This window comes from Pyrgilauda ruficollis, unplaced genomic scaffold, assembly GCF_017590135.1.
Source record: "Pyrgilauda ruficollis isolate IOZ18807 unplaced genomic scaffold, ASM1759013v1 scaffold33, whole genome shotgun sequence".
Lineage (NCBI taxonomy): Eukaryota > Metazoa > Chordata > Aves > Passeriformes > Passeridae > Pyrgilauda > Pyrgilauda ruficollis.
Genome location: NW_024524711.1, coordinates 913,802 through 985,890, shown reverse-complemented (window position 1 = coordinate 985,890; position 72,089 = coordinate 913,802).

The following is a 72,089-nucleotide window of genomic DNA, read 5'->3' as shown; positions in this document are numbered from 1 at the left end:
GCTCTCACACAACAGAGCACCACTACAAATAGTTGGTGTTATAATGGTATTCTGAATAATGAATGGCATAAAGGGTATCTTTTTTCACTTACTAAGCCTTTGGGCATAAAATTAAAGTCATAGGAGATTATATCTGATATAGCAAATTATATGTAAAAGTGAAGTTTTATGTAAAATTATGTAAAATATATGTAAAATAGATTAAAATCTTGTTCTGGCTGGGACACTTAGATATAATCTATAAAATGCGACAGCTCTGGTGAAGACAGACAAGAAATTTGTAAGAATTAACAAAGGACTTGATGGTTTCCTTTAAGAAGAAAGTATTTTATGTACTTAACACAGTCTCCTGGACATGCCTGTCTATTGCCTAATTACAGCAGTTCATGATCTAACAGTAAAGTAATACAAATAAAGAAGAGAAGATAATAGTAGACTTTCACCTGCTCTGCTCCATGCTTGGAGTCTCAGATCAGTAGGACCTGCAAGTAAACAAATAGAGAAAGAACACAAGCAATGTAGAAAAAGAGAGGAATAATTGAAATAGGCTCACAGTAATGGAAAGCAATCCCACCCCAAAAAAGAAAAAAACCACAGGAAAGAAGTGGGTGGGTGCAGACTTAAAGCCAAGTCAGAAAAACTGTAGATCTCAAAAGCAAGGAAAATCAGAAAAATGTAAAATAGAAAGTCTATACTCAGTGTAGCAAAGTGAGAGCAGATCACAACACACATAAAATTGTCTTCCATCTGACTCTTGATTCACAAATTCTGTAGCACAACTCTGACACTGGCCAGCACTGGAAACTTCACTGGAAACCACATTAGAAGGAGGAAAACCAGAAGAGAAAAGAGTTCTTACTTTCCTAGCTGTTAGCCTGGCCTGAAAATTCTGTATCCTGATAAGAGTAATTACTGGTTTTATATTTGTCCCCTTCATATACCATTACTGTCCTGGCAGGTATCCTGCATTCCACAGAATAATAACATACTGTTTGACAAAATTATCTTTCCTTAAGCTTTGATTTTTTGCGTGTTTGCTAGTATTATTTAACTTGAAGATCCACAACTAAAACTTTCTAATATTCCTATTTCAGAACACTTGCACTGCCTATTTTTCTCTCTGGAATTTTCTCTTTTTACTGGTGCATAGCCAGACTGAAATGTGTCTATCTTGACCACACAAATGTACCACCACCACAAGCATCCACAGCATGAAAAAGTATGCTTTCTGACTGTGCTCTAACAAGTGCATAACAATACATGTCTTCAAGAAAAATTGGTAAAACATATTAAAAAGGAAAATAAGATCAAACCCCTAACAAAATGAGATACTTAATTTTACCGTTTTCTGTGTAGTAAGATGGAAAAAAAATCTACCTGAGCAATGTTCATCATATTGTGACATCATATTTTTCCTCCCTGAGAAAATAATAAAATTTAACAGAGGTAAGAGCTGATTAATTAAAAATAATCCATTCAATTGATAAAACAAAAGTCTGGCTATGCTTGTCATTTTGCATCTGTGCACTCATAGACAGTATAACCTGTATATTATAGCTGCTTCAGTGTATTCCATCCTTTAATAAGCTCTGTAACAAGTCCTTCCAGTCTTTGGAGTGTGGTCCTTCTGCACAGGACTCTATTTCTCACCTGGCTGTCAAGTTTTGTGGGGACATTCCTGTGAAGGCATGAGGTGGTGGCAGACTGGACAATGTCTGAACCTGTTCAAGATGGTTACTTTAGTTTCATATTATTCTGAAAGCATAAACCAAACCAGTCAGTTTCTTCATAATTCCACTGAACATACATCTCCTTGCAAGCTGCTACAGCTGCCTTCAAAGCTCCCCTTGTTGCTGGCAGCGTAACTTCTTTGATACATCCAGAACGGCAGCATCTAATAAGATTTTCTCTAACCAAAGACATATTGAGTTGTTGAGAAGCAAAGAGCTCCTCAAATGCCCAGTGGGCATAATCCCACAGTGCTTTGAGACCCACCTGCATATCCAAGCCTGGTTGTGAATGGCCTGCCACCTACGTGGTCTTCAAGAGCACCAACCTGTGGACCACTGCTATGAAGAAAGTGGGCACTGTGACCAAGAACACCCGTCTGACTTGGCTTATCCAAGGAAAAGTGAATTTCAAGAGCTGTAGTAGGGTTTCCCATCAACTGGAAAAGTACACTACATCTATGTCCATAGCATAATGGCTAAACTGACCAGTGGAACTGAGTCCTTTCCCTCTAAGACCGGAACCTTGTCTCAAGGTTGCCTGAACTCAGGCTGGATTTAAGTTTGGCAGTTCTGATTTGGATGTGAATACAAGTGCACACTCACATGCAACAGAAATCAGCTTTTTGCAGCTACTGATGTGTACATTTCTTTGTGATTTAACATCTGATATGCAGCAGTTCTGGATGTGACTCCTGGCTAATGTAAAACAAGTTAATGAATTTTTAATTCATAATTCTGGTACCTACCTAGCAATGTTCACAGAAAAAGACGGAAACAAAACTCATAAAAATTTCTATTTTGTCATCTGTCTTTCTTGTTTATATCATTTTTCCTCAGACAGCAAAAAAACTCTTCCAACTGTTTGAAACATAGACATTTGTTTACCTCTATTTCACACAGCTTTAATCTCTTGCTTTTCTCACTCACATTATTCTCTGTCTCTCAATTCCTAGATTTCACCTTAATTTTAAACACCATGAAATGTTATTTGTTGGTGAACTGGTTCTCATTATTTTAATTACAAATAGGTGAGTTAATGGCTATTGGAGAAAAACACCTTAGGAGTAGGAAAGATGGTTAACACAGTCACACTGCTACCAGTCTAGCAAAAACTACTTTGTGCCATAAGAAAAGTTAAAGGAAAGCTTTTGAGAAGGCCAAGTTGAGAGGTCAATGTTTTCAGGGAAGAATCATCTTGGAGACAGACAGCAAAGTAAACCACTCTAGATTAACCAACCCTCTGTACTCTGCCTGTTGTCTTCAAGTCAATTTATCAGACTCATATAAGCTTCATCTGTTTTTTTTTTCCTTCAGGGAGAAGATCAAGTATAGTGATAATTAAATCCTCAACAAATCTTCAAATTGTCTTTGCTACAAATAAAATGGTGATTCTGTCCTTCATTCTTATTCAGCAGACCAACATGCTGGGCTCAAATCCACATCTCCCCAAAGCAATTTTTTTTTCATTTTATGTGATCACTCAAATTTCTTAACAAGATTTACATTTTTATGAGGAAACACAGTGATGTATTTAAATATGCTTTTGAGTAAAAATATCTAAATTTGGCTTTTCTCATAACACTCCAATTTTCATAGCTATTGCTTAGAAACTGAATTTCAGCTAAGAAACAAAGATGCATAAATTGCAAAATAAAAATATTTTTCAAAAAGCCCACTTTAGAGAAATATTATTTCAATTCACCAGCCACCTCTAACAGAAACTGGATTTCTATTTTCTTTAACTTTACTCCAGTTATTCCATAACATACATATCCCAGGTAAGTCTGCTATGCATCTTCATCTCTTTTTTTCGCCCTCTCTTCTCTGCCTATAATGTGACTTAAGCTGTCAAGATGTTAGAGCCACATACTTTATTAGCCTGTATTTCAAATAATACAGTTTTCTTTCTTTGTCCTCCCCCTTAGGCTCTATAAGACGAAAGCAGGAGTGAATATTACTTTATAGAAAGGAAATAATTTACATTTGAAGCCTGTAGTGGAAATGTTACAGTGGAAGCCTTGGACTGATTAGATTGTTTCAAAGCTTTTCTGTGACTTTGATTGATTGAATTTGCCCACGGCTACTCCTAGTGGTAATGATACTGTGATTATTTAAGCAGAAAGTAACTTAAGGATAGGCTGAGCATGTTAACTTTGAATTTCCTAGCTTTCAGCATTTTGCATTTTCCACAGTTTCTAGTCAAGAATAGTGCAGTTTGCATTGTGTGGTATTTACTGCAGCTGTCATTCGCTTACTTTTCTTGTTTGAATTTTGCAACACATATTTGGAAATGTGTAAGCTCTTTCCATGGGTAAGGCCCCAGACAACTCACTCAACAAGGCTTTTAAAAGGGCTTTTGGTTGTTCATATACTCTGAGTTAGACACATGAGAAATATCAACAAAATATTCTTAAGGGGTCAAAACAACCAAAAAGGCTTTACTGGCACTTTTAGTAAATTGGAGAACTTTGGAAAAACATTTAGAGCAGCATGCAATCAACATGAACCACTTCCACAAAACATTAACTTAACCCATTCAACTTAGCAAACTCTAAGCCCTTTTGATTTTAAGTTACTCAAAAATTCTAAGAGGAAAATAGAAGAAAGAAAAAGCAAGAAAGACAGAAAAGATATAGAAAATAACAGATACAGCTAAAAAACTCCCAGGATCCAGCAGTGTTCAGCTGATAGAAAGTCCAAAAGGAGGTAGAATTAAGACATAAAAAGCCTTGTATTTGGCTTTAAATACTTCTTGACCCTCCTGGCCTTTTCCCCCAGGTGGAACTTCTGGTCATTTGGCCAATTAGGAGCTGAGTTAGAGGCTCCAGGGGCAGGTGTGGACCTCTGATATATCCATGATTGGCAGCCACTTCCAGGCAGGAATACTGGCTCTAGGGAGGTGACATGAGTGGGGCAGTGCACTGCCTCACCAGGTCAGGGCCAGACCTGCCCCCTCACCCACATGCATGCACCCCAAAATGTGCCCAGAGATCAGTCCTTGCAGCCTCTCACACCCTGCTGGGGGTGTGATATGTATGGCCAGGCAGTTTTAATGGCACCGGCACTCTAGAGCAGACAGACCTCTGTGCCTCCCTTCCCCTGAAGAAATTGTCAGACAGCAGACAGCTATAGCTGCTTGTGAGGAAACAGGACAAGGAGAGGTCTTGCAGTCTCTGAACAAACAGTTGAACAATCTGTAGGACTTGTCACAGCTTTACAATCCTGCGTCTTGTCCTTTTATAGTGTCACACAAGTTACTCACAATAAGAGTACTTCCCCTCCTCAGACAGTACCTCTTGTACATCCATATGACAAGTCCTTTGCTTCTTCTGGGGGATCCAGCACATGGACAGATGGACAAGAACCAGTATACACCTTTCCTTTGGGCTAACTGCCTCACTGCCCAGGGCATTTGCTTTGCCCTTGTTCTTCATTCTCTCCTTCTGCCTATAAGCTTATTTTCTTAGTCAACCCAGTTCCTTCACACCGTTAAGAGACAGTAACCTTTTACTTCTGTGATACTACACTGGTTTTATTTCTATTTGTAGCACTCCTTTTATAACTATCTTCACTTGCATCCCACACACAGACATCTCTCTTGTATTCAGCATAGTGCAAATAATAATTCCTTGTCAAGTATTTTCTACTTGAATGCATTTTTTTCCAGTGTAAAAAATAAAAGGTATATAAATATCTTCAATTTTATTTAAAAAATCTAAAGGACAAAGTTATTTTTAATTGTGTCTGAAAAATACATTTTGTGTATTTGGTTGTGACTGAGGCCACTTGATGTGAATTTCTATATCGTTGAAGAAGACGATGAGGAATGTGATAAAATATTTTTCTGAAGCTGCAAGATTTTTAAAATGACTTGTACACTTGGTTTTTCTACCCCTTGCCTTTAAAACACTCACAACACATGGCCACATGGGTACACTGCCCACGTGGCCAAGAAGGCCAATGGCATCCTGGCCTGTATCAGGAATAGTGTGGCCAGCAGGAGCAGGGAGGTCATTCTTCCCCTGCAATTAATATTGGTGTGGCCATACCTTGAGTGCTGTGCCCAGTTCTGGGTGTCTCAGTTTAGGAAGGATGTTGAGATGATGGAGTGCGTCCGGAGATGGGAAACAAAGCTGGTGAAGGTTTGGAGCACAAGTCCTGTGAGGAGCAGCTGAGGGAGCTGGGGGTGTTTAGTCTGGAGAAGAGCAGGCTCAGGGGAGACCTTCTCACTCTCTATAACGCACCGAAAGGAGGCTGCAGCCAGGTGAGAGCAGGTCTCTTCTCCAAGGTGACTAGCAGTAGGACAAGAAGACACAGGCTTAAGTGTGCCAGGGGAAATTTAGGTTGGACATTTGGAAGAAGGTCTTCATAGAAATGGGCTGCCCAGGGAAGTGGTGGAATCACTGTCCCTGTTTAAGACTGGACGTGGCACCCAGTGCCAGGGTCCAGTAGACAAGGTGCTGTTCATACATAAGGTGCGATATTGGTGTGGCCACACCTTGAGTGCTGTGCCCAGTTCTGGGTGTCTCAGTTTAGGAAGGATGTTGAGATGATGGAGTGCGTCCGGAGATGGGAAACAAAGCTGGTGAAGGTTTGGAGCACAAGTCCTGTGAGGAGCAGCTGAGGGAGCTGGGGGTGTTTAGTCTGGAGAAGAGCAGGCTCAGGGGAGACCTTCTCACTCTCTATAACGCACCGAAAGGAGGCTGCAGCCAGGTGAGAGCAGGTCTCTTCTCCAAGGTGACTAGCAGTAGGACAAGAAGACACAGGCTTAAGTGTGCCAGGGGAAATTTAGGTTGGACATTTGGAAGAAGGTCTTCATAGAAATGGGCTGCCCAGGGAAGTGGTGGAATCACTGTCCCTGTTTAAGACTGGACGTGGCACCCAGTGCCAGGGTCCAGTAGACAAGGTGCTGTTCATACATAAGGTGCAGTTGATGGTCTCAGAGGTCTTTTCCAACCTAGTGGATTCCATGATTCTCTGATTATGTAACACACATTCTTCCTGAGGTGTCTTTTAGAGACTTCTGCTCCCTTTGGTTTCCGAAGGAAGCAGAAATATTTGCAGCCTCCCTACAAAGATGCTAGTTTTTATTTTAGTTTTCTGCTTTGTGTTTCATCAGGTATTGCAGGGGTTTTGGCAATTTAACTGGAGAGAAGACATGGTATTGCTCTATGAGGATATATGAGGTCCAAAGTCATTTAATATCAGAGGCTGCAGAGACAAGTTGTTACAAGGCCGTGGGTCATGGCATTGAAGGAAAAGTATATTTTAAGGAGAATTAGAGCTTGGTAAGGAATTTGACTTACATTCATCTTCCTAAAATTCAAATCTAAATTTATATTACTAGTTCAGAAATTCTCTGGCTACAATTTAAATGGACAAAACAAAGATTAAATTACTTGTGAAGCTATTTTGGGTTTTAGTTCACTGTTTGAAATAATAGAAAATATCAGAATGTAATAAACTATGTGAATACCCAGAATCTTAGGGGACTATTGAGAAAAAAGATGAAATACAAAGTCATAATTAGGACAAGAGAAGAACATGATCTTCTCATGGGAAAAATCCCCTTCCTGTCTTTTTACCAACCATATTAAAAAATTGCCATATCTTACCCAGGCTAACAGAAAAAAAAAACTTTTTTTGAAAGTAAATTTCTCGATGAAATCTAATTATTTCTTGATGCTGCTTTTAATGGCAGAACGTTCTTATGTTTTATCCTGAAGCTGGCTCTTCCAGAACAGGCACATAATATGTGATATTGCAAATAATGTAAAAAACATTCTATTGACTGTGATAGTCCACTCTTTTACTATCGTGTCTCAAAGTTACAGAAGAAGCAAGGGGAGCTCTCTTTCCTCTCCATATATATGTGTGGGAGATAGGCATCAAAGCCACATGAATGATATATGTAAACATATCTTAGATGTGTACAAAAATATACCTGGATTATTTTAAGATAAATAACTCACCAAACAACAAATTTAGAAGTCTGTATGTGTTAAAGAAACAGAAGACAGCATTTGATGTTTCAATGGTAAAAAATTTTCTGCAGAGGTTTCATGAGAAATCTTAGTAACTTAACTGCTTTGTAGAGTGTTTAGCAGACACAATTCCAGAATTATGATTCTTCATTTTACATTGACAACAGCTGATTACATATTATTAGCTTTAAATGCATATGTGAAGATTTTCTAGATTTCAGGTTTGGTACAAAATCATAATGCCTCTTAACCTCAAAGTGGAACTTCAAGTATAAATTATGAGAGTACTCAGCTCCTCCAGAGCCAATGTCTTTGCCATTTGAACATTATTTTGGCCATTCTTCGTAAATCAACATCATAAGGAGGGTTTTTTATGTCCCTATTTAAATTAAAGCCAAGGATACAGAGTGGGACAATTTTCATTGATTTCCATGAAAGAAGAACTAAGTATCATCTGAAAGCAGTTTTAGAGAGTGCGAAAAAGCAGAATTAGTAATAAAGGAAGATACAGAAGATATAACACCATGACTAACCTTCATCTTAATCATGGCCTATTATCTAAACATATAAACATTATCTAAACATATAATAAAAACTCATAAAACATATATTCTGTGCTGTATTCTGTGAAATAAGTGTTTCTTCTGTGTGTCTAATAAGATACTCAAACACCTCCAGTTTCATATGCATTCACAGCTCTGTGTGATGGACTGACGAAACAAGCATGTTACACTATGGATTTTAGCTCTGAAAGAGAAAGCCTGGTGTCTTAATATGAAATTGCTCCAAGACCACAGATTTTTACATCAGGTTTAAAATTACTGACTTAGAAGCCCTCCCAGAAAAATTAAAAAGTAAAAATAAAATTTAAAAAAAAATTGAAAGGAAAAGACAAATCTGCTACTGCTGCTGAGATAGGAATAATTACACTTTTACATTGGGTATGTGTATTTCTGCATATCAGGAGTACTTGAATTGGCATGTTTCAAATGTTCATTGCTATTATACCCAATGGGATGTTTTCAAAATGGCACATTCATCTACAACACTGACTCCTCTTTCTCCTTTAAATAATACTAAAAATTTTCTTATTTTACTCTTGTAGTGACTATTTACCAGAACTACTCAAAAGAATACTATACTTTTGAAGCTGTTTAAAACAGCATTTCACTGCTGATAATATCACAAAGATATTTCAAGCTAGGTCTGAAAGCCAGACCTCCTGCACAGCAGGAATTATGCTTGACTATGTAAAATTATTTTTCTTGCCAATAGGAACTACACAAAAGTTTCCAGAATGATTTTGCTATCAATTAGAAGTGATGAAACATCTGGTTTCTTGCACTAACTGGGTTTCTATTGCAGCAGAATTTTGATTTACTTTTGAGAACTAAAAGAGAAAATTTATAACCAAAGTTTCAAGTGTTTGAAAAAAAACATTATTCTGTACAAGAAAATGAGATACCTGACATGAAATTGTATATGGTTTAGGTGTTTGACACTTTTGATAAAAACTGGTGAAAAAAATTCCCCTGAAGATTTACTATATGTAGCCTGTGGGATGATTTTAAAACACAACAATTAAAATCTCACCACACAGAAACAACCTGGCACAACACTAACCAAAACCCACAAGCTCTGTTTGTGCTAAGATATATGCACGTGCTTTGTCAAGTAAAGCATGCAAAATCAGCCTTTATACATTTGGGGCAAAGAAAACTTAAACTGAACAGCACAGGCAGACTCACCTTCCTGAAATATGTGAAAAAGTAGAGACAAAAATACCGGTCACATCAATATTTCAAATATAGGTAGTCATTACACATTTTAAGAGACATTGGTGGCTATTTCAGAATACAACCAGAAAGAATTTAACTAAATTATTGCAAAAAATGTCTATTTGCATGTAGACTTCTTAAGCATTTTCTTATGGTAGAAATCTGAGCAAGTTGCAAATGATTTTGAAACATTATTTATTTATTTACGTGATAAAAGCAATAAACACACAAGTATCATTATCTTCTAGTAACAGTGAAAATAATGCAAGATAATCTAAGAAACTATTTTGGTTTTATTTTCACTCTAGAGATCCTTCTAATCTTTGACTGTTAGTTTTCTGCTCGGCACCTGGTGAAATTGATAAGAGGCACTGTTGAGCAGGCAGATAAATAAATGCTGTATGAAAATAGAGTAAAAACACATTCGAATTTCCAAGATGTTTCTTAAATGTACATTTAAAAGTTAATCCATAACCATTCCCTAGAGGACTTATGGGATTTAACACTGCATTTAAGTAGATTCTTTAATTGTACCACTAGAATTGCAATAAATGCCTTTTGTCCACAAGAACAGGTTTTGTTGTCTGTAAAATTAGGTAAAACAAAAGCATTTTCAAAGATTTAACTGAAACAAAGGAAGGAAACAAAGGAGTCTGGAGTAAACAATTGTTTCATGTTATATCACCAATTGAAATTCTGCCTGCATGAGAATGTACCAAACATCAGGAGGAAAACAACAGGTGGGGGATTGAAAAAAAATATGGTCTCACGCCTGTGTTCAACAATGGGGTATGCATGCTCAAACACTCAATTAACATACATACCCATGGAGTCTGCCTGGAGATTCTGATTCCGAGCTGTCCCTGGTTGCAAGGAGTGTGGATGGCACACATGTCAGACCCAAGCTGACTGTCATGTGTCTAGTTTCCAGCTGACCTGGATTGGTACACTGGAAGCAGAAGTGCACAGGGTCTCCTGGGTAAAATCCTCACCAGGAAAATATCTCAGAACCCCACTGTGATACTGCCTCAAACCATGTTTTGATATGAAGAAAAAGAGAGGGAAATAAACCAAGGAAACAAAAAAAACAAAAAAATCCCGGTTCTTGGTGTAGTCCATGATAAGGGCAAGAAATCATCTGGGATAAATATCTGATAAAACATACACAAGAGAAAAAGTCATTGGGGGTGGTAATTGCTGGGAAGTGGAAGTGCCATAACAGTGAGGTGGATGATTAAAGAGCAGAAAACGCAAGAGCTCCATTCAGTAAGGAATATTTAGTGATGATCCTTGTGGGTCCCTTCCAACTCAGAATATTCCATGAATCTGTGAAAAGAGAAAGAGGAAATTAAGCCAACACGAAATAAAGCCATTGCCTGATTCCAAGACATGTATACAATTTTAATTACACCCATATATTTTCACGGAAAAAATTGTATGTTTAGGTATTTTTTTCTGTAGGGTGCACGTGAAAGGTATAATTTGCATTGAAATTTGGAGGATTTTCGCTATTTAATGCTCAATGATATGATAGAGCACTACATATTTCATGATACCTATTAATCATACTCTTTTGAAGCCTTCTATGTGTGCTCGATATATGTAAAATGACTTCTGGAAACTTCTAATACTTCTAAAAAACACCATAAACTCCCCACAAATATTTAGTATCAGATTTTCTTACCTTTCCCTCTCTTATAAATACATAAATTCTTTGTGTAAAGCTGTATAGCAAACAGAATTTAAATCCCTGCATTGATCCTGTTTTTTATATGTATAATATAATATTTTATAATAGGTTAACTTTGGAGGGGAATGAAATAATTTATATTAAAAGAGATGTAATAGGAAAAGGATTCTCTTTTGCTCTTGTGTTTAGGACATGTGCTATTATATCACTGTCTTTCATGTATTAATCCTCTCTGGACTAAAACAACAATGCTGTTAAATATTACACAGAGAATTTTGAGTGAGTTTGGAGGGATTTTTGGTGTTGGGGTCTTTTTGATAGTTGTTGCTGTTATTGAATTGGTTCACTGATGGTGTGCTCAGTAGCATCATGGACATGCAAGCTGATTTGTCACCAGCCAGCCATTAATAAAATTCTCTAGCACGAATAGACCTGTAGCAATGACTGTAGTCTGCAATAAAATATCTCTCAATTTTTTCACAACCTTGAATACAGGAAAGTGTCATTTCCAAGGAAAAATGATGTTTTACAATGTTTATTTAATACATTTTCCAATGTATATTTTTATAACCGGTCAATTCAAGTCACCTTTGTCTTCTATTCAGAGCATGAAAGTGGAGTCTCATGACAAAATCTCTCACTGTATAAAAAAATCCCACATATCTTTATTAGCTTTGTTTTGAAAATGCAACTATAGGCAGGTAGGCAGGTCATTTTGAAATTCAATATTTCCATTAAAAAGGAAAAAATCTAGGATAAAATTAGACTAACAAAGTGACAAGCTAAAATATGTAGCGTTACATTGCAAAGCAAGTCCTCCTGTCATATCTGGCAGAGGGGCCTTGGCATCCATTCTGCTTTCGTCTGCATTTCTCATTCCATCATCAATGAAGCTTACAACTGCCACTGAAATAATAGAGTAGAAGCATTTGTAAATCTGAATTTATAGGTAAACTGCATCCAAAATATTTACAAACTGAAAGATATGTATAAAACTTGTACATATATGTTTTGGTACCCAGGAACAGCTATGACAGATACCTGAGAAATTTTGTTAGTGATCTAACATTATAATATCAAACTGATAGAACAACCTTATTTTTAAACAAAGTAAAAATATCTCTGTAGTCTCAAAAGGAATAGATCCTTTATTACACATATTAAACGCATCTTTATTGAGGCAGCAGGAAAGATGAGCAACCATGCACACATGTGATGACTCATCCGATCACTGGTAGCAAGCACAAGACCACAAGTGATGTCACAGCTCCAGTGGACTGCTGGGGATTTGGGGTGTCCAGATCATCTGCAAGGAGCAGCCAGTGGTGCAGCCAATGGTACCTTTTAAATGTAAGAGTTGAACTGCCCCTTGTACCCCCCAGACATGGTGGGATCACAGAGAAGCGTACCCTACATCAGTTCTGGGTGGGGCACCCTGCCTGGGGTGCAGGTTTTGGACAGGGCCAGGCAGCCTATGCTGCCAACACCAGTCAAGGGGCAGGGTGTCAGGATGGAGGGGTTCAGATTCTTAATTCAGTATTTCCACATCTAGTAAATATAAATTTTTCAAAAGTCAAACATTGGACCCACTAAATACCTAATAAAAATGCTGTACTATCCCAGCACACAGTATGAATTGGTAATATCTGAACTTTCAGAGTGGTTTCATGCTATTCAGAGTCCTGTGTTATAAATATGTATAGAAATACATATTGTTCAACAAAGGACTTCAATCTATATTCTGCACTGTTGCATTGTGTTTTTCAAACTGTGGTGATTCATGTTTGTTAAATTTAAGCCACCTGCTTAGATGCTCTGTTGAACAAGATTCTGTACAAAAAATCCCACAAGAATTAAATATTAACTGGTAAAACTCACTGGTCCTGCATCTCCATGCAAAGTCTTCAGCAGCTGGTAACCAGGATTTTAACGCCAACTGGGTAGCAGAATAGTCCACTCACTATTTATCCATTCTGTCTACCTTCTCTTGCCATGTCCTTTATTTAAGCATGAAATCTATTTATGCATCTTTTCAGAAGACTTTTTGCAATGATTGAAATTCCTTATATCCTTAGTCTTTTCCAGACAGTACCTGGTGTTCAGTCTGCCTTTTCTGAGAAATGTTGCTGAAAAGATAATGAGACTACAACATAGGGAAACCTTTGGCTTTTCGGGTAACCCTCAGATGTTTGAGAGAAAATCCTGGAAAAAGTAAAGACAACAACCCAGATGACCATTGATCTTTTGCCAGGACAGCTATATTGAAGCTTATGTTTCTTAGCAGTGGAACTTGATCTTTGATAACATTTACAGTTCTGTTTACACCACTGTGAGGTCTGGAATAATGCCACTCATAAATTGATATAGTTCTTTCATCTCATGTCTAAACTGTAGGACAATGTTAGTCAACCTTCTTCTACCTCAAGCAAATTGGACTGGAGAGTCCCATGGGGTTCAGTCCTGTGACTTATTGTGTTCCAAAGTTATTTTCTCCATAGCTGGAGATCTGAGGAAATTCTGAGTTTGTACATATTTTTGATTGACTCATACAGTATTTTTTATTCAGGCTCTTTTCAGTCTGGCAGAGTTGAGGCCTGGATGCTACCCAGTTGGCTGAAATTCAATCCAATTAAAGCCCCTATTGTAATAAGCCATGGAGGGAAACATTTCCTGTTTCACTGGCAATGTACTAAACTTCTCAATCAGATCAGAGTTCATGTCCAATCAGTGTCAAAGTACCCCAGTGCTATGTGGGAGGCCTTGCTGAATGACTACATCTTTCACATTACTGCTTTGACCCTGTGATCCATTCAATCCTTATTTTTAATGCTTGACCTCCTTCTACAGGCGGCCTGATTCAATTCCTGGGAGTCCTTTTGTTGCTTTCACTGAGGACTGGATCAGGATCTGTCTAGAGAGCTCCTTCTTTCAGCCTGATTTATCTGATTCCTCCTGCATGAGTTTGGGGTGAGAGACAAATGGCTGTGCTATGCAATGATTGCAGTGCACTAAGGCATGTGTGTAAAGTTCAAAATGCTAATCACACTCTAAAAGCTGAAGTTATCCTAAAAAAAAAAATTCATCCTTGACTTCCTATCACATTGGAGGTGGTTCTCTCACAGAAAAAAAAAAAAATCATCAGAGATAGAAAAGCCAGGCACTCTCTAGAATTCACTTGAAACAGAAACATACTCACCTATGTCACCATGGTCACCTATGACCATGTCTAGACCTAGACAAAGTTCCAAATGACTTCTGTTTGCTCTGGCTTTTGGTTGATGGGGAACTGTAATATCCAAAGCATTTAGCCAACTGCTCTCTTCTTTCAGTGTTCTCACTTTGCTTGAAACTTCATACATGGATGAGGGCATGGAACCTTGCCTTTTCAATATAAAGTATTACTGGTGACATTTCAGACATAAAAAAGTGCACCTAACTACCACAAATAATAAATATAATATTTGCTTTCAAGTATAGTAATTTTTCAGAAGTTTTAAGACAACCTATAAAGAAGTTGGATTGCACTAGTTATTGTACTAAGTTATGAAGATACTTTTACCCCTTTTTTAAAAGGAAAATCCTGCTAACACTTTTTTAACAATATTATTCCTTTCCCCCATTGTCCTGTACATATTGCTATGATAGAAAAATTAATTCAGCTCACTAAACAAAAAGTATTTAGTGTTATTTGAGATGTTGTAAAATACTGAAGTGTCTGCATGAGACTGGCAGATATGATTGAAGAATTCTGAGAGGTTTATTTGCTTCTTGAAGGCTGAAGAACAAAATCACTACTGTGACATTGAAAACATATATGACAAAAATTGAAATAATTCAAAAAATAGGCAAATGGGTAGTTTATGCCTTCTGAAGCCTTTTTTTTTTTTTTTTAGATTCTAGTCATATTAAATTTTAAGGTGGAAGAGTTAAAATGGTGATGACTTGTTGAATAACAATCATCAGACTTGTTTCAATAAGGTTTTCAGGATAAGACAAATTATTCATACATCATACCACAGTATTATTGCCTTTTTCTATCTTTCCACTCCAAAATGTCCCTTAATCTTATCAAACAGATAATCAGTGCTGGACTGCTGATACAGTTGTCCTGAATGTGAATTTGAAATTCTGACAAATCAAAGAGATTGAGATATTCAATGCTGTCCTTAGAATAGAAGAGTAAGTTTTCTCAAAGTAGAGGAAAAAATCAAAGAAGAAAAATCCAGAGATCAGTGTTAGATATATTTTGGAAATATCAGCATGTGAGCCTTGCTTCTACTTGCATGCCTTGCAAAATACCTGATATTGCCTTTTCATGCTGCCCTGGTGTTTTGATTTGCTTTTCTTTTCTTTTTTTCCTTTAGTGTAATTATTTTTTGAAGAATTCACCAATGGTCATACCTAAAGATTTTTTAAGTTCCATAATGGTGTTTCTTCCTAACAAAAAAATAATTGAAATGTATTTATGCTGTGTTTGATTAGTTGAGATCCCTTGCATAGAAACTGTATATAGTTTTCCCATGTATGTGTATGAGCACTATACCAAAAATATTTAGTGTTGAGGTTATAAAGATGATTTACAAAATGTTAATATTTTGTGCTACATGAAGTCAAAAATTCTTCAACCAGGCAAAAATATGTTTTATCGTATCTTTCTAAAATAAAGAAACAAAAAACCAACCTGCCATTTTCATTCTAATTTATGACTGCATTGCCAAGAAGATCAAAAACTGAAAAAGACATACATTCTACTTCTTCTTTATTCCAGGCAGTCAGGATGAAGAGATAGCTGCAGAGCTATCAAAACTTGTAAGTTTGATTTGTTTGAGTTTGGCTCAGTTTTCTGATTTTTTTTTTATTATTTTGTTATTGCTGTTTTTTTCTTTTTAATCCTCACATGAAGTGGTCCTAAACATCAGAGTGCAATAGAAGAGATTTTTCTCCTCTCCTCTGAGGGAGCTGGAAATCTAGAGATACTAGTCTTGCTATCTCTTCAATCTATCTTCTGACACATGAGTTAGAGCTCTCTAGAGTCATGTAATACTATTTCAGCAGCAAACCCCAGTTGATTATTATTCTCCACTACACAGTTAGTCTTCAAAGCAGGATGGCTTTAAATAAGCACAAAAGACTTGACAGAAATCTAACACAGAGACACCTTTTGCTACCAAGTTGCATATTGGGAGAATAGGGTGCTGACAAAATATTGCAGCTGGCAACAACACATAGGGAATATAGCTACAGTGTCTGAAGTGCACTAGTGACTATTTTTGTCTTTTGTTGTCGTTGTATCTCATAGTGTTAAGTACTGCTAAACCTCCCAGCTGTTCTATCACGTGATCAACTGTACTTACAAACAATACTGCTGTAAGGTTGTGTTCTTTAAGCTGCCAACTTCAAGTGTGACTGCAGCTCATGGTATGTGGTAAATGTAGGGAAGTTCTTGGAAACTCTAAAGGAGATTAACTGCTTCCTCCTTCTTCAGCACATTAGTCAAAAGTAATCTTACAAATATTCCAGGCAGGCTACCATCTAGCTTCTGCTCTTGTGGATGAAGCATAGGTGATAGTGTTTCACTTGGTAAGCTTGATAGTGTTTGCTGTCAGAGTTTCCAGTTTATTTCTCTCCAAAACCTACTTTGTATCTTATCTATCTCCATAACTAATTTTTATAGCAACGAACTCACCTAAAAAAAAGTGAAGAAATCACATCTATACCTTAAAGCATGTCACTGCAGTAATACATATAATACCTCTGAGAACAGATAGAAAGCAAGAAAAGACAGGCATGCCTGTAGATAAAGGAGGCCCTAATGGGGAAGATGAGACTTGGATTCTGATCTCTGCTTCCAACACAGCATCTCTATTTTCTCTGAAACATGAACTGAACAAAATTTAGAATATTACAAAAGTAATCCATGTCATTGACAAAATCTTCAAAAGTAATCACCATGATTTTGCTGTCCCATCATGCACCTTGACTTTCCCCATGTGCCCTTTGTGAGAGCTTGCTCCAGAAGTCTTTACAAAGCTGACTGCAGCAGGAGTGACAGAACATGAGACTGAGTACCAATCTATTCAGCAGCGTCCCATGTCAGTATGCCTTCATGGAAAACACAGATTTAATTATTCACAAGGTTTCACCAAACCTAATATGCAAGTTATGATATTTTTTTTAGATCTTAGGTATGTCTAAATTTTGGAATTCAAGATATTATCTACTTATCTACAAGGAAATCCCGGGGAACCTCTGGTCCACTTGTCTTGCTTGCAACCTCAGTAAAATACAGTTTGGTGTCAGAAAGGAGCTGTTTCTGTATTGTTCTGTTATCCCGTTACTCCCTCCTTTCCAATGGCCCTCAGCCCTTCCAGCTAGCAATTCTATTACATACCCAACATTGAATGAGAATAAAAAAGACACTCAACTTTAAAAATTAAACTGTTCTTTTATCAAGAAAATAATTTCAAAGGTCCTAAATGTATGCACATTCTATGAGCAAAATCTAGCTTATCTATGTAACTGTGGCCATCCCTGAAATTGTAGGATATTCATCTTCAATTTCTCCTGCCTTCACATGATTTAATCTCTTCCATTGTGACCAAATAGCTCTCAGAGGGGGAAGCATTCTGTTACTTAATTGTTCCTGCAAAATCTTCTCCTTGGGAATGATATAATAAATTAAAAACTGAGGTATTGGTCCTATCATGTCTTGGCAGTCAAAGACATGATAAATTAGTATCCATGAAGAATACTGACAATCTGAAAGATAGAACAAAGACTTGATCTTTGAATCATCATGTATTTCATTCCTTTCATTCCATGGACATGAAAAATTAAGAAGTATTTATACTGGATGTAAGGCTGCTAATGAGTCAACTTCCTATTTGTCAACTAATTTAAAATATATTGATCAAGATAAAAACTTAAATCACTGCACATCAAATAGATATTAGAGCATTTTAGAGCCTCTATTATTTTTTTATATACTGATTGCTGTTATATTATATGCATGTAATTAAACCAAGGTTACTTTATCTTACTTCAGACTTTTTTTTTTAAAGCAAATGAGAAAGCATTATAGGATTCCTTTAATTGGGTTCAAATTGGTTGACTGGACATAAAATTATGTCAAATGAAATTTTAGTCTACAGCTAAGTAAGTTTTTATTTGGCTGTAAACCAAATTGGCTCAAATTGTTAAAAGTTAGATATCAAAACATGTGGAAGTGAAAATAAAAAGCAAATTAGCTGCTTCTGGAAGGTGAATTGACATTTTTAGTTGCTGTTTGTTTTGTACTTGTTACTAATATTAGTACAACAAACTTATTAAAATATTTTAGATAAGAAAATAGATTTATGATCACAATAATAGAGTGATTTTAGGTGTAATGAAGTATAGGCTTCCTAAGAGTAAGTACATTAACATCTACATAATATTGACATTGTGATCTGAACCCTTGATATTGTTTCTTACACAGTAACCATTACAGATTATGGAGGAAAGGAAGAAAATTTAAAAATTACTGTTTCATCTAAGTACCCTATCACTAGGATAAAATTCCATTAGTACATAAAACAGCACTCCATCAGATTGTTCTGAAATCATATCTGCTGAAAATACGCAAAAATGTAACTGTTATAGTCAGTTCTCTGCTTTGCCCATTCAGGGGTGCTTATACCTGCATAAATTAAAAGTGAGAAGTAAATGATAGCATTAAGACCTGAAACTGTGGAGAAAACAGTGACTTTTCCTGTCCTTGATCAAACAGTGATTTCCTTCTATCACGTGAGAGAAGGAAGGCCACATCACTGCTAAAAAGTAGCTCTTGTTTCCGCAAGGGGCACATTGTAACACTTAGAACAGTTTCCCATATCCACTTCTGTGGAGTATCCTGTCAAGTAGATAACCTGGAGATTCCACTGTTCTTGAAAACCCAAAAATCTGTGGAAGTTTGGATTTCATTACAAACTGAAAATTTAGAAATATTAAAATAGTCTGAAAATAATGTTCTCTATACTGTGAAAGAATCATGGGCCTTGTTAAATTGACCTGATTTTAGTTGTTAGAAGGCTACTCAATTTCTGACTATATAACATTAAAAGAAATAGCAAATAAAATAAATAAGAAGTGCTTTGGTAGTGTGACTTATTAAACTTCTCTTTTCTAGCATTAGAAAAATTGAGACTGTAGTGTCTAATGCAATTTAGTACAAATTCATTACACAAAAAGGAAAAAGGGAGCTCAGATTTTTATTTTTTTTTCCCAGTAATAGGCAGTCTTTTCAGAACCCCCCTGCTATGCACACATGTTTCCAAGTGCATTCCTGTCTGTAGCACACAAAAGCACAGCAGCAGCCTGTTTCTCCTGAGGCCTCTGAGCAGGTAAGCTCTGGCATTCCAGGCATTTCAAACCCAGGCTCCAAACCACACCAAGGTGACCTTGTCTGCCTCAGTGAAACACCTCTGTCCCCACCAACTCCCTGATATTTGGGAGATCCCACCTTGGGAGAGAAGGTCACGTACTGAGGATGGTTACAAAGGCATCCCAGGAGAATGCAGCATCATGTGCTCTAAAAAAGGTTTATAATTAACTGAAATAGAGATTGCATATTGAACAGAGAACAAATTCAGGATGCCTCTGAGGATAACTGAGATGTCAGACTTTGAATTTAAGATTCAATCTTGTTCAAAGCTGCTCCCAGGACTGGGCAGCTTTGTCAAAATATATGAGTAACACATGAAAAACATTCCTTAAAACACATAAACACATTTTTATTGTATTCTAGGAACTGTATTTGGAATGTATTTCCTATGTATATTAGAAATTCCAGTTTTTCAGGATGATACTTGAAAAAACGGAAACTATATTTAGCTTAGGAAGTTTTTTTTAATGATGTGTGTGGTCATTTTATTATTGCAAGTTCATTTTATAAATCTGTGGAAAGGTTAAAATTGATACATTTATGACAGCATAAAAGGAATTGGGTTTTATTAAAGTGCAATTTCATTCTTTAGAAGTTTTTTGTTATTAGAACATACATTGTAACCCATTTTATAACAATTAATATACAAAAATGATACCATAATTTATGAAACCATGAAAATGGATTTCCAAGCTGTAGCAATAAGACCTGCAAATTTTCATGTATTTATTGTAATAGCTCAGCTCATGGTACGGAAACATGTATTGTATTGCTCTTTCTTCTATAAAAATTGTATAATTTCAGAAGTTTACAAACCAGTCATCAAGCTCCTGCTTTTCTTGAAGTATGTAGCTCAAACTGAATTAAGGAAAGCAAAGCAAAGCAAATAAAAACTTATCAAAACTGGTCTGGCAGCCAAGATACAAAGCTTTTTCTTAACACAATCAATAGCCCTCACTGCTGGAGGACTGATGGAATAAAATGCTACCTGTAATTGTATATGTACAGGATCTGGACTTGAAAGTATGGTGCAGGTTATAAATACTGTCTATACTGGCAGAGTCTATTTCTTATTTTTGATCTTACTGTCACTTATTTGGGAATTTAGACATCATCTGAATTTACATAATTTGTGCTTTTGGTCTTAGCAGTTAACAAACATTTTTGATTTTTACTGATAATATTTTCTTATCTACAAAAAGCACATGGAAATCTATTTAGCTGGTAAGTGGAATCACAAATGTAGGCAGTAATAATTTTTCCCATGATTGAAAATCGTTCACTTTTAGGATTTTTCCAATACTTTGATTTGTTTTGTTTCCCGAGGTGCTTATATCAAACATGGCTATACAAGCTTTTATTTCCCCCATGTTTCTTGTAGCTATCTTAAATTTAATGTCAAATTCTGTGACATTTTTCTTATTTCATAACCTTAAAAAGAAAGAGACAGTTATTAATTTTTTTTTTCTTGGATCTGGAATTTTCAAAATTAAAAATTAAAATTATCTTAACTTTTCATTTATGTATTTATTTTTTTAACATTACATATTTGCTAACCTGTCTTTTTTTTTGTTTTTCCTGAATTGATCATTCAACCTTGTTATGAAGAAATTAATGTTAAACTAAACTCTTATGTGTCTACAGCGAAATATAAAGGAAAAAGTTCTCATACTCAGAGAAACTAGAGAACATGACCATATCCATTCACACAGCTTTCTGTGATTAAAATTACTGATTTTTCAAAGTAAATAATAGATTATAAAATACAAATAATAAATATTTTACTAAAAACATAATTGTTTTCTACAGTAGTAATTTAAGGAAAAATATGTGCATCAAACTCTGAGGTTGAATATCTTCAAAACCAGTTATACAACTTCAAACCCAGCATTGATTTTTCAGGGAAAAAAATAATTATTCAAATTACAGATTTGAAAGCTTTTTAGAAAAAAAGAAATTAAAAATCATTCTGTTCCTAAGTTAAACTATTGATTTTATATGATAATAAACAAAAAGTAGCAAGCAGATATAAAGTGTTTTCAATAGCAAAGGATTTACAAACTAGGTTATATTTTTCAAAATTTGAGTTGCAGTTGGGATCTAGACAAACCAATCCATTGTAATAGTTGGTGCTTTTGGACCAATGCTTCTCCTAAGCAAGCATCTATCACATACAGGAAAATCCACTTGGGACTCAAAAGTAAAGTTGTCTGGCAAATGACCAATTCCACACAATGAAAACTACTGCTTAGAATGTATTTCTTAACGTTCTTAGAATGTATACTTAGAATGTATTTCTAAATAAAAGAGTACAGGCTGAAATTTATATAACAATAAATCATTCAGTGTTGTTGCTACCATGTGTACTTAGTATTTTTAAAGTTTAATAAGTCCATTACTATGCTTCTGAAATCTAAGTGATCCAAAGAATCTTCACATTTAGGAACAAATGGCCACATATACACCTGGTCATGGTAATATTATTGAAATATGATTGCAAACTTCAGTGTCAAATTTGGAGTTTGCTTAATCAGTTCCATTCTGTGCTATTTGCTTAAATTTTGAGTTTAACAACACTTCAAATTTTCAACTTCCTCTGTGTTTAATGTCATAATCTTGCAATTCTTTTTCTTCAAATATCAGAGAACCAGTGCAGGTAGTTTCATTGGTTTGTACTCTAAGCTTCACTCTATCTAAAAATTTATTATGGTTTTCAAAATAACAGACACACATTGCACAGTTAAATTTTATTGAATTACCTTAAATTGGCATATTTACTGCCCTATAACTTAGCAAAACCCCACTTCACTTATTGGTAGTGGCTCATTTATAGACACAGTAAGCCAACAGTATTTTGGTGGATAAACCTTCAGAGAACAAGAAATCATTACACTCTATTTTCAAGGTCAGCTTCTGGTCACCCACTTCATACTCACCATGACAAAGGGTAGTCCCCTCTTCAGACTTATATGATGGAGTACAGAGTTGGTAGGGGCTTCTGGCTCCCAAGGTAGTTTTCTATGATCCATAGGATGTTTTTCATAAGCATATTTGATTTCATGTTATAAGACATTAGGATGTTTGCCCTTGAGACACTGTCAGTATATTACTCTGAAACCTATTAGTTTGTTGCTCAGAAATTTTAATAAAAAAGAATCACTCACCGTAAAGCCACCATAAAGCTTTGAAATGTCTGCAATAAGAGAACATTTGACAGGAACCATGAATTGGAGGATATTGTGACTTTGAGAAGTATTTTAATTTTTATGGAAAAACGATCCTCAAGACAAATGCCCCAGACTTTCTAGAGTGCAATTCTAAAAAAAAAAAAAACAAACCCCAAAAAACAAAACAAAACAAAAAAAAAACCCAAAGCAAGAGAGAAGTGAATTTGAATCCCAAAAGGGCCATCTGTGGAGAACCTAGCCAGATACACTCATCTGAGTGGGATTTCAGTATATATAGCTGCTATAAAACTGGATCATTAGATAACTTTGTATGCATCCCAGCCTGGTATTTACTACTTCAGACATTTGAGATGCTGCATGGATGGAATGCAGCCAGACATATATTTAAGCAGATTTATCTCCTTCCCATTTGTGATGTGATCTTTCTTCTGGTATTCTTCAGGGAAAGGGATCTAAATACACAAGGAGAGAGATACAATTGACCAAAAACAGCACAGAAAAGTAGGAAAATGACATTGTCAAATTATTCTGTCTTGACCAGCAGAGTGAAGAAATATTCACAGTTTTTCACAGATGATGAATTTACTTATTGATGAAGAAACCCACTTATAATTTTCTCTTTAAGTGTTACCAAGTTGCTCACCCTATAATGAGATTCTTAACTTTCAAGGAAGAAAAGAGACATTTTTTACAAACTACCATATAACATGTATGGAAATTGAAGTGCATCAATTCAGTTCAGCTTCTTCCTCATTTATTACCTGTATAAATTTAGGTGATATTTTTCCTGTCCCAAAACATTTTTATTTGGCTAGCATCATGATAAATATTGCAACATGCTGAACAATTTAATACTTAAATTATACAGATATTAAAATACTCCTTCAAGGCATGAATAATAAGTACACATTTTGTGCACCATAAAACATAAACGTAAATCTCTTATTTTATTATATCTTTAATTAAGAAGGTTTTTTTATGATAGTATATTACAATATTTTAGTTTAAAATACTAGAAAAATATCATGCCAAATTTTTCCAGTTAACTAGCAAGCAGAAATCTTGATGAACAGCAGACATTTTTATGTTACCCATGAATAGTTCTATCTACCTTGCATGCTTATTTCTATTATCTTCTAAAAAAATCTATAAGCAGAAACCAGCTGCATACCAAGTTATTGACAGGATTAAAGGAAGCACACAGATAAAAGAAAACATGTGCTTGCAGAAATAAATCTTTTTGCCCATAAAATATAAATAATATATTCATAATTAGAATGTGCTTCGGGATTTCTGTTCTTCCTACATTATATAAATATATGCAGTGTTACTAGGTTTTGTGAACAGATTGGAGAAGAATAAGGTCTTTTTAAAAGTAGTATAAGAACATATTATTGATTTTTCCTTTAATTTGCCTATGCTGTGTGTTACAATATCACCAATATACTGAACTTGCCTCTTTAAGCAAGTTTGGTAATGACAGAATGTCATGAACTTCTCAAAGTATCATCATAGAAGCAGTGTTGCATTGTGTCAGAAAGGTACACTGACCCAAGTTACAGCTGTGCAGATCCCTCTAGAAAAAACAATAAAGCTATTTGTTTAGTTTCTCATGCAAGTATTTAATAATTTATTTGCTGACATTTATAACAACACTCATTAAAACCAAAATTTTCTTCCATCAGCATCAAGCAATGGAACTAGCACTCAAGCTAATATGGATTCAGTAACTTCATGGAAGATATTTGAGACAATCATTGGCTAAAATGTGGACCAAACACATCTAACAGCAGCATCTAGATTCTGGCTCTTCCTGGGTGCCTTCCATAATTTTTGAACAAAGTTGTCACTATTTTCCCCCTTTTACTGGGAAAGTTGTGCATACTTCTCTGCAGAGCTCAACAGCTCTGAAGAGAGCTGGTGACTCACTGTGCTGGGGTTGTGGGCAGCCTGCTGGGGAGGGCACTGAGGAATGTTGGGTTCAATTCTTTCTAACAGAAAGGGGAAATGAACTTAGATCTCACCTATTTTGGGATAGTGTTTCAACTGGTAAAGTATAATGTACAAGCTCTGCAAAGCTATCACTGCCACTCACTGCCTGCTGTGTTTAAGTGGGTAGGTCCATCTGAGGTTTCAGAAAAAAAGGAAAAAGCTCAGCTGCATTCCTTTGAAAGAGGGATCAGAAGGAGATGCAACCATTAGACAAGTAAGCTTATATAAAGATGGACAACAGTTAAGACCCTATCCTGTTGTCAGCATGTCCCTGCTGGATGGCTATAAGCAGATCCCCTTTCAGCAGCCTCATTTCTCTGGGGACAGTTATGTTACATAGAAACTTTTGTGTGTATTGTGTACTGATCCTGTGATTCCAGCCCAGGACTCTGCAGTCTAGGCACCTTATATGGAAAGAGTAGGCATTTTAAATCCCTGACATGGCATTTACCTCCCTCTTTAGAAATAATACAAAGGCCTAACTTAAGCACTCCTCCCTGATTATTTTTTTTCTCTTTATCTGTGTCTCTTCTTTCAGGTGTCTATCTTTCATGTAAGTTTTCACTGTAGAAACATGATTCATTTCCATAGTTTCAGAAATATGTCAGTAATTTCATTTAAAAAAATATTACTTGAGTGGCTTATAACATGATTTCTTAAAGTAAGTTTTAATAGAATCATCCTATATATATATGTATATGTATATGTATATATATATGTATATGTATGTATATGTATATGTATATGTATATATATGAATATGGTCTGCTTGGCCTAAGGAAACACAATATTCACTAATGCAGCATGATTTTTTTTTCCTTTGAAGAATATGTTTAGCCATACATGGCAAGTTTTTTGAGTTTATCAAAAATGGAAGAGTCCATGTGACCAGAATGCCTAGTAAGTCTATCCACCATCATTTGCTGGTACTTTCAACTTTGACCAAAAATCATTCAGGTCATTTTCCTAAAAAAGCTACTTAGTAATGCAAAATAATCTCAATTTTATGTTGTACTCTGTAATGGATGAATTTAATGAACTGTTCACTGTACTTGCCAAATATATGTGACCTTGAACAGATTTTATATAAGCAATCCAAAGCAGAAAAATAACTAGATGGAAATAAAATGTAGTATGTTGCCATATCAGACTTTCAAAAATTTTCATACTGAACTGACAATATTTTCACATGTGATTTGGAAACTTCACTGACAAGGTGGGTGAACAGTGTTCTTTGTTCCTCAGTTTCTGAATTGGTAAAAATGAATCCCTCGAAAGTCTGTCTTGTCTCTGGGGGAATTGTCCCATAAGCAAATGAAGGAGAAAGCAGCAGGTTGCTTTTCTCAGACTCTTCCAGAATATTTGGTTGCATGATGATATTTGCAATAATAATCCTTGTGAAAGCTCTGGTAATTATTGATGACTTTAGGATTCTGCAGGGCAATGGATTCAGGCAACCTAGAAAGTCTAATACAGGCTAGTATACACCCTGTCCTTTACAACTGATTTAAAAAATGCAGGAAAATACAAAAATGAATTAATCTACTTGTGCTTTGTCTTGCCTGCAGCTTTATACTGCCTGCACTTTGACATTATAGTCATAGTCTTACTCAATGTGTTTAAATATTGTAAAAAATTGAATGAAGGACTGCTCTTCTTGTTTTAAACCCCAAAGAAAAATTCTCAAATTTATCAGCTCAGATTGATTTAAAAAAATAAGCAAATAATATTATTTCATAAACTTATAAATACTAATCTTAGTGCACTCTCTGCATAATTACTTGTAGTAATTTGGGTTTATTGTAAATGCTATGACAGCCCATGTGTTCATCTGTGCAGTTGGCTGATTCTCCCTCCTTCTGATTTTGCAAAAATCTTTGCTTACATATTTAACACAATCCTGCTTATGTGATAAAAAATGAAACTTGGCTGAGGTGATTCTGCTGTGAGTGGTTTAATGTTATCTCCCTCGTTCTCACCAGCACCATTCTCTCACTATGTCCCCTCTTGAATTTTTCACATTCAGAAATCTCCCAAAGAGCACTGTAAGGCACCAGCCAGAGGGGATTGAGCAGGAGCAGGCAGGACAGAAACGTCTGTGTAAATATCATTAGATTATAGATTACATATTTTATACATATGTTTATATTATTATTTATGTGTATATTGATGCAATACTTATAACCCTGGGATGACAAAATAACTGGTCTTTCAAATCCAGATATCAGATGAAATCCATGATTTCTCCCTGACTCCATTATAACTCCAACTCTTGAAGCCTTCCAGAAGGCAAAGGGAGTGCACTGCTGGCATCCTTTTGCTCCTTGATGCTTCAGAGGAAAGATTTCAATTCCTATTTGTTCAAACTAAATTTAATTACATAATGTAGCATTAGGTGTTGTGTTGGTTTTGCACAGCCTGGTTTTTGGTAGCAGGGGTGCCACGGACGTGGCTTCTGTGAGAAGCAGCTGGAACATTCCGTGATGTCCAGCAGAGCCAATCCCTGATGGCTCTGAAGGTGGATGTGCTGCTGGCCAAAAATGGGCCAATGAGAGATGCTGGCAATGCTTCTTAAATAACAGATTGAAGAAGAAATCAAGACAAAGGTGGTGGCACAATTTTTCTTCCAACCAGAGAAGAGGAGGAGGTGAAAACACATGAGCAGAACAACATGGAGACACCAAGGTCAGTGGAGAAGGAGAGGGAGGAGGTGCTCCAGGCACTGGAGCTGAGATTCCTCTGCAGGCCATGGTGAAGACCATGGTGAAGCAGCTGTGGCCCTGCAGCCAATGGGGATCCATGGGGAATGCTGAGATCCACTCACAGCCCATGGGGAGGTGCCCACACTGGAGTGGGTGAACGCTTGGAGGAGGCTGTGGTCCAGTGAGAGTCCTGGTGCAGAGAGGGGGGCCCTGCTTCCAAGATGGAATGGCCTGTCCTTGGAGGGCTGTGCCTCATGGAAAGAGAGACCCACGCCACAGCAGGTTTGGGAGGACTGTGTGCCAGTGGCAGGGACTCACATTGCAGCAGTTTTGGGAGGACTGCTGTTTGTAAGATTGGAACCACACTGGAGAGTTTTGTGGAGAACTGTCTCCTGTGGAAAGGAACCCCACAGTATCACAGGAGAATGATGTCTCAGTTAACATCATTGTCTTTTTCTGGCAGGTGCAGGCTTCTTTTTCCTCCTCCAAAATGTTGCCGACTGTCCCTGTTTGGGTGCCAAAATTATTGCAATGGTTTGACCTTGGCTGGGTGAAAGCTGCCGACTAAGCTGCTCTATCACTTCCTTTCCCAGTGGGAGAGAGGAGAGAATAAGATGGAGAAAAACCAGAGGGTGAGATAAGGCATTATATTACAGTGAGAGAAAGAAAAACCAGAAAGTTTTATGCATGCAATAAGCAATCTCTACTTCCCATCAGCAAGTGATGTTTGTACACTTCCTGGGAAGCAGGGCCTCAGCACCTGTAGTGGTTTCTCCAGAAGGCAAATATTGACGAATCGGGAATGTTCCCTCTTCAGCCTTTTTCCCTCAGTTTTTATACCTGAGCTGACATCACACGGTAGGGAATATCCCTGTGGTTAATTTGGGTCAGCTGGCCTGGTGGTGTCCCCTCCCAGGACCTTGCCCACTTCCCTTGATGGGCAAAGGAACGTCAGAGGGACAGCACTGCTTGGTAGTAGCTGAAACACTGGTGTGTTATCCACGCTTTTCCAGCTCCCACTGCAAAGCAATGCACTGTGAGGGCTGTGAACTACCTCAATCAGACCCAGTACAAGTGTATAGAAAGAAAAAAAACCCTCTTTATATTGGTAAAGTGTATTTCACAAATTAATTCAATGTTTGAGACATTTGAACAATGCCCTCTATAAAATGCTTTAATATTATTAATTACTAATTAATCACTAAAACTTATTAATTAATTATTGCTAATAACATTTAGTTATCCCTGAAGTGGTAAGGTAGTTGGACTAGATAAAGACTGTAGGTACTTTCCAAATGAAATCATCCTATTCTATCAAGTCTGCTCTTTTATGTTTATTCTTTCCTGTTCTGTACTGCTTCTGAAGGTGAATTTCTTCTGTACTTGAAGTACATTTTGTAACTACCCCAACAGTACTGTTTTATTAATAGTACCACAATGGAAATGTAAATCTAAGTCATCTTTATAATAAAGGTCAAAACACGCCTATGAAATATATGAAATATATGAAATTACATAATATGTAATTACTGTAATTTTCAAAATGTCCAGACTACTCTAGTATTTTTAAAAGTATATAGTTTTTTTTCTCAGAAAAAATTGTTTGAAGAATTTCTCTGGAGTTTCTGATGATTTTCTTGATGACCAAAACTGAATTTTTTGAAATGTGAATTAGCAGTTAACACCTATTCCTACAATCATGCTTATAATGAAGATCTTAACTGGTACATAGTCTCAAATATTCATGAAAACAATAGTTTCCAAGCTGCACAAAAATACAACCCTGGCGTTATTTTTTATTGACAGCTAAATTTTTTTCTTAGAAGTCACCTTCCACATTAATTGTGTTTAAGAATTGTTTACCACTGCACAGCTGTGTTCATTTCATATTGCTGGAATAATGTGTAACAGACATGCTGTTGCTAAATGGACTTATGGTTTCATACACCCAATTGTCACTATCAGTAAGTCACAAATTGCCAGCTGTTACCACGTCATAAAATCCCAGAGAGATATACTATGCTAAGTGCAGTCAAATGGCTCTGGTATCTAAGATACCACTGCGTGGTAACTTTTGGCAAACGCTAACAGTTTAATAGCTCTTAAAAATCCCAATAATTATTACTTAGCCTGCTATCACAACTGATAACCCTGCTGGCAGGGAAAAGAGGCCAAAATCAAAGTAGTAATGCAATCCAAAGTAATACCATATAAAGTCAACCAATTTCATTGGTTCCAAAACAAACAAGAAAGAAAAACCATCATAGCAAACACGGGATCCAGTTATCAAAATTTCTGTCTAAACATAGTGTCCTGTGCCACACAGAATGTGTCTCCTTAACAGATGCTATAGGTCTGCATCTGGCAGAAAAGTAAACTATAAAGGAGTATTGGCAACCACAGGGAATCCTTAAAGTTTGCATACATATGTAACAGGACAGCCGTTCATCCTACCTTTCTAATGGAGTTAATTCCTATATCAAGGTTTGCTAAACATTTTATAGGTGTCAGCTCCTGGTACTTCACAATGTTCAATATGTAATGCCCGGGTAAAAAGATTTGAAATGGTTAATTTCAAGCTGGCTGAAATGTGGGGTGATGAGGATTTGTTTTATGGGCCATCCAGCCAGCCATCCTATAGGAACAGCAGACTGGTGCCAATGCAGTTGGAGACAGACCTGAAGCAGTTATGCTGCTGGTATCCCCTTTTCATCTGTGATCACATAAATCTGAGCTTTGCTCATTAGAGAAGTTATGCTGTTCTCTGACTACCACAGCACTGCAGGTGCTTAGGAAAACAATGCTCACATGTGCACTTTGTCTATTCCATGTATAATTTGTCTATTTCATTCAGTCCAATTCAAGGTCTAAAGAGCTACAAAGACAAGGGGTAGATTAGATACAATGGGGTTCAATGTTGTTTGGAGTTAAAATGAATAAAGGACAAAGATTATCAATCTAAACCAAGATGAATACAATTTGGTTTTAAGGATAAGTGATGGAAATTGTTGTAGCAAAGAAATCTATATAATCCTTAAAAGCTGTTCTAAGAATGAAGACAGTAAAGCAGGAAGAATTATTGGTATTTCAGTCTCCAAGTGTGTCATTTAAAGCCAATTCCAAGACATTGGAGACATACAGAAGTATTTACAAGTGGATTTTGACTAACTTTTGTTTTTTTGCATGGAAGTATATAACTAAAAATTATCCCTTACCAAAATGGGAGTGAGCAACTGCAGATCAGCAAATTTCATTACTCTTAGAAGTCACAGATCTTACTTGAGCATTAGCTTGGGGTGTTCAGAGAAACCATACAGTAGGAATTGCAGACACCTGAATCCCTTTTACATGACCCTTCCACCCTGTCTCCAGTAGGAACCTGCAAGGGAAAGGAGATCAGTGTTCACCAAAGTATTACACTGTCAAGAAATCCCACAAGCAAAGGAATTATTTCTTGTTATTTTTCACCCTCCTGACACTTCTCCAGTAATAGATGAAGGACAAAACTGAATTAGAAACCTTACAGAGCATGCTCTCACCATGAGAAGACGTGGTACATGACTCAGCTCCTTTTACTTAGCATAAAATACCAGTCAAGTAGGGCAATCTGCTATTTTCTCAGAAATCAGAAACTGTACTTAACCTGTGAGCTTTTGTTAATGGCTTTATCTTTGCTATGGTTTTACCTTGAATCAGTTAGCTGTCATTCAAAAATACTGCTGTGTGTCTTATGATTAGACAGCAACATAGACTCTAGCTACATAAAAATCTCACACTCTTAAAAAAAAGATTTGGTTTTTGAAAGCAAATTATCAGTTTTGAACAAAATTCTTGTACTGTAGTAGAAATTTTAATAAAGAGCAATAGCCTAAAAATTGGAGGGAAAATTATTATTTCCTTTCTACATGATTCTACAGGTTTTTCCTCAATTTAATTGCATGCAACTTCTCCACAAGACCATCTTTGACTTAGCTTTATAACCTCATTTGGATAATTACCTTTATTTATGCCATTGTTTAGAGCACCACAGAACTGCTGGAGGCTGGTCTTTGGAGATTGCAAGTTTGCCCAGCATTGTGCCTATCCTCTATTTTTATTTTTTATTTTTGTTGGTATCCTATTAAATCACTTTGCTGTGCAACAATTTCATAGCTTCCATGTTACAGTGGCATTTCACAATGCTGTGAAAATGCTAACACATCCCTGGAATGTCAAGTCAGGATAAGACATATTATGTTCACATAGCAGGGTCAGTAGGAATTCTGTCTATATAGCAACTATTTTACTGCTGGATAATCATTAGTTACATGGTTGCAAGTTATGACTTTTACTCTTGTGATTTTACTGTGTATAATCTAAGTCTCACACCCAGTGAGACTTGTTTGTTCAGTTTCTAAAAATATTAATATCTGAAAAAGTTTGGACTCTGCACATAGCACTTTGCAGGTGAGCAGCTGACTGAAAGAATGTGACAGCAGACCCTGAGGCACCAACAAAAGGACATGCATTCATGAATGTGGAGTGTTCAGTTGATTTCATATTAATTTCCTACTCTATTAGTGGTAGAAGTTTATGACACGGTTTCACTGGGAGCAGGTGTTTCTCCTATGCTTTCAGAAAAAGCAGCTATGCACATTTCAGTCAATGTCGGTGTGCATGGAAAGAGAAAAAATTGTTTGAGAAGTTTTTCACTTCAGTCATGCTACTTCTTTCAGTCACAGATTATATTATGTGCTTTAAGACAAGTTTTTGCTGAAATGTCAATGTGCCTGTATCTATCTATCTATTGAACCATAGAACCATAGAATCATTTAGATTAGAAAAGATCGTCAAGATCAGCCATTAACATGGCACTGCCAAGTCCACCACTAAACTATATCCTTAAGTACCACATCCACAAATCTTTTAATTATCTTCAAGAATACAACTTAACCACTTCCCTGGGCAGCCTCTTCCGATGCTTGACAATCCAGTCAGTGAAGGAAATTTTCCTAATATCCAGCCTAATTTTCCCATGTCAGAACTTGAGGCCATTTGCTCTTGTCCTATCTCCTGCTACTTGGCAGAAGAGACCTGTCTACAGTCTCTTTTCAGGCAGTTTTGGAGAACAATAAGCTCCCCCCTAAGCCTTCTTTTCTTCAGGCTAAACACCCCCAGCTGCCTCAGCTAGTCCTCACAGGACTTGTTCTCTGGACGCTTCACGAGCTCCATGCCCTTCTCTGGATGTGCTCCAGTGCCTCAATGTCTTTCATGTCATGAAGAACACAAACAACCTGAACACAGGATTTGGGGTGTGATTTCACAAGTGCTGAATACAGGGGTGCAGTCACTGGCCACACTGTGCTGATCTGGGCCAGGATACCCTCAGTCCTCTTGCCCACCTGGGCACATACTGGCACAGGTTCAGCTGGCTGTTGACCAGCACCCCGATGTGTTTTTCCACCAGCCTTTCAGGCACTCTTCTCCAACCCTTGGGTGGATCCTATCTGGCCCCAGAGACCTGTGCATGTCATATTGTGTCTCTGACCTTTTTGCTTTAGGTGATGGAGGTTTTCATTCTGCTCCCCGTCTTCCATCTCAATCAGCTGGGTAGAACAACTGGTCTTGCTGTTAAAGACTGAGACAAAGAAGGCATTATGTACCTTTAGCCTTTTCCTCACTCTTTGTCACTATGTTTACCTACACATACAGTAAAGGATGGATATCCTTCTTTGCCCTCTTTTTTTTTTTTTTGCTTAAATATTAATGTAGTTTTTAATTGTCTCTTATGGCAGTAAACAGAGTAAGTTCTAATTGTGCTTTGGTACTTTTAATTTTCCCCCTGCAGCTCATAACATCCTACTAGTACTCCTGAGTTGCCTGTCTCTTCTTCTAAAAGTGATACAGTCTCCCTTTTTTCCCCGGCTTTGAGCCAAATCTCTTTGTTCTCCCAGGCTTCTCCTCTTCCTTGCCAGACCATTTTTTCGCACACAGGTACAGCCTGCTCCTGTACCTTTTAGATTTTCAATGTTTCCTGGATTCCTTTGACCTTCAGCACTTCCTCCCAAGGCACTCTCTCAACCTAGATAGACCAAATTCTCCTGTCTCAGAATTCCAAATTAGCAGTTCTACTGAGCTTCCAGCCCTTCAGGACTACTTCCCAAGAGATTTTGTCAACCAGGCCCTAGCTTTCTATGACTCTATGATTCTACAATTCTATAATTCTATCTGTCTGTCTGTCTATCTATCTATCTATCCATCTATCTATCCATCCGTCTATCCATCTATCTTTCTATCTTTGTCTCACAGGCAGAGTTGCTTGCAGCCAAATTCTGCACACCTATGGAAGCAGAGAAGCAGTCAATTCCCATCTCCATAATGTTCTGCAAGATTACTCCAGGAGAATAATCTAGAGTTTATGCTGCACAGATGTCATGGAAATCCTACTCCTCTACAGGAAAACTGTTCTTTGAGCTAAAAATAATTACAGTGCCAAAGTATTAAATTATTGTAGCATTTTTAGCAACTAAAACCAAATCAGCTAAGTATTCTGGATAAATTTTTCAAAATTTATCTCACATATAAATTCACTCAACAAGCTGCTACATTCTATAAAGCCATAAGCAGAGAGCATAATCTGTTAAATGAAGACAGGCAGACAACAAATCTTCAGCTATGGATTATACTCAAAAGCTGACAAGCAAAACACCATTTAAGGGATCAATGTTATATTTCCTGTATTGAGTTTTAAGCTGGGTCAGACAAATAGACTCAATCTTATTCTGCTAAATTTCTATCAAGTATTTCCTTAAATGTGATTATTCTGGCTTTTCAGTGGAATGCAGCAGGACAAGGAGAAGCTTTAGTATCATCTCAGCACATCATTATCCTTCCTTCTGGCAATTGGAAAATGTATAGAACCAAAATAGTGCAAAACCAGCAAAAACTGTTACAGGATGCTGAGAATCTTCTTTCTTAAAGATGAAAAAAGTGAATGGTCTCAGTGCTCTCATTTTATGCAGAAGATTATTGTAAACATAAACTTCTGTACCTTCATTAGAAGAATTTTAGCTTGGAAATAGCATTTTAAAAAGTGGTTTTCTTATTTCGATCATTTGGTTTTGAAAAATCTTCCCAAACGCAGACAAGACCTACTATTGTTTCATTGACTGATTTATATTTCTCAAGCTTCACCTTTGTTTGTCAGAACATTCTATAGTCTTGTGTTTTGCAGTAATTCTCCTCTTTCTTTCTTTCTTGTTTTCCCTATCTAGTTCCTACTTTTCTTGATGACTTTCCTTGCAGACTTGTCAGTTTTCTTCCATTTTGTGCAGAAAGAGAAATTCCAAAGAGGTGACACCTGGAAGTCACCAAAAACTTTTATATATGGGTAGATTATAACTATTTTTTTCCCAAGAGTATCATCCATACACAAAACATAATTGTGTGCAATTGGCTGAAAATAAAATATGGGAAAGCAATATAGAAAATTAAAATATATTTCCTAATCCAATGAAGATTTATTCTTTTATTATTTTATTCATCTCTTCAACTAGTTATTTGTGTTAAGCATTAATGGTTATGCTACAAGAAAGTAGAAAACTGTAGTATACCATTATCTTGCTGTGCTATTTAAGAACAAGAGGCAGCTGCAAGTTGTAGCTGAATGTATTTTGGCATTAGTGGTGTTAAAATTAATGTGTTTCTGCAGCTAGAATGGCAACATAAAATCAATTATCTACATATTCTTTTTTAAGTTATATGTTGGTCCAACTGCATTTCTGAGTAAGAACACACTATAATGCACAGGTGAAAGCAAGAGATACTCATAAAATTAAGCCATTAAAAAGCATCAAAAGAGTATTTTTCACAAAATGCTGTTTCTAAGTAACAATGTCTCCATGAATTATTTTATTGTATGAATATTATACCTGTTATCTACCTATTAGTGTAGTGTAAATGTATCTGTACGTGAATGTGTGTGTGTGTGTTCACAGAGGTTAAAGGAGAAAGGTATGTAGAGTCTTTGTTTTATTTAAAGGCTAATGAAAATAATGAATCAGTAGAGCATTAGGGATTTCCTAATACATGCTTTAAAAAAAAGAAACATCCCAAATCGCTTTCTATTCAAATATATTTTAAAAACCTAGAAGAAAAAGAAATCCATCTTTGGTGTTATCTCATTAATTAATACCTGGGGATAATCTGGTTCCTAAGAAAGGACAATTATTCAAAAGTAGGAGAAATAATTACTTCTTGAAAGTTCAGGGAGTGATGGTATAAATATTTGTAGAGAAATTGGCTGTCCACAATGTTTATGGATGTGGGGCTAGAAAATCTCCTTCATTTTCCACTTTGCTTTTCTGTTCATGACTCAGTCCTTTAATTAGGATGTTTCTGGCGGCATTAGCAATACCGGGAAGCCAGTGACACAATAAATCATATGGAACAGAGAGATAGAAGCAAGAGAAAAGATAAATAATTTGGAAAAAAACACAGCAACCACATATATCCAATAAATCATTGGAAGGTAGAAACCTGAGCTTTGAGAGGAGGGAAAGGGCAGGAACAGTCATAGTCCTTCCCCTTCCTTCACATGGATTCTAGGGATATTATTACACACCTGGACAAAGATTTTTAATGAAACAATATTACAGAAGCTTCTCTAATGAAAATATTATAATTTTTCATGTCCCCAAGTAATATCATAAAGTCACAAACTTACAGAATTGTTTTGTTGGGAGGGATCTTAAAGATCATCTAGTTGTAACATCTGCTATGAGCAGGGACACCTTCCACTAGTCTAGGTTGCTCAAAGCCCTATCCAGTCCTGACCTTGAAAACTTCCAAGGATGGAACATCCTCAGCTCCTCTGGACAGCTTTTTTCTACTGCCTCTCTAACTTTTGAGTAATGGATTTCTCCCAAATATCTGGTTTAAATCTCTCGTTCTCCTTGCCCTATCACTACATGCCCTTGTACAAAATCGCTCTCACTCATTTTTATAAGCTCCCTTCAAGTACTGAAAGGCTGCAATATGGTCTCTCTGTAGACTTTTCTGGTCTGAAGAACCCCAGCTCTCTTGTCTTTCTAGGAGAGGTGCTCCAGCCCTCCTGAGTCTTCATGACCCTCTTGTAGACCCACTGAAACCAAAATCCTTTTTGTGCTAAAGTCTCTAGACAAAGATACTGTTCTCCAGGTGGAAGAGAGTGGAGCAGAGGACCAGAATCACCTCTCTCAACCCGCTGAGCAGTCTGCTTTTGAGGCAGCCCAAGACACTTGATTTTCTGGGGTGTGAGTGCACACTGTTGCCTTATGCTCAGCTTTTCATCCACCAGAACCCCCAAGCTCAGCTCCACAGGGCTGGTCTCAATGAGGTCTTCTGCCAGGCTGTACTTGTGTCTGGAATTGCTCTTCCCCTGAAGCAGCACTTTGCTCTTGAAGCTTGTTAAGCCTCATTAGTTTCTCATGGATCCAACTCAAGCTTTTTCAGCATCCCTTCTTTCTGTTGTGACAGCTTGTGGCAGCTTCATATAAGCTGCAAACTTGTTGAGGGTGCACCTGATCTCATTGTCTGTGTCATTGATAAAGATGGTAAAGAGCACCAAAGACAGAGCCCTGAGGGACACCACTCATCACAGCCTCCACCTGGACACAGAGCCATTGATCATAATGGTCTGGCTGTGTCCATCCAGCCAATTCCGTATCCTCCCAAGAGTTCACCCTTCAAATAAATGTTTCTCCAATTTAGAGATAAGGATGTTTTGTGGGACTGTGTTGAACACCTTACAGAATTCTAGGTAGAGGGCATCAGTTATTAGACCCTTATCAGCTGTTGCAGTCACTGCACTGTAAAAGACACTAGTGCTTAATGTGGAGTAACTTAATATCAAGTCAAAATATTTTCATCCTATGGGATGTAAATACACTGTACATTCAGCAGTAAAATTGCAAGTTGTTGTCAAGTAGGAGCTATATTTGCATATGTTTTCCTACTGATTATGCTCTCTTTAAAATTGGTTGGACTTGTAATATATGACAATACACAGTATTTGTAAAACATGTGACATGCTACCTTGCAACATGAATTAAGATGTTATTATAGATAAATATCTTCATTTATTTCCATCTGTGCAGCACTTTTGTATAAGTGGATATCCATTATCGCCTATCCTGAACCAACTTCATCTTCTCTGACTTTAGGCACCTGCAGACATTCCTAAACCTTGGTTGCCATGGGTTCTTTACTTATGATGTTGATGAGAAAGAGAGGCATCCCTGGAGGAAAATACCTTGTCTATGATCTGAACCTCCCCCTGGAAATTCCTCTCTCTCCTTGCTGAGTACAGAGAGAGCATCCATTACCTATGCTTTTAAGTGGAATGCCTGGAGATAGGTGGAATGAATCAGGACCCCTGAGCCTTTTCTTTCACTGTTATGGTGCTTTATCTATTTGCTCTACTTAATCAAAAATTCTCTGCAGAAAGACTGTATCTTCTGTCTTTTCATATCAAATAGCCTGGAAAAATGTTTTAAAAAGACAGTATATTTTTTTAAAAAGCATTTTGGGGTTGTATGAGTTACATACTTCAGAGACACCATTTTCATTTGAACTTCTCAATAAGTCTGTACTTTGAGAAACATATTCTCCATTTAGTTTATAGCCTTGACTTAAAGCCTTTCAATGACTTTAGTCAGAACAAGACCGGACACTTTTTCATTACAGGAAGACTTTATTCAATCAGCTGTGGAATAGTTGTAATTTTGGTTTATTAGATTTGGTGAAGCTGAATTGGAAAAGGATGACAAAGCAAGCTGAATTTTATGTGTGTTTTTACACTCATTATTTGCAATAACTCTTGTTGTAGAAACAGTACAATATTTGTAAATCTGAGATCTCATCAATCATTTGCACCTGGTGTCTTTGACGATGCTTGGTTAAAAAAATACCCAAGCCCAAACAAACAAAATTATTATAATATACAGCATTTTAGAAAGAAAATCTATCTAAATTAGAGATATATTTTTAGATATATATTGTTTTACTACTGTTTACATTTATCAGGTTTTGCAACCCGATTTCTCAGGTGGAAGTGCATTGATCCTAACTGCAGGTCATTGCTGTATTTATGGCACAGCAGAGCTTTTCCATCCTAATTTCGGGGTGTAAATCTATACTCTTAACATCCAAGACAGTAATTCAGACAGTAAGCTATGTCCTACTCTTCTCAACAAGGTGTTCTTTTTGAATGAAATTTTTTTTAGATGAAATTTGCATGGGAACAGTTTTATCTTTATGGAACACTAGGGCGTTCAGCAGTGTATTTTACAAAAATGTCATAAAGGTGAAAATGTTCCAACCACTTGCAGTGATGTGCTATATATTTAATTTTTTCTTATAGTCTGCCATGCAGTCCTGTTAGGGCTGTCATCCATAATTAAAATGTGTGATGAGGTTTGAAATTGAAATTCCACCAAAGATGTTATAAAGGTGTGAATTCAAAAGGCCAGAGGCAATCATGGTCAAAGAGACAACCAGTTCATAGGAAAACTCTTGCTGAAGCAAGCTGAATAATTTTGTAGCATAAAGGTCATGTAAAATTTAAGTCTTTAACAATCTTGAAGGAAACTGTTTATTTCTGATAGCAAATACCTGAGATGTTTTGAAGCCAGTTAAAAGAGTTATTATTTTACTTGTCTTGACAACGTTATTTTAGGCTGCCTTGTTATAAATCCCAAAAAGACCCTAGAGACTGATTTACATTTTTAAGGTTATCTTGAAACCAGATGAGAAACTTTTTGAAAACTTCTTAAATTCCGAATTGTGTTTGGTAATATCTCCACAAAGGTTTTAACTCATCTTTGTTGAATCCAGCATGCATATTTCACCAGTCAAAATTTTTTTTAAGTAAGAAGGGCTAAGGAGATATTTGGTTGAAACCTACTATCAAAGGCATTAATCTGGACTTTCTGCATCCGAGACAAAACAGGAGGGAACAGTGAATTCATAACAGTCTTATCATATGCACTTCTCTAAAATAGAAATATCTAATTCTACACTGCCAAAACACAGATGACCTGAAACTTGAAATATGGTTTTGTTTTTAACAGAAGATTGCATTCTGAAGAATGAAGCAAGTTCAAACTGAAAAATTCAAGTCTATCACCTAAAAATATGTACATTGCAAGACAATGACTTTGTGGTTGCTGTATTGAGTTTTTTATTATAACAATAAAAACAATAAATTTTTTATAAATCTTCAAGCATATTTTATCATATCCTCTAGAATTTAGAATAAACATTTTAGAGAGACCAGCCCAGGTGGCTGCAAAAATCAGTCTGGAGAATGTAAAAAGGTGTGTGTGTCAAATTTCAAGCTGGTGAAAAGTGAGGCTTTCATAACATAATTGCAATATCACTTGAAAACAGCAGGAAAGTAATATGAATGAGCTAAAGAAAGATGCAGGTGGAACAAGAATGTTAGAGTGGAAGAAAGAGAGTCAGTTCACAGCCTTTTGTCTTGGGCTCTCACCCAGAGCTCAGTCTGCATCTCAATCTGCTTCTTGCACTGCAGCTTGCAAATCAATCTACCTGCACCAGGTGTATTCTTCTCAATGAAAAATTTGGGGGTATTCACTGAATCTTGGTAGACTATTGTCAGTTCACAAAAAACCTTACATTTAAAATGCAATAATGCATTTTGGAGTCAGAGTGAGGAGGCAGTACTCGGAATCTTGCATACTAATGCAAAAATACTGCAGTTCGAAGCAGATTGAGGTGAAAAATTATTAGCAATTTCACAGACTACAGCTGATAATTCTGATATCTCATTTGTACTAGATAATATAATTTTTACTGTATAAAAATCTCCAACCAGGTTAAAAGGTTTTTAAAGCCCAGCCTTTTCTTCTTAAAATAGCCCTCCTTTTTAAAAACTTAGGTTGTGATCACACTTGACAGTAATTGTTATTCTTACAGCATATTTTATTAAGAAGAAACATATTAATGTTTTAGAAGAATAACTATACATCTTATTTTTTGTCTTTTTTATACTTGCTCATATTCCTTCAGAGGAAATTTTGTGGAAACTTTGGGTGAGTCCCACCAATAAATTGTGTCAATCCATACTAGGCAATTAAATGGTATATTTAATCTGTTTTACCTCTGGAGAAGGCCTGTGTTTCACACCCATTAGTTAATTAACTGGTCCATTAGTTGGACTGACACCAATTTAAAGAGTTGAAAAGACAGGTTTGTTTTCACTTGCAAGTACTTTTCAAAGTCAGATTATGGTACACCTATAACTAAACAACAATTTTTGCCATGGATCTTTGGAATGAGCTTTACCTCTAAGGCAGAGCCTTTGATTTACTAGGGTCAATGCATAAGTTGCTAGTCAGACCCCTTAATTTTATTCTATTTGAGAGTAAGACAGTGAAGGACATAAAGTAACGTACTTTTTAATGTTGAATGCCTGGAGGAGACAGCAGAGGATCAAGCTTCTACCCAACCTCCCTCTGACTTTATAAATAATTGTTCTGCACTCTGAGCTTAAAATCTTCTTCACAAAGATTTTATAGGACCTAATAATTGCAGGAATAAAAACAGGAATGTCTTATAATTAAGGTGTCAATACTTTTTGTATTCATGCACAATTTAGTCCTTTTTGAGATGTGTTTGACAGTAATTTTACTTTACTTGCTATCTTTTACCTGAATATATCACTATAAACATTCTATTTCACAGCACATATTTTGGTCAGCTACTTTCCCAGAACTCTGGAAAACTTCTATCAATCTTTGGTAACATCTTTCAGGCTATACCAGATTGAGAAAAATCACATTTCAGCCAATAAACCTGTAGTAAACATTTAAGATTTTTACAATTTGCATTTTCGATGATGTTCAGGTCCTTTAGAACAAACTGGCATCTTGACAAGTTCAGAGTGTATTCCAAATGAAAGGGGAGGAGTCATAATCCAGATAAATAAGGACAAGGATGGGTAGGTAAATTCTGCCTGTAAAACAGTTACAGGATTTGCAGCCACTGCTAAAATTTCTGTTGACAAATTTCAGCAAAATGACTGTACAGCATTGTGACCACATCTCAGTTTTCCAACTTCTGAATCTTGTGGCATGAAAAGCTATTTCAGGAAACAAAACAGAAACTTGTTGCAGAAATTTTCTATTTCTTTTAGCTAATCAAACTCAATTCAAAGCTTATAAATGTAATTTGGCTTGGGTTACTGTTACAGTATGGCAGTGGTAGATGTATTTTGAAGTTACTGCTTTTCTAGTTCACAGTATGGTACTGTGATAATGTTCAGTCATAGTTTTAGTTCATTTTCTCTGATATCATTATATGCAAATATAATCTGTGTACAGTCATTTGTCTGTATACATACATCTGTCTGTATACAGACATTTGGAAATCATTTCCAAAAGCTGATCAGTATTCAATATTGTCAGGATGACATCTGATTGCTCACATGGATTCTTTCTGTAGTATGTCAACAGAATACAATCTTTCAGACTGGATCTGGACTTGGGGACGTTTATCAGAAAATTGTGGTTTACACTAAGAGATTACAGAAATACGTATAGTTCTGGAAAAAATTATATAGATTTACACAGTTTAAGAATATTAATATTCCTCTATTAGGGAGCATATATGATGCAGAAATCTTTTAGTGATATAACCCTCTTACCACACTTACCAGATCATATCTTTTTTTGTCCATTTGTTTAATTCATTTAACCATTCTGCAGAATTGAATAAATCCTACCATCCCAAAAAATGGAGACTATTGCTTTGAGAATAAATAGTGTTGCCTCTAAATACTTCTGGGAATGTGAGCACTCTTGTGTGAAGCACAGACCTTCATACTGATAAGACTTGAAGTATGACAAGAGATTGCAATTTCTGTCTAACACCACATTCTTGAAGATGGTGCAACACGTTTGAGTGAGAAATAATTTGGTCTTTATGCTATTTCTATCCTGAAGCTCTCTTCAAAAGAGACAAATTGTGATAAATTATGTGTGGTAGAGCTCTCTTGTGACTGATGGCAAAAAAAAAAATCTAGCAATTTCACTTAGGTGCTCACTGTGGAATAGAACTAAGCTTATCAGAAATAAGACAAACATTTTACAAGTAGTCATCCAGCCCTGCTGCTCGGTCTAGAAGCTCTGTTTTTAAGTTCCAGCCACCCCCACTACTCAATAGGTTCCACTTTTTCCTTTCAGGGGACTGGTAATTATCACAAGTACAGTTATTGTACGTTAATTATATGTTCTAAAACTAATGTACTTATGTGAACCAGAGGGTAGCTTACCATGTGAACATTTGATAAGCAAACAGGTGCTTAAAAGATTTAATGGGTTTGTAGCCATCTGTAGTGATTAATGATGTTTAAAAATCTCACTGCAACTCATAATATCGTCATAAATGAACACTGGGGCTTTTCAGTTCAAAAAAAGAAGTGTAAATAATTATTAGATTTTCCTGCTCAAATCCCTTTTGCTTAGTTACAATGTTGTATTCCAAAGGGCAATGAATAATTGAACTTTCCCAGAAGTGATAAAGAAAAAAGAAAAACTCCCCCCTCTAACTTCTTTCCATACCCACCTTTTACCACAAGGTAGAATGAAGTATCTTTTTCCACATACAGAACAGAAAGTTAGAGCAAATATTCCTTCTTTATAAGCAATTTCTTGCCTCTCATTTTTCTTACTAAACAGGAACCTAGACTGAGCCATTTCTGTTCCCTACACCCTGTAGAAATGTTGCTCCTTTTGATATGAGTAACCAAATTCATGCTGTAGCCAGATACTTCTCCCTGCCTGGACATGGAGAGCCAAGAATGAATAAAAGAAACTGCCCATCTATGACTGAGAAGTGGTTATGGCTGAATAACATTAAACTATGCATTATACTATATAGGCAAATTACTCTATATTTTCAAGGTGGTGTCCCAAGAATTCACAGAACCAGACTAATCAGTCTAAGGGTATATAATTTTTTTTCCCATAAATTGGCATCCAACCAGCAATTGAGATGTATAATTTTAATCCAGATTTTTCACACATGTTTGAGCCACCTTTAACCAACCTAGTTTAAGTATTCTTGAAAATATGGCAGAATGGCTTCCAGATGTGCCACTCTGACTTTTGTGGCCTAAAGCCAGTGACTCTGAAGTGTCACCTGCTGCATCAGCTAACTGATAGCCAGATAGCTAACAGTAGTCAAATAGTCCTGTAATACAGCAGAGATATTAAGAGTAACAGGCTGTAAACTTTGTACACCCAAAAGACTGAGGCCTGGCAACTTTGCTGTGCCTGAACCTTTCTTGACCTACTTGCATCTTTGTTTTACTTTGTTTAGTTATGATGGCAGTTTATCTTGTCGAAGAGGTGGCAGCTGTACTTTTTGTTGGTTTACGTGATAAAACTCATCTGCACACACACAAAAGACCAGAGACACAATGGCAGGTGGGGCAGTCTATCCTGCCTGTTTCCATTTTGCTTCCAGGTCCATCCTCAGGGATCCTTTAGCCCATCAAAATCTCATCTCTACAAACCCAGAGAACAAGAGCACAATGGTAGAGGGCCAAGGAACCCAAATTAAGGATTCAGAGGAAGGGGCACCCTGTACATGCCCTTCCCAGCAGAGCCTCAGCCCCACTGACCCAGACTGAAACTCATCGTGAGGAGTCACTGGGACCAGATCTCCATCTCACCTTTTGAATTAAGGGAATTGCTGCAAAGCACTGTGGGAAGCAGAGAAAGAGGATTTTGGAATTGCCCAATATTTATGAAGGCATGTTTAGGAGAGGAACTGAAGGTGAGAAAGGGAGAAGTTTAGGTGATTTGGGGAGAAACAAATATGGGAAATAGAGGAATGAGGGTTATTTGCATATAAGCAAGGGCTGGTCAGTATAGTTTCTAACCCTGTCCTGGGCTTAATCACTGCAGTCTGCCCCGTCTCCCTGTTAAATTCCTTCAATTATTTTCCAGTAAGTGGCTCTTTACTCCATGTGCAATTCAGTGTACGGATCTGTGGTGTCAACTGGAGTGAATGCAGGTGGGTGAATAAGTGTGGGATCACTAGTGAAGATCAAGTTGAACAAGCCAGCAGGGAGTGGCTTGGGATTAGGAGGGGGGAGGGATGGGTGTCTGAGGGCCAGCTCTGTGTGTGAGAGCATCTGTGGCTCTCTAAGGGTGAGAGCACAGAGAGATTGTCTATCCTGGACATTTCTCTGTGTGTGTGTGTGTGTGTGTGTGTGTGATGGTCTGCACAGCAACTGCAATAGGATTATGGTACTGTGACCTTTGGGTTCATATGTCCAGGTGTGCAAGCTGCTTGAGGGACACACACTGTACATATACAGAGAGATACGATATATACTCCTACTGTCTAGTCTCCCTCCTGCTCAGCCAGAGGCAGGAGCAGGTTGAAACCATTGCTGCTGTGTTTGTGTCAGTGCTCCTAGTGTCTGTCTGTAATTTGAGTGGCCAGATAAAAACATGCATGGTGTCTACCTGTGCTGTGTGTGCATGTGCCTAGTGGGAATACATTTTCAGGCTCATTATTTTTCAGACCTGGGGGAATGAAGCTGCAGCAGCCTTTCCTCTCTCAGGTTGTTGGATCTAGTATGACATTTTTCTCTAACATTTTTGTTCATTTTTCTGTGAGTAATAAGCAATTATTTTATGTAACATAGAAATAGTGTACAAGATCAGAAGTCTGAGAACTAAAGATACATGATGTGGCATGAAGCAATGTGGGACTGGGATGGTGAGAGATGGAGAACAACCTTGGCACTGGGGACCACAGCTCTCAGCAATTGACCAACACTGAGTTATGGAGATGCAAACATGGAGGTGGAAAAAACTGGTTTTAGGGACAAGAAGGAGAGCAAAGAAGTGGTATAAAACATACAGAAAAAGCAACATATGTGTTAAGTTTGGGGGTAATGTGGTATGGAAACCAATGAGTAAAAAGAAAGACAAAAACATTTAAGCAAACATATAGAATTGACTCATAGTGAGCACTGAAGGAAGAAGAATTCATTAACATTTTACTGCACCTGGCAAAGAAGTCCAGACTGGCTTTCCATAACACCTCCCAACCCTCAGCTCTAGTAGACTTAACCCACCAATATTAGGACTCAGAGAAGCAGAAGAAGGGTGAGCATAACACCAGGAACAGGAGTAAAAACTGTAAAACAATTTTAGCTTCATTTTTATTCTTTCTTCATCAATTAGATCTAGACTAATAATGGCTAAATTCTTAATATTTCCATAATACAAACAATAAATTAATGGCTACATATATATATATATATATATATATATATATATATATATACACTACAATTTACAAGATTTTGAGCATAACACTACATGTGCTAAAAAGTAGCTGACCTTTAGGAATGGCTATAACCATAAATCTGGCATTGTGTAGGCACACAAGAAGGATGTATTCTGGAACACTGGAAGAGCTAGGGTAGAGAAGGGTAAAGAAAGGGACAGAGTGGTATTGCAGTGAATTACTCATGGAGGAAAAAAGGGGAAGAAGAAAATGCTATGGATAGAGGGAAATGTTTCTGGAACAATATCTGAAAGAAACCACTGTACATTAGTTCATGGACCTTTGTCTAAAAGTTTTAGACAAGATTTCATCAAAAAAGCATTGTATCATTCTATGAATACTAGTTGACAGTATTCTGTTAAGTACAGTCTCACTTCTGCCAAGCTATGAAAGCTGTTCTAAAATCAATTGGATCAATAATATAGTCTCTAAAAATAAAATCTCCTCCTGTTCCTCCCTTTTCAGCTGTGAATCAGAAAGCTGCTTTATATAGATGATACTTACAATAATGGCACTTATATGGGTTTGAATGGACAATACCAACCTCAGCACAGAAACTGTTCCTGATCTATTTTGGATTTTGGAATTTGAAAACTTGCAATTCTAAAGCTTTAGACACAGAATACAAAATATTCTTTACTTTTTATAAGACTGCCTACCATCTTCAACTAGGCTCACAAGGAACTATTTAACTGAAAATAAATTAATTGAGATCTAAACACCCGTCCAAAGGTTGCTACTACTCTGACCAAGGTAGCTACTCATTTGAGTGTGTTTTTTTTTAAAGGCCAAATAAATGTGGCAGCACTTGTAATTGTTCCTGATTCATGGGCATTACTAATCAGTACATTCTTAAATCTGCTACTATATACAGCTATGAGCCCCAAATTGTTTGGTTCTCACAGCTGCTGCCACAAACATTCAAACAATATAAGCACAGGATCCTTTACCTTGGCCTAACTATTGTCACACACAAATAAGTTGATGACATGTAACCTAAGCAATATCAAACCTAATATTTTCTCATTACCTCCCAATTCTTGAACACTACTGATGGTAATCATGCCATCCACCTGATCGCTGCTGACCTTTTTAAAAAAAATTGAGCTCCCCAGTCAACTTCACATCATCTCTTATTGACCCTTCTAACTTGATATAAATTGGAACATCCTCTCTTCAGTTTCACTGTCACTTATAGTTTAAATACAGAAATCTTTCTTCCTATAAACCTTTACACACTTCACTAGTTGGACTTTATTTGATGCTCTGCCCAGTTGCCACACTTCCTACCCGTTTATTTCTAATCTTTCATCATGTTTTATGGAAAGCATATACTCTTTCTAAAAGGTATATATGTGTGTGTGTATGTGTATACATATATACATAACACACACACACACATATATATATATGTATGCATGTATATATACATAGACATATATATGTATGTATATATGTATTTATACACACACACATTAGAATATGATCTGATTAACATTGGCAATGCCTAGATATCCTGGATTTGACTGGGAGAGTTAATACTCTCAATAGGAGCTCACACTGCTAGGCTATGTTTTGGATCTGTGTCCAAGGCAGTGCTGATAACATGGGGTGTTTAAGTTGTGGCTGAGCAGTGCTTGAGCAGTGATGAAGCTTTTTCTCTTTCTCACACTACCCTGCCAGCACGTACACTGGGGATGCACAAGGAGTTGAGAGGGGACACAGAGGAAAACTTTAAAAAGAGGAAATCTAGAGAGGATTTGCATCTAGATTTGCATGTGGACTAAGTTAGCTCCTCCGAATTTCTCTCCTTGTATTGCCACAAGAAAAGCTATGAGATGAAAGAAGATTTTTCCATCTAATAAAACAAATTTTAAGAGAACCCACTGTCTGGAAATTGAAGCGACAGAAATTTTGCATATTTTAAAGTTGAGGTATTAACTACTGGAAAAGTTTGCAAAAGATTACTTGGCAGTATATTGCTTAAAAATATGAACATCAAGACTAATTTTTTCCTTAGGAGATTTTTTCTCACTTAATGTGAAACCAATAAGTGACGTAAGTTCCTTTCAATCTGTTTAAGAGATGGCTATCCCATATCCTGAGCTGAAAAAAATCTGGGATCTAGATGCTTACCATTTAAAAAAAAATCAGCCTTAAACAACAACTAGTTAGTTTTATGAATCTCAGAAAGGTAGAAAAACAGTAGTCAGAAAGAAGCTACTTTCCAAATGCTTTCGGGTCTAATAAGACATAATATAGAGGTATAGTGCTGGTATTTTAAAAAAGAAATAAGAGAACCAAGAAATAAATGCATTTAAAGGATCAGCAGGAGAAGAACATTTTCAGACAGTTTTGTAACTGCTGAATGATATTTAAATATAGAGAATGTTAGGCCCAGATGGGCATGCTGTGAACTATCCATAATGTTAAACGCTAATATTCATAAAACAACAGATTTCATCCTTTATGGATTGAAGTACGTGAAACTGTTACTGACCTATTATTGTTGCTTTCATCAGTAAACCTTAAATAGGTTTAGACTTTAGCAGCTAATTGTTTATCATCTGAGAATTTTCTCCTCTTCTTCTTCCTTTATCATGCAGTAAACTCATAAGTGCCTAAGAATTAAGATTAGTGATCAGTGTGGGCTTGAGTTTCAAGACGTGAATCTTGTGTCATTGCTCACCCATGCCAAAGGAATGGAACAACCTGTTCCTGCATTTTCATGACACAAAAAAAACATAACCCACATGCAGGCCAAACCTCAGCATATTTGGTATTGTTGCTGCTGCTTCAAAAGACATAATTACCTCAAAATCTGTATGAAATACTGTGAAGTATCTATTACTGTGCACAGTTGAGTAGAACACCAAAAATAGTCCAAGTCACTGTCACATTTTTAAATGGTGAGTGAGCACTGTTAATGGACTCACAATGCCTCTTTAAAAGGAAGCAAACCACATCAGTAAAAATTAATCAAAAAAAATCTAGAAAATAATTTTCTTGGAAAAAGAAGGTAGGGTGAAGCAAAACTGTCTTTACCTGTATATTGCTCAAAACATAATTATTTATTATGTTAACTGCATGCACAGGTCAGAGGTCACTAATTAAGTTATTAAAGCAAATAAAAACAAAAATCGCTTTGCAGGGGCAGGAGATGAGGTTTGAGGGGCACTAATTTTCATTGCACTGGATGGGCCTAAATACATCTAGTCTTAGCTGTAAGAAACAAACTCTTTTCTTTGTAATGATTTATGGGAGGCATGTCTGATTAGGTTTGTATCTCCATTTTCTCCTGTGGTCTCAGTTCCCAAACAAGCTGCCTGTTCAATGATTCAGTGGCATCACAGAATCATAGTCCATCATAAAAAATGCAATCTGGTCAGAAAGCTTAATCAAGTTGATTGTGAAGACAGACAAAACCAAAATTAGACTACCTTAGACTCCAATATTTCAGCTGGAAGGGATCTACAGCCATCATCTTGTTCAACTGCCTGACCAGGTCAGGGCTGACCAAGTGTTAACACATGGTATTAAGGGCATTGTCCAAGTGCCTGTTAAATGCTGGCAGGGTCAAGGCATAAACCACCTTTCTAGGTATCCTGTGTTTGACCACCCTCTCAGTAAAGTAGTGCTTCATATTGTTCAGTCAAAACTCTGGTGTAGTTTTGAACCATTCCTGTCACTAGATTCCAGTGAGAAAAGCACAGCATCTCCCTCTCCACCTCCCCTCTTCAGGAAACTGTACAGAGCACTGAGGTCACCCCTCGACATCCTTTTCTCCAAACTAGACAAAACCAGGGTGCTCAGACGCTCCTTATAGGATATTCCATCCAGCCGTTTCAGAGTTCTACCTCCCTGATCCACTCACAAATTCAAGTGATACCATCTCTCTACCTGTTCTCAAAGATATTCGTAACTGCTTCCACTTTCATAAGTAAATTTTGTATTTAGCAGTAACTGCTGTATAATTAAGGCCTTTAAGGAGCCATTATGAAGAAGACTTCGCAATATGCAAATGAAGCAAACTTCTTACTTACATAGGGAATTGTATTTCTGCTCCTCTTCTTTTAGGTAGAAACACATAGCTCATATCCTATAGCTCTACATTAAGATTTTTCCAGTTCTTTTCTCTTTGCCTGTTTTAGATCATTTCCCCAGCATGCAGAAGCACAATGGAAGGCTTGCTTATATGGAACAGTGTTCAATCAGGAAATGCTTAATCAGGTCACCCATTTTATCAGGTTATCTTTGCAGGTGTTTGTGTATAATGATAATGTCAGTGCGTAGAAAGAGAAGCTACAGCATGATGTTATATTTGGCCAGTGTAATATTTTAAAATTTAAAATATTTTATGTATCTTTATGGACTTCATATTGCTAGCAGCATCAATTAAGATGGTAAGATAAAGTGGACCTCCTGCAAGAACTAAAGACACTAGGGATGGTAGTTAATCCCCACTGCTACAACAATGTTTTCTTCTTGGGGCTTATGTGCATCAGGCTTGATATGCCAGCAGGAAGAAAAAAATCAAAGTGGATAATTCTATATGAAAAGCCAGATGTGGAAGAGCACAGTCTAGTTGAACACAAAGGAAAAAAGGCCCTGAAAAAGAGTATGGGAAATTCAAATACACTAGGATATTCAAGGGGAGACAGTGATTATGTAGGAGGCTCATACAGACCTAGTCATACAGTCGAGTTTTGTGTTAGGTTTATGGAATCATAGAATATGACCTTGTGATAACTTTGAGTGGAAGTTGTCTGTGGGTATTCCTAATCCAACTTCTTGCTCAATACAAGGTGACCTCTGCACCCAGACCAGGTTGCTCAGGATTTCATACCACTGGCTCTTGAAAACCTCTAGGGATGGACTGAGACTGCACAACTTCTCTGCTTGCCTCCAAGCTTCCATCTTTTGCTTCTGCAGAAAATGTTTGTCTCAATATCAAACTATTTTAACTTACACCCCTTGCCTCTGATCAACCTTCCATGCACCACTGTGCAGACCCTAGCTCTGTCTTCTCTATAACCTCCTCACAGGACCTGGGGGGGGCATCTGTTCAGTTTATCCACTTTTCTGTTTCTCCAGTTTAGTCTGGAGAAGACCTTTTTTCTCCAGGCTAAACAGGGCAGACTCCCAACTTCATACTACCTTGGTGGCCCCTTGATGAACTTGCTACAGCTTGTAAATTTCTATATTATATTGCAGGGCCAAAACTGGACACTGTATTCCAGGTGCAGTGTAATAAATAGTGAATGGAGGAGGAAAGCCACTCCCTTTGAACTCCTATCTCTGTTCGTGTTAATACAGCCCAGAAGGCTGTTGGATTTGTTTTCTGCCAGGACATACTGCTGGTTCATTTTCAACCAGCTGTCTGAAAAGACCCCAGGGCCTTATTTCACAGAGCTTCTCACCAGCTAGTCTGTCCCCAGCCTCTGCCACTGTAGGGTTTTTCCCGTTTTACGTGCAGGTCTGTACATTTGGCCCTGTTTAATTTCATGAAGTTCCCATCAACCCATTTGTACAGCTCTGCTATCAAGCCCATGGACTAGTCTCCTCCAAAGTTGATGAGGGCACACTCCACTGCCTTTTCCAGACTGCTGTTAAAGATATTAAGCAGAACAGTTCCCAGGTTAGACCTCTCTGGGACTCTATTTGTTATCAGTCTCCAATATGACCACAACCCATTAACCTCTACCTTTTGATCCTGATTGCTCTACTAGATTTTTACCCATTGGTTGTTCACTCATCAAGCCTTTAGTGTCCTAAATCATGTGCAAGAATATGGGAGAAGGCAGTGTTGAAATTCTTGCTGAAGTTTATATAAATGACATCCCTCATTCTCCTTTCATGTGTCAACCCAGTCATTTTATCACAAAGGCAAGCAGGTGGTCAGGCATGGTTTACCCTTAACAACCTATCCACCTTCCTCTCCTTCTTATGCCTAGAAATGTGATAGATAAGGATTTTGTCTTTTGATCCTTTTTGAAGATGAGTGCTTTTCTTTATTCACACCATTCAGAATCTCCCCACTATTACTCTCTGGGAAGGCAACACAAAGCAGTTGTGCAAGGATATTGTCCAGTTTCCTTAGCATCCTGGGTGCAGCCTGACCTAAGGATGTCTATAGATGGAGGGTTTTCCAGATAACATCAGTTTTGATTCTCATCTACTGCTAATTTTTCTTATCTTTCTTCAAACTTCTTTAATCACAGGAATCTGGGAGACCCTGGTGATGACTAGTGAGACAAAAGTGCAAGAAACAAACTCAGTAGCTCAGTCTAGTTTGTATCCCTTGCCTCTACATCAACTTCCCCTTTCCACATTTCTCTTTTCAGTATTTTGCTGCTGATGTAACCACAGGACATTTTCTTGTTGCTTTTTATGTTTCTTGCTGGCATCACAACTCAGTGAATTTTAGCTTTCCTGACACTATTCCTAAACACCTATGTGATGGTTATTTCTCTGTAGCCTGTACTACTTCCACTTTCCCTTTTTTGCATTGAGACAGCGTCCTCACACAGGATCCCACCAAAATGTTTCCTGAACACAGTTTAGGACGCTTACCTGAAATCCAAGGTCAGTATTCTTGCTCTTCTCTTTTGTCACTCTCCTTAGTGTTCTGAACTCCACTGTTTCCAGGTCTCTACAGCCCAGTCTGCAGTTGATTACCATCTCCCCTGACAGGTGTGCCTTGCTTGTGAATAGAGGAACCAGTTGTGTGTCACACAGGGCTGGTCCTCTCTGTACTTCTCTCCTTCAGAAATCTGCTTGAGTGCTTGCATCCCACAACATTGTCATTCCAGCAAGCAAAAGAGAACTCAAACATTCCATAAGAGCCAGGGCCTGTGACACAGAGACATCCAGGAATTATTCTCCTTTTATGTCCTTTGTAAAATATTATTGATTTGAATAAATAGAATGAGAGAAGTCTGACCACAAAATAACCTTGTCATTGCTGCTGAGAGAGCAGATGCTGAACTTCAGTGATGCCCTGTGGTGAAAAAGGCAGATTCTAAATGTGGAGTCCAGGGACTGCAATCCTGACAAATGCAGGCTTGGAAAGTAGGTCTGTCAGCCATTTCAGCATGTGAGAGGGACTAGCAGTGCAGACAGACAACTCTAACCTGCATAGGGAATGCAAGCAGTTCAGAGAAACAGAGAACAGATCAGAGTCCTGGCAGAGCTGGATCTGGTGGCTTGCATTCATGGACTCATAGTTGGTTGGAAGGGCACCTCAAGCATCATCTGGTCTAACCTTTCTTGGCAATATCACAGTCTAAAGAAGATGGCCCAGCACCCTGTTCAGCTAAATCTTTAGTGTTCAACACTAGGAAATCCATTACTTCCCTGGGGAGATCATTCCAATGTCTGTTTGTTCTCATTGTGAAAAAAATTCCTATTTGTTTGACCAGAATTTTCCCAGGAGTAACCTGTACCTGTACCTATTACCCCTCATGTTTTCCCCATGTCTCCTTGGATAAAGGGATTTTCCAACTTTTTAGCTGTTGTTTACATACAGGAACATGCTCATAAGTTCTTCCCTAAACCTTTTATTCTCAAGGCTGAATAAATCCAGATCTCTCAGCCTCTGTCCTCACATTGTCAGGCATCAGAGTCCTTTGATAATCTTTGTGGTCATTCTCTAGATCCTCTAAAACCTGCCCACATTCTTTTTCCATTTTTTATAGTGGAGACCAAAACTGAGGACAGTATGCCAGGTCTGGCCTGGAAACAATAGAGTAGAGTGGGATAATTACTTTTCTATATCTGGTGGTGATGCCCTCATTAATGCAACCCAACACTCTGTTGGTTGCTGCACCCCAATGGTCACCCATATGGAGCTTTGGGGATTTCTGGAAGATTGAATTTCATTTTAAATGAAATTTATTCATTTCATTTTAAATTATTAAAAAACCAAAACCACAAAACAAACAAAACAAAAGAACAGCCCAAAAAAACCAAAAAAAACCCAACCCTCCAAACCATCTATACTCTTGGAGTGTACTTGCAATTTCTATGATATTTTTCTGTTAAAGTTTAAAGGATCAACCAATTTTTAAAAGAAGATTTTTGAAGGCTCAGATCTGTTTCTGATTTAGTCACTCTTCCAGTACATTCTAACAAGCAACTAATAAGGCTATTCCAGGAATTGTAAGATTTCATTCAATTCTTCTGAAAGAGCCAGACACATTTAGACATGCTCTTTACATAATCCATAGAAGACCAGAGTTTGCCCTGTCATATAAAGACAGCAACACCACATCTCATACGGAAGGAAGAACAGGCTTCAGGTAGATGCAGAATTCCAGATAAAACATTACTCTTTCTCCTTTCTTAATCATCCCAGTATTTCTGCAGAAAGAGGGGGGAAAGTAACAAAGAAAGGAATGACATAGGGATGACTCAATGAACCAATGAACTTTGCTAAGATTTAAACTTACCAATTAATAACCTACCCTGCTTTATTTTTATGTGTCCAATGAACTAATATCACTTTGGCATCCAAAATCTTTCAAATCTTACATTAGCTATTACCTTTTGTGGTTATCTTCCTATAAATCCATCAGAGTTATTAATGAGTAAGAATTCTTCACAAAAAGAATACATTGTCAACAGGATTGGGAGGGTTTTTTTTTAATTTTTAAAGGGTTCTACAGAGTAAAAGGTATAGGACTGAACCACATTATTTTTGTTTGTTTTGTGAAGAGAAGAACAAAGAAATATTATAGAGCTATAACAAAAACCTAATAGTCTCTTACATTGCTGTTAGTGTTTTCAGAAGGAAGCTTAGAACTCATAGCTTTCAGAACTCCCTTTGTTTTCTTCCAGATGAAGAACAAAGTCAAGGAAATGGAATCATTCCAGCTAAACTCAAAGAACAGTAAGATTTTACAAAGTTTCTGTCAGGCTTTCATTATCTGATTATATGTTTATGGTTACTTTGTGTCTCAGATTAATTTATTGGTTTCTCTCACCAAATGATAGAGTGAAGCAAGTGTTTAGCATTTTTCAGCCACACCAAGTAATAAACCAGGGATATTTCTCCCAGTCTTCCTAAACTGAACATTTAGAATCTTTGAATACAAGCAGAAGCATATATTTGATTTTACTAATATTGCAGGAGGCCAGCAAAGGCAAAATAATATTATGGCTCTTATTTTTTTCAACAATCTTTATTCTAAGAAGTCAAAACATTTTAAAGCCACTCTTTTAGTCTTGAAATAACTACTGCCTAGCTCTGTTTAAAAGAGGAAGAAACTAAGACCTCATAAGATTTCGTGAGCTGCCTGAAATCAAGCAATGAGTTAGAGAGAATTGATAATAAAGTTAAGGGTGTTTGTGTGATTTAAAAATTCTGGAACTAAAAAAATATACCATAATGGTTAAACGGCAGTCAGAAATTTAGTGTATAAATGGAGCTGGGGATGATTCAAGATTTGATTCTGTCTTTTCAGTGACTAGGGAGGCTGCAGATGGGGCAGCTGCTCTCCAGCTGATTTGCTGCACATTGCCCTCTGTCAGTGAGCCCCAGACCTGGATACACACTCTGAGATCCATCACTCAGCAGACTGGGACACACCTCTATCTCACTTTGCTGTGTGGACATACTCAGGAAGTTAACCAAAAACTGAGTGCTAAAGAAACCACAAAAAATATTCTACAGAATATCAAAAGGTAATAGAAATATAAAATACCCTTTATATGCTCTAATTTCTGATGATTAGGGTTTTATGCACAAATCAAAACTAGGTGGGAATCAAAAGAAATGAGAAAAAGCAGAACGCAAATATTGAACAACTAATTAAAATTTTCCCATTTTTGGCAGCAGAAAGATTTTTTTCTTTTAATTCAAGTGTCTTTCCAATCACATTTTTTCTGATTTTTTTTTACTGACTAGCTTTTCCCTAATGATGCATATATTACAGAGTGCAGTGAATATTAAGCTGGATACTATTATTACTAATAATTCTGATTAGAAAAGAAAAGAAAAGAAAAGAAAAGAAAAGAAAAGAAAAGAAAGAAATACAGCCCCCCACAAAATTTTTCACAATTGTTTCTAAAGCTACTTCCAATTTTATAAATTCAAAATTCAGTCTAATCCATGAGATGACCACTTTCTTAAAACTACTGTGTATCAGTTTGTAACACATCCCTTTTTTGTGGCATTGTCTAGCAAGATGCAAGGTTTTTTTCCTGTATCACTATCAGTTTCTTCCCCAGCAGTACCAGTTCACACAAGAATGACAGTAGGAACACAGCTGTCAGACTAATTTGTTTTGTCTAATTTTGACAGTGAGAAACCCAGAGTACTTGCTATTTCATGAACAGTACAAACATCCCAGCTATTTTTAACTCGCGTCATCATGATAAAAAATGAAACTTACATGAAGTACAGCATGAGCCAAGCTGCTTTGGATCCATTTCAAAAATTGCACCCCTTGGGGTCTCTGTTCACATCTCAGCCAGCTGGGTAGAGCTTGAAGGCACAGGGACAGAAACAGCTGCCTACAAAATAACAAATCATATTCACCTCATATGCCCAAAGCTAGAATCATCTAAACTAACCTATGGCTATCTGAGTTTTCTGTTTTCTGACAAGTTATTTTAACCAATGAAGACAACTTAATAGACTTAGTGCTGTGCTACATGAAAGCCCAGAAAAAACATCCTGCTGCCATTGGGTGGTCTAACAGCTTATTTTCATACGGTGTTGTCCTGTAACATGATTCAATAACACACACCTAAAAAAATAAATTCTTATTGTCTATTTTCTGTTTCCTAAAATAAATGTAACATCAGGGGAAAAAATTATAAAAATTTATTAAAAAATATTAAAAGTTCTAGAACACAAAATGCAATATATATCAGTCATGAAAAATAGACATAAATCTTTGTTTCCTAAAATACTTTCTGAAATAATCTAATTGGTGTTACATTTCTAGTATATAATGAGGAAGAAAACCCAGGCAGTTTTAAATTTAAGGATATCTGATCTCATTGCCTTTACATTCTGTGGTATTGGAAGTAAATTCAAAGTAGGACACAGCCTTTTTCAGACAGTGTAACATCATGGTTAGAGAGAGCAGGATCAAGTTGAAGAAGCATAAGATTTTATTGTATAATCACTGCATTTATTTTATTAGATTATTTAGATGCTTTTTTTGCTTCATTAATTTTTTTATGGCCAGTCTCATTTGCAAGCTACAGTTAGTCCTTTTATACACAAACACACACACACACACATATATATATATATATATATATATATATATATATATGGCCTTATCCAAAATACCCTTGCCAATATCTCAATATATAATGCTCTTCATGTGAGTACTGATGTAGTGTTGTAACCACTTCTACAGGCACAAAAACACATTAATGGCTGGAAACATTAATGGAGGAAACATGGAATATCTTTTGTTCCCTTAGGCTTACACAGATTTTGTAAGAAATAGATCATCACTGATTTACAGGACAACTGCGTTGCTTCCAACCTGCTATCAAATCTTCCCAGAAAGTGTCAGAGAAGCAGCACTTTGAGAAGGGGACTTAGCAATACAGCAATTTCTCTAGCAGTGTATGTATGCTTAATGATGTTTCATGATTTTTGGACAACAACCTTTCATGTTCATTTATTTTAAATATGTAGTATATATGTTAAAAAATAACTCCCAAATCCAAAATAAGACATCTTTAAAATGAATTTGATTACACCAAATAGTAAATAATAGTAAATTATGTAAGTGGAATTTAAGGATAAGCTGAAATGCTCTGAAGACATTTTAATAATGGAAGGCGAAAGCCTGTGTGACTCTCCTTTTGTCTGTGAAATGCCTAGACAGGGGGCTATAAGTAGATACATGGAGCCATGCTCGGTGTCAAGGAATTTCTTCTTGCTGCAGTGCATCTGTCAATTCAGCCAATGACTAGTGAAAATTCAAGTTCATTGAAGTAATTGAGGGAATTCACCTCATGTTGTTTCACTGTGTCTTATTTTACCACCTCTGAGCTCAGCTGTGAATCACAGCTGCAGTGTTAGAGTAGGTCTGGGTTGTGGAGAAGTAGGAGCAGATCTGTGCAGCATTCAGCTTTTATTGAGCTGAGCAAACCTTCAGGGTGTCCCTGCACTACTCTAAGCACTTATCTATAAAGGACCTGGAAAGGATCATGAGTGAAAAGTGGGAATCCACACATTAGGTCCTCAGTAAAATAATTTTCATGATGGCTTAGAATGACTGTTTTGAAAGAAACAGCTAAAAGTGAAACATGGAGGATGCATAAAAAAAAATGAGGTTTTATGGTAGGTTGGTTGACATATGGTAAGTTGACATATTTACTGTAAATGAAATGAAAATTAAGGATAAACTAGAAAAAAAATGTTATAAAGTCTTAAAAGCAGATGCTCTTTATTCTGCACAGGTTGAAATGTTAACTACAACAAAAGCAGAGAAACTACAGAATGATATTGCTAGGATGATCCTTTCTGTGTTGAATGAAAACCATTTACTTGAAAGATTAACTTGGTGTTATAAATGCATTTTTTGATGTAGTAACACTGGCTCTGTATTCTGTCTTTGAGGAAAACAATAATGTACTAAACTTAAAATAAATAGTGTGTGAAGTGGCTTTAATTTAGGGAATTAACTTAATTATTTTCACTAAATTTGATTAAATCAAATACATGGATTCAATACGGGTTAACCAATGAAGCTTAGATTCACATCTTTAACTAATTCAGACTGCAATCCTGGAATGTAATATACACAAAAGTTGTAACTGATGATGACTGAGGCTTGAGAGGAATTAAACAAAAGTACTAAACGCTCTTGGTACCATGAATATCCTTTGCATTTCTTCCTTATCATCTTCCTGTAATTTTTTAAAGCTAGAAGGTAAGTGCTTCCTTTTCTATTAGACCTGGAGACTTTTTTGGTTTTTCGGTACTTGAATGGCTCATAGTACAGACTGAAGGCTGTTCCAGGATTATTGTATAACATCCCACTTAGGACATATTGTCAATTATTTTGCCTGAGGCTTTAAAACAATCTTGCTATTACTCTGGCTAAAAAAAAAAAAAAAAAAAACCTGAAATGTTTTTACACATGCTATAGAACATACTGAATTCGTTATGTCACTCATACTCCCTTGGGAGTCTTATTATGACATTTACGGGACTGAGCACTTTTGTGAAAACTAAGCCCAGATAATAACTATGCTCCTTTTCATGACTGTTTTTAAGGACTATTGTTACTATATAGATTTCTAAAATCTATGTGGATCAGAATTTATTTTTGTTGGACAAGTCTTGCAGTCATGTTATAAAACTGACGTTAAGACATTCAGGAGGTAGTAAAAATTAGTTACTTGAGTTTATTTTCCTAAATATTTAAGTGATGATAAAGAAGAAGGAGTAAGCATTGTATCAATTACATTTGAAAAAAACTATGAGTAGTAGTGAACATAGTCAAAGCTTAAAATTACTTAAAGAAATGCACTATGAATAATTTAACGAGTTGAAATCAGGAAACAATATTTAAACTGGGATTTTTTATTAGTCCTTGGCTCTGAAATCTTTTCAGATTTCTATGTTTTCAGTTTAACATGGCCCAGGAAAGAAGACAGCACTTCTTGGTTACTACTTCATTAGTTAATTAAACTGGGCTGAGAACAAACTTTTTTTCATTACTGTTTATGTAACCTTGAAGAAATTTAGAAGGGTTTAGAAACTGAAGAGAGATATTGATTCAAGTAATTTTGCTATAAAAGTTTACATTAATGCCAGTGTACCTGCCCATTATTTTTGGCTAGAGAAACTACTACTGTCCTGGAAAGTATATATAAAAAAATAAAAAACCCCAACAGTTGAAAATATTAGCCTGTGTTTAAGGACTAGGCTCTATGTGTGAATTTTCTGAGACACCACAAAGCTATGCCAACTCTCCTCTCATAGCAGACCCTAAAAACTTCCCGACATACCTTGATGTCCTGTTCTGCAGGGGCACACACATGAGCACTTGGACAGGTGCTGGAAGCACGCAAAGTGAATGCTGAATTTTTCTAAACCAGCAATACTGGGGGGGTGGAAGCTCAGAACACCAGTGACATAGTTTATTTACATCAGGTGGGATATGCCCTTCTCAGATATGCCAGATCCTCTGAGCTCTAGAGGATGGCCTAGTTGCCATCCAGAGGGTCACAACCCATGGCACTCAATTTACATGAAGTCACAGTGGCTATACAAGTAAATAGATCAGTCCCAATAAAGGTCTCTGGCACCCAGACCAGCTGGTGCAGTCTCAGAACTGTATGACTGAGATTTAGCTCAATCAAGAGCACAATACGTGCCATAATCTGCAATTATCATCTCAATATGTTCTCTGTTCAAAATGCTGAAAAATAAATTCCCTGGAATGATCTGTCTTCAAGATAATGTCCAGACTCTTTGTAATACAGAGACCTAGCTCAAGCCCTAGCAAAAACAATACAAACCCAAAAAAATTCCAAACAGCAAAATAATTCTACAATGTGGACAAAAGGAGATCCAGTATGTCTAATTTTGCAACATATGGCAACATAGACATGTGCTCTGTATGTGTAATTTGGCTAAATTCACAGGACTCTCCTCTGAGCAGAAACCATATATACCTAGATACAGTTGGGATTGCACATGAACAATGACATAGGAGCAATGGGGACTGTAGTCCATGCTCCACTGCCCTGAGTAACACATTCTAATCCATTTATAAATATGCTTATATTTATTACAAAACTACATATTGATGGCAAAGTACTTCGTCTTCCAAAACATACCTAAAATTAACAGTTTGAATTTTCAAATTATTATTTGGGTTTCTCTGTAAGCTTCAGGGAATGCATGTTCAGCTATTGTTTATCTTGCTTAAAAAATGTCTTATAACCATGGTGATAAAATGTGTATGCCCAGTGGCAGTTCAAATGATATTTGGCTTGTGAGAATTGTCACCAAGCTCTGCTGCAGAGGAGGGATGTATTTCCTGCTCACATACATACTTCATTTTGTCAGCACTTCTTTTTTGAGTGTGTAGCAGTACCAGATTAGATACAATACTGTGCTTTCTGCAAGAGGACCCAGGAAGTTTTTCCTATGGATTATAAAATTTTTATAGGGGTGGACCCCACATTCCCAAGGTAGTGGATCCTTGTTACTCTTGAAACATCAGAGTACCACTATAAGAAAAATGAGAAATTCCATTTTTAAAAAAAAAAACCTCTAGTGTTTTGTAACATTGATATCAACATAGAATACATGTTTGAAAGAGACAAATAGTATTTGCATCTTCTGTTTCTTGGAACTGTAGGACAGAAAAATTAAGTAGACTACTTACCAGACAGGAAAATACAAAGTTCATATGTAACTATGACATTTTGAGAATGAAAAAGCTTAGAAAGCATAACAGCTCCACATCTATGCTGTGCATTCAGTGGCAAGAGGACATATGGAAAAAATAGAAATGTCATTGCATTAGTCATTGAATTAATGTTGTGAATGCCTGTTAGCATCAAGGTTATGACTTATACAGGACAAAATCTTCAGTCCTTTTGTTTATCAGTACTAGTTATACTATTTACATCACCTTAGTTTAACTTTGTTGATGGCAGAGATGTTTCCTCTAGACGTTTATATTTATCTGCTCTAGCAGTGTTGCAGAAGCCGTCACTTCAAATAATAAACTACAACATAACATTTCTATGTGCAATAAAAATATTGAGTTCATGTTTGATCTAAAGCATAGGGAGATTTGGAGAATACATCCTTTACTATGGAAGACACTGTATGGGTACTTTAGTAATGGCATCTGATAGAATAAGCAGTTTAAACTGCATTTCAAATTAAGGTGTTATATTGATAGCAGTATGTACAAGTTTGAGGAAACTTACCAAATTTCTTGCAGAATATTGATATATTTTGTGACTTCTTCTCATGTTTTTTTGCCTTTTTTCATGGAAAATCTACTTCAAATCTTATCTTTTAGATATAGAAACGAAAACTTCCCAGGTCATCTGTTTAGTCTTTTGAAATTCAGTACTATCACAATTCTCTGAAGTAAGTGTTGTTCAGCCACTGTTCCATATGCCAGTGTATCTGCAAAACAGCAGATACGGTATTGATATTTTTATATTCATATTGATTGACAAGCCTAATTGCCTTTGTGAAGAGGTTTGGCAGAAAATTGATCATGTGATGTATAGTACTTATCTGAATCATCATGTGTTTAAATTTACATAAGGCATATGTATAATTTTTTTAACGAAGATGTTAGCACCTTTTATTAATTCTACTTTGTAACATTTATGTCAGCAATTGGTTTAAGTGGACTTATGTACACAAGATAAAGAATAAGTGAAAAATGCAAGGTCACTTATTACTGGACTTATTTTTCTTCTAAAATTTTGCCAGGGTTGCAGAATAAAAACATGACATTGGCTTAGATGAATACTAATCACAGACTTTTTTATTTATTCCTTTTTACTATTGAACAAAACTTTGTATCCCTTTCAAAAATTTTGGAAATAAGTCTTCAAAATTTGAAAAAATAGACCTCCAACTTTCACATGGTTACACTCACTAGCAATTTACAGATTAATCCTGAAAACAGCATACAATCATAATGCTATTATACCTTCTACACAACTAAAACACAAGCAAAGCTTTGTATTTGGCTGTGCGGGGTCTAGGAGGAACTTGAGCAGCCTACAATAACACGAAATAGGCTCAGAGCCTGGAGCTCAGGCAGTGGCTCAGGTAGCTAATGATCCCAAGAATGAAGATCTTGCAAGACTCTGCATTTAGCCATCACTTAATATGGGACTGCAAAATCATAGCTCCAGTGCAAATAGGGGCTGGTTTCTGAGCTATAAAGCTCAGCAGCAACAAGCAGTCACATGCCCATGGATGGATCTACCTGGATCCTGTTGTAGTGGGTGAAGCTCAAGTCAGTTGAGGCATCCAGGATACACCTGACAGAACCAATTGTCTCCAGGACAAGTCCTAGTAGAAGGACTGGTGAATCTCAGCCTGTGGAGCAACCCAGGAGTTTGAGCTCTTCTGGGAAGCAGTTCAAGCCCTGTCAGTTTAAAATCCAGAACCCTCTTTTCTTATAGATCTTTGTTGTCTTCCACTTCCCTGTCCTTATTCTCTCTTTCCTTCTGCTCTTCTCTAAATTCCATTTCTATTGATTTTCAGCCCATCTCTTGAGTATGCAGGAGACTTATGAAGTCAGTGGATAGTGAAAAACACCATGTTAAAACCTCCTCAGACACTGCAGAGTCTGTGGTTCTGTTTCTCTCCATTCCTAAGGAAGGTGTTCCAATTCATCCTGCCAAACAGACAGCAACTCATTAAATACTACCAGTCCTAAACTATCCATAATAGAAAATATGACTGTTAATAGAGAAACTAACAACTAGGTCCAATTTTACACCAGAAATCTGGAACAGACAATAGAAACAAATTAAGACCAGTAGCATTTAACTTGCCTTCTTTGGCTCATCAAAACAACTTTGCAGGATTTTCTTATCACAAAATGGCATGCATATTCTGCCTGTAAGCTTTCCCAGAAACTTTGTCTAGTTTCTTCATGTATATAGCCCTCTCTACTTTTTAATCTATGCTTATTGCTATCTCTAAAAAAGTGAGCAATTCACTGAAGAAATTCAGCTGTGGAAAGGACTCTGAAAAATTAGCATGAATATATTACAACACTATGTCTAACCAAAGCTTTGTGCAGCAATTGAAAGGAACAAAACAAATAGTGCAATTCAGTACAAGGAAAGTCAGCTTACATTGTTTGGATGTGATTGGTATTTTTCAAAACTAACAGCATGACATGCTTTATAATTACACTTTAGTCTTTCTGATATGCTTGTGTTTTAGCTATCTTGCACAACTGCTAAACAATTCTATTGTCTTCAGCAGTGTTTTGCAGGTGCTAGAGCTGCTTTGTATTGGGTTAAAAAGGGAATATGACTGGCTGCAGTACCGTGGTAAGAATGCTATTGTATTGATGCACACAGTGGTGTCACAGAAAATTCCAGGGTTTTAAGATAAAGGAATACAAGCCTGTAAAATATAAAGAGGTGTTCAAGCTCAGAGCCTGGTTCTTTAGCAAGGAGATCTGCTGTGGCCAGATTTGAAAAGCAGCTGATCTGGGCCCAGCTGTGTAGCATGTGAAGCTACAGCATCTCCATATCCTTGAAAATTCCTCAAAGGTGCTTAAGATGACAAAAACCACTAACCGTTTCTACAGATGAGTCAGGGAGGGTAGAGGGTTGAGTCCATGAAGAGGCAGAGCAGTCCTGTGCCTGGTCACAGGTGGAGCACTCTGCCAGGGAGGGCAGGAGAGGCAGAGTCCTACAGAGACAGACACCTGCAGTGGGGAGCAGGACATGATAGAAAAAAACCCAACAGCTGGTGAGCTGGTGCAGAGGCTTTACCTATAATAATTTATGTAATCTGCCAAACCAGCCCTCAACAAGGTTCTCTCCTAAATTCTTAATCAAACAAGTCAGTGGTAATCAGAAATGCATGCTAGGGAATGAAATAGTCAGCCTACCAATTGGAATACCTGGGGGATAACAATACAAACACACTGAAAAAAACCTCTAGCAGTACTAAAATCACTGGACTTCTGAATTATCCATGAAATGAAAAATGGCTCCCAGAGCTTTTCTTTTGAGGCAATTGCCAACTACATTTCTCTGTGGAAGAGTTAAAACCTTTGGGCAGTAAAAGTTTTAAATGCTAGAAGCTATAACAGAAAAAATATTTCTATATCAGAGATTGCGTACAATTTTCTGTGCAACAAGAGCTGAACATAAACTGTTCTCTGATGCTTATGCACAGTTGTACATAAATAACACAAGGTTCATGCAGAGCTTCATATTATGAAGTTTATGTACAAAATCTTTCCATCTCACTAACTTTTCCTGCTTACATTTGTAGCAAATTGAACCACCAAAACCAACCTGAAGGCAATCAAGAGAGAAAAGCAAATGAAAAACCACATGTCACATAATCCAGTTCAGAAGAGTAAAATTTTGCAAAATTTCACATCACAAGGTATCTAGCTTTTATGAAAAGTTTGTGCAGTTTTAATCACTTTGTAACATGTCCTAGTTATACAATCACCAAAAGGGGACCTCCATTCTGTGGTGTTCTGGGGAACCGCAAAAGAGAATTCTTGACAATTCTTGCAGAGAGACGGGAGTTTACTTTTTCCACTATTGGATCACCTCTTCCATTGTGAGAGACTGGAAGAATTGCTGGCTCAAAACATTTCATGTGCGTGGGGGAAGGTGTGGATCAGGCCTTGCCCTGGCCAGGCGGTGCCCTGCCCCATACACCCCAGCCCCAGAGCAGTATCCCAGGCTGGCAGGGGCTGCCAATCCCTGGCATACCATGGGCAATGCTCCACACCAGCCCCTGGAGCTTCTAACCCAGCTCCTGGGTTATGACCAGAAGTCCCACCTGGGGGAGGGGCTCAGGAAGGCCAAGGGTAATTAAAGCAGAAAACAGGGCAAGCACATGTCTTGATCCAACCTCCCCTTGGTCAGCTGAGCACTATTGGAAACAGGAATGGTAGCTACCTTTGTTTCTTTTTCTCTTTCTTCTTTTACTGCCTTCTTTTCTGAATTTTTAGATAATTCACAATTCCGTGGGCTTGGAGTTTGTGGGATGGAATGGGTTAAGTTAATGCTTTGTGGAATGTTTTATGTTGATTGAGTGTAGTGGTAAACCTTTTGACAAAGTGCTCTGACTTTCTGATGCTGCCAGTGAAGTTTTTTTTTGTTTTTGTTTTTTTTTTTTTTGACCTCTTGAAAATATCTTGTCAGTATTTGTCCTATGCATCTAATTCAGAGTACATGAACTTTTAGTTAGAGTTTAAACTTTTAGTTTAGCGTAAGCCCTTTTAAAAGTCTTCTTGAATGAGTTTTGGGGCCTTATTTCCATCATCCAGGTTAATACTCCAGATCCATATCTATATTTGATAAATGTATTTATAAATTAACAAATATGTGAAGTTCAACTGTAATAACTCAGTTTTCCATCTGACCTTTACTTTGTATAAATACTTATTTGTTCAAGTTGCTACACCTTTAATTTCTCTCTATATGTATAAAGCATTGTAGCTATAAAAAATTATTAATTATGGAGTATTGTGCTTTCCAACAGAGCAGTCTAACAGATTTTGGAAAAGAGGTCAACAATGTTGATTCATCTTCCATTACAATCTCTGGAGTCCCCTTTCAATAAAGACAAACTATGGAGCTATTTATAACTTCAGAATATTTTAACGTATTGTTTTATAAGTCCCAAAGGTTTCCTTTCACACTTCATGTTTTCTGTTGTGATCTCTGCAGATTTCAGTGCTGTGCTATTGTATTCCAGCTAAGACATTTGCATAGGTCTCATCTTCCGCAGTTAGTTTCCTTTAAATTATCAAGTTCTTGAGGAATTTATAACTTGCTGTAGTGGGCTACAGTTTATTCACAAATGAACTCATCTGTTTCATAACTAAAAATAGGCAAGTGCGTATTTTTGCTCTTTATGACTTGGGACTTGTGTATTAAATTAGATTTCTGAGCTGTTTAACAGAAATACAAGAAGAAATGCAAAAGTGTTAAATATTCACTTTTAACACAAGGAATGTCTAGTAATCCTTAATCTTAGCTTATAATACATTTCATTCTCCTCCAGGCTCAAAAGGAACTTCAGGCATTCTTTAATATTCATTTAAGTACGATGTTATTATTTTTAATACATAAATACATATTCTTCTTAAGTAGAGACCAAGTCCTATATTTGCTTGGAGGCTTCCTTACTCCAGAACCATTTTGTAACATCTCTCATTACCAATGCCCTGCATCGCAACAGTACTGTTATTATTTAGTGATTGCTATTTATCTTTTGAAAACTTTAAGTGTCATGAGTTGCCTAACTAAACTGTCATAAATGCGTTTACTTTTGAGTAATAATTCACATTTTTCTGGGAATGTGAAACCAAACCAGATTGAATTTTCAGGGATTCTTTTCCTGTTCTGCCCACCAAAGAAAAAAAAAAAAAAAAGAGGACATGTCAACATATCAAGCATATCAAATACTACAGCCTACTTTTTTGCCCTATTTATGGTCATGTTCACTCTTTGCTGTCAGAGCAGATGTATCAAGGTTGCTTTTTGGTTGGTTGGGGTTTGTTTGGTTTGATTTTTTTTTTTAAATGGTCAAAGTGCCAAACTATTAGCAGCAATGTTCAACAAGATAATTGTTACAGTGATAACAATCTGCAGCTTGAAAAACTAAGATTGGATATTGAGAGGGGGAAAGGTCACAAGGTAGGTAGTACTTCACTGATATAAGTTGCACAGAGAGGCTGTGAAATCTCTCTCCTGGGCATCTTGAAGATTCTGCCTGACACAGATAGAGCTGTGCACTGCTGGCAATAGCCCAGGTTCAAGCAGGAGACTCCAACTGACACTCCTGTTATGCTATGAAATAATTTCAGTCCCTTACTATGTCCCAGAAGTAATAATAGCTACTGTCTAGCACAGGATATAACTCATTGTGTGCCTAAAGATTGCATTACCTTTAATCCCTAGTGTGTTAGGAATAATGCAGAAAGAAAAAAAAAAAATCACACATTCATTGTGTTTCGCTGATTGTATTTATACCCTTAATATTATTTTAACAATGCTATTTTGTGATTTAATAAATGCAATCTTGTGTTCATCAAAGTGGAAAAAGTCCTTTATAATGGGACCTGGTCTTTGAAAGCTCTAAATGCTGTACAGTGTGTACTTTTGATCAGCAAGAAAAAGTAATGCATACCAGCAGCTTTTGGGAATTACAAGTATCTTGTAAGAAAATAAAAGGCTATTGTGTAGACAATGGCAGAGAAGTTCATCTCATTATTGATTTGACAAGAATGATCCTCATGGTTTGATTTTCCAGAAGAATTGAATGATTTGAACTCTTTCATATTCTCAATAATTACCTTTACTCAGACATAAAGTCAGGTTGGAATTGCAATAAAAGTATAAAATCAGAAGATCTGTATTGAGGGGATCTTTGTTCATTCATGGTTTATCAAATAGATTACTTCATAAATCCTTATTGCTCTAATTATTTTAAAGGTCTTCCCTTTTCAAGATCTGCTGACAGGTGAAAACAAACTCATATTCCTCCACAGATGACATTAAATAGGTGGAAAACTGATGGAATTTGTACAGAAGCACATTTCCAGGTGATGGCTTATAATGAGGAGTGTTATCCCCCACTGTGGAGCAGGGGACAGTGAGTCAGAGCTGACCATGCCTCTGACTCTGTCTCATTAGTCACAAATTCTGTCCTTGGTTTACTCAGTTGTTTCTGGTATTCCAGCAGATGTTCTGCAATAAGGCCAATAATCTATATAACAATACCTTTGAGCTTGTTTCAGTCAACAGAGTAAACACATAAGCTATTAGTATTATTAAATATTTTTAATTACTGTATCTGTAAAAATGCTGCAACATTTTCTGATAAACATACATCTTAATTACAAAACAGCTTTAGTTCTATTGACCTTTTGCCCTCATTTATTCACTTCCCAGAAATAATTTAGAAAAGGAGTTCACTGGCATATGTATTCATAGAAACAGAATATTTCCATAGGGTGTTTCAAATCTTTGGAAAAGAAAAATCTAATTGGAAGTAATCTGAAATGGAACCTGTTCAAAATTGTATTTGGCCAAAGAAGGTACAGGAAGGGAGAACAAGGAAGACTATCAAAACAATTTCCAGGATGTTGGTAGTAACTATGATTTTGTGTAAGGTCATGCACCGCAGCAAAATTCACTATCTCATCCCCAAAAAAGATAAAGATTTCACAAAGTATGTTTTAGGACTAATTTATCCATTCTCACAGATGTCTTAAGCAATGAAGCAAAAAAAAAAAAAAAATTAGATGAACAAAGTTACAGCTTCTTCCTTAAGATATTTTTAATCAGTGAGTGTGGAGCATCTAGAAACAATAAAAATATTTTAGGCCACAGCAAAAAAAAGATACTTGTTTACTTCACAGAGATTTATATATGCAAATTTAGTCAGTTTGCCTTTTGAAAATTTACTATGGATTGAGCTGATAAACTTTCTTGTAATCAATGGCTAAGAAAGCTGTATATTAAAATTACCTTGTATAAATTGTAGACAAGCATTGGATGAATAATAGGTTCATAAATAATAATCATATTTTGTATGTAGGATGTTTTTCTAAATAATGAAAATACTGATAATAAATTTTCTACACAGACTTTTCCACTCTAGTTTCCATCCTAGTTCTTTCTACTAATGGTTAACTACAAGGCTTTCTAGAAATAATGATTAGTCATTAATTGATCAGCATTTTAACTCTTCAGCATTTTAACCATTGGTATATGTAAAGTTTTCTGGAACTATTGTATAAAAACAGATGAGCATTAATGTAGTGAATCACAAATAGAGATAGAGAAGTTTTTGTTAAAATTTTCAAACTGATATGAATAACTGCTAATTAACTTTACAGCATTTTGCACCTTCTTGGATGTCCAGTTCTAGTCACCACTGAAGATATTTTAGGTCTTGAGTACTCTTGTGCATCTAGGCCTAAGATAATTGGCAGAGGGCAGATGAGGGTCTGAACTGAGCAGAGAATGACCTAAGAATAAGGACTTTTTGAGGAGGTGATGGTAGATTGAGGGTCTGCTGTCAGAATACAGAGTGGCAAGGAAAAAAAAACAACTATTATTTTCACTATACAGGGAAAGGTGTTAATTCCTTTAAAATATATAATGTTCTTATTCCTAAAAGAGCTGTAGTAGTTTTGAGTCATTCAATGATTATTTTATATAGGGAAAAAGAAAAGAAAAAAGGTTGGTTTAAAAGACTGCTGATGTCTTTAAACCAACAGGATTATAAGTGAAGGTTAAAAAAAAAAAAGATGTTGCTTTTGTACAACATGAGAAGATAGTTAAGAAGTGAATGTGGCAACCTGGTTCTCACCAGTATAAAGAGCCCTGTATTCACCAAAGATATGTTTTGCAGCATTTATTAACATCACTGCATCTGCCTACTTGCTCATAGACATTTACTGTAATTCAAGAAACTGTGGACACTGATTCTCATCTCTTATTTATAGAGATGGCAGCCTTCGAATATTGAATGGTGCCTTTTTGTTCTGGGAAAATGTTTCCATATCAAGGGCACATTTAAGCAGATTATGTTCTTGGAGATCTTCAGCTGAGTATTTTTGGAACATCAGTTTTCTTTTTTTTTTTTTTCTTTTTCCTTATAAAATCTTGTACAAAAAAGAATTAAAGCACTTGGTGTTGGAGGTGGGGGTGTGGAGGAAATGAAAGGAATAATAAAAAAAAAAGAGGAAAAATATGTCAGAATTGCACATATACGTGCCTTTGAATGTCAATTAAAAGCAATCAGAAAAAAAAAAAAAACCCTACTTCAGATCTGTGGCATTTTCAGTATCTGAAATGAACTTCCTTTATAAAAGCTCTTACACTTTCTGAGAGGCCTGCTTGTATTACCTGTGTTCTGTGCCCTTCGTGCTGAAGTGCTGATTGAATGTTAGTAGATGGAAAAGCAGACCTTAGGAATGTGACAGACAGGTCACCCTCCAGCCTATATTCTTGTTTCATACAGAATCACTTTGTCCAAACCAGTAAGATGTGTTCTGAAAGGTGCCTCCCTTCCACCAACAGCTGATACACACTTTACAGATGTAAATTTATTGGTGCAGTTATAACATCCAAGCCCCAGTTCATGTTCAGCAGGTGTAACACTAATTGCAGGAACAGTCAAGACGCCTCTAATTAGGATAAAATCCATTGACTGACTATAGCTTTTTTGTAAGTGTTGCTGAAGCAGGTTAATTGGGAATTCCCTGGTGACAAGGGACGTGTCTTGTGGTTGTATTGAAATGCTCCTTGGTGCAGTAAAGCAGGCTCTGGCAATCAAGAGGCATGATCAGTAGGGCTTAACACTTTGCAGTGAGATGAAAGTTTCAGAAGCAATTCTCTCTTCTGTGCCTCCAGCATTAACTCTATTTGGGGGAAAATGGTGGCAGAGATGGCAATAGTTATCATACAGAGCAGCGTAGCAGTCTATTTGCAAACCATCAGATGCAGAACTGTTTGTCACAGGTACTGATTGCTAAGGTAACGTGTAGCAGCAACACCAGATAGCCTAGTCTTCCACAAGCAGCTTCTCATGATTTCAGTAGTGCCTTCAGTTTACATTTAAATTCAATCAGGAAGAGCATGATGGCACAGCTGGAATGGCCATCAAGCCAATACTGAGCTGTCCAGTCCACTTTCAGGAGAATTAAATTCATTACTAATTTGTTATGCTTGAGGTACTCATCATATAAAGCAGAATATGGAGACAAAATATAGAACCACTGCAGGCGTGCTGTTTTTCACACAGTGAAGGCAGACCAGTTCCTTTTTTTCTGGGAAGAGATCTCAAGAGCACTGCTGGTACCATCTGGTGTGGGGCAGGGAAGGAGACTGATATAGGTCTTTAGTGAGGGATTAGATGATCTTGCCTTCATACATAGATTTGCCAATATAGCCATTTACTTCTGAACTGTGAGTCTCCCCTGGGTTTGTATTACTGTGCCTGCTCTGTGCTGTTAACCCCATCTGAATCTGATAATTTCTGGAAGATAGTTGTTTTTCTTAAGCTCTCCAAAGATTTTTGTTAGAAAGAAGCCAATCTTAGACAAGCCTGCTGTGGAAAAAATGTTTTCCCTTCAGACTAAAACTTGTCTGACACAAAAATGGCCAGCTGCATATCACCTATGAGGCACAAAGGACCAGGGGCATATTGCTGCCTGTAATGTGACTTTAGACCCAAGTGACACATAAACATGAGCATGATGATTTTGCTTGTGCAAGCAGTGTCAATTTTGTCTCCATTTCGATAAATACATTTGATATATTTAGAATCCTTAAAGATTCCCAGCTTCTTGGTGCATCATTAGAGCCACCTTTAGAGGAGTGCCTAGAGGATATGTAAGAATGACAGTACTGGTAAAACAAGGTATATCTCTGGTAGAGATAGGCCTTATGAAAGATACATTCTGGGCAATCTGCCACAGAGTGGATTTTTTTGTTTTGCTGTTTGTTTGAATGAGACTAAGACTTCCTTGCCATAAGAGTTATCTTGTTAG